Below are 72,089 nucleotides of genomic sequence, written 5' to 3'. Positions count from 1 at the left end.
GACAAGACTGAGCTAGATTTTGATTCCATTACCTGGTATCTACACATTCCTCAACATCTTCCTCCAATCCGCTATCTTCCTCAGGTTGCTGCACAGAATCACAAACTTCACCTTAAATAAAACAAAACAAGTTATAAACATAAAACACTCCACGACGGCACACCAGTGACACAAACACAGCAAAATGTAACCTCGCTTACAGAACCTGCATGGGTGACTCTAAAAGTAGCTGGCTGGAAACAGTATCGTCATTACAGTGCACTGAAAAATGGCCCATTTACATTCCCAGATGCTGATCCAGGCATGATACAGCAAAATTTAGGTGAGCTGCAATTGAGTAAGTGGTTCAAAACTAGTGACAACCTTTGATACCTTTAACCAAATGACTATCCGTGAGCAAGTCTAGAAGGTAACTGTAGCAGTGCTTTCTCTTCGCTGGACCTAGACCAGACTGGGTCGAGCCATGGGACCTTTTCTTATCTGTAATGCCACCCGAAACTGTCCCACCTTAATGTTGGGAGCTCCACAATGGTTCATTTTTAAACATATACTTTGCCTAATGTATGACTGATTTAATGATTTGATTACGTAAGCTGAGGGCACAAACTGACTGGTCAAAAACCAATACATTTTTTTCCTATGTGATTTTTGTCAATGGTGGAGCAAACAGATGCAGGATGTACAAGAGGCTCGAGGAAACAAGAGCTTGCGTGGTAAGACGCAGAACTGGAACAGGCTACAGAGATAGCGAAGAGCAAGACCACAAAAGGATTTAAAGTTGGTTTATTTATTAGTCACAAGTAGGCTCACATTAACACTGCAATGAAATTACGGTGAAAATCCCCTAGTCGCCACACCCTGGCACCTGTTCGGGTACACTGAGGGAGCATTTAGCATGGCCAGTTCACCTAACCAGCATGCTTTTGGACGGTGGGAGGAAACCGGCGAACCCAGAGGAAACCCATGCCGAGAACGCACAGACTCCACACAGACAGTGATCCAAGCCGGGAATCGAACCCGGGTCCCTGGCGCTGTGAAGCAGTAGTGCTAATCACTGTACGAATATGAAGATGAGAATTTTAAACTCGAGGCATTGGGGGAAACAGCAGACAATGTAGGTCAGCAAGGTGATGGGTGAACAGGGCAAAATATTTAAATCTTGAGATTTAAATCATAGCACAGAGGTCCTTATTATGCACTTTATTATAACTATGTTACGATAGTCAAAACATACTTGTATTTCAAAACTAACATTCAGAACATGACAGACTGCCATAAACACAACACACAAACACCCAAGGACGCTGTGGATGTGCACTGCTGGTTCTAATGGCACTGAGAAAACTGATTGAGGGAGGATAATTAGAACACAAACAGTTGGTAAGTTTAAAGTGGGAGACCTTTAAGCAAACCAAATTGTTGAACAAAAAATGTTTTAAAAGTCAATATGTCAAAAATCCAACATCAAAGCAGCACTGAATGGAAGTATACATCATACTGTACCTTCTTTACTTGAGTCAGATGCCACCTGGTCATTCCTGGAAGACAAAGCAAACCATTCAGCACATGGTTCATCACAGTGCTGGTAGCTCGCAGTATACAGTACAAGCTTCAGCTAAAGTTGTTAATAAAGTAACCGAAAGGTAAACATTTAAAAAATGTTTTAATTCATTGGAAATATCCCAAACCTTTATGTTCTTTAAACAAAGGTGCGTCTTTTCTTACAAAGAAGACACTATATACAGTTTTTTGGGATGGATAGGAAGGAGAACAAGGATATTTCTCAGTTATTACTCCTGTTTTAAACTATTCTACTTTGGATTAAACAATTTGCATTTATATACCCCATCATTATAATCTCAGGGCATCCCAAAGTGTTTTACAATGGGTTACTTCTAAAGTATAGCCACTAGCATGTAATCAAATCAGGCAGATAAATTATGCAGCTAATATATGAACAGATAAATACTCAGGTAAACTTGTCTTTAGTGGTGTTAGTGGATGAAGGAATGAGGCTGAGGATTTGAGAACTCCCTGTTCTTTATCCAATTGTACCAAGGTTATTTTACATCTACTTGAATGAGAAGACGGGCTTCCCTAAAAAAAGGTTAATTTACATCCCTAATGTAGTGACTGCTTCACAACTATGTGATTTGCTGTGTCATTTTGAGATTCAACCATATACAGCAGGGGTGCCAAGTTCTCACCCCTCTGCAACATAGCGAGTCAGTTTTATTTTTAGTGGAAATCCAGCAATTTCCACAGTGCCAACTGAAAAATTATTAGATTTAAGTCTGTTTCACCACACAAGATGGTAGAATTTGAACACTTGATTGTTAGACCAATATATCAATAACCATAAACCTTTTTAAACATCCCATCTGGAAAGCATCATTTCTGATAATTAAGCTCTGTGTTATTTTGTACTAAAAGGTCAGCCTGTATTTTCAGATTTACAGTGGGGCTTCAGTCTTTTGACTCAGGAAGTGAGAGTTCTATCCATTGAGCCAAACTGACCACAATTTCTTTAACAGAGTGGAGAGGCTTTATGCACTTATTTTATTTTCCTCGCTACTGGATATCATTATTATATCTCTCACTGCAATTAATTTCATGATGTAGTTCTATTTTTTTACTTGCTCATCATAATTTGAAACTTCCAGCCTCAAAGCTGGAACTGGAGTCAAACAAATAGTGAGTCACATTTCTGGGTAGGTAGTGATAAAAGTAGTTTTTCACATGTAAAACAAATCAATGCATGTGGCAGACATGGCGAATTCAGAACAGCACGTTTTCAATAACATTAAGATTGTAAGTTTGAATGGGTTCTCATTTTTAACTGATTGTACCATTCAGGCAGGGTTAAACACAACACCTGCAAAATGTTTAAATTGTGTTTCCCCACCATATTCTGAGCAATTATATAAAATTGACTTAGAGCGGGACCAATCAGATTTTCTCATTTCTGCTCATGTTATCAAAGTTCTATAGAGGACTCTGTAGCAGCAACAAAATTGTGCCCGTCTACAAAATGAGGACAATCTAATAAAACACGAGATCATTAACCATAGAATCCCTACAGTGCAGGAGGCTACCAAGACTGCAGAGTCTGCACCGATTCTCTGAAAGAGCATCTTACCAAGACACACCCTACCCGCCCTATCCCCATAACCCTGTGCATTTACAATGGTTAATTCATCTAAACTACACATCATTGGAACGTGGGAGGAAACCGGACCACCCGGAGGAAACCCACGCAGACACAGAATAACGTGCAAACTCCACACAGTTAACCATGGCCAGAATTGAACCAGGGTCTCTAGCGCTGAGAGGCAGCAATGGTCACTACGTGCTACAGTGCCACCCAAAACAGCAGTTAACAGCTTCTAGGTTTCCCCCCCCATCTGATAATTCTGACAATGTTCAATCAATAATTTTATTACATTTTTGGAAATACTGTACTAAATCTTGCACTATATGAATATTGTACAGCAGGTTGGTATTTCAATCCCACACATTCAGCCAAGTTAAATGATATAAACCAAGGAAAGATTTCTTCTCTCCATGAGAAAATTTGAGATTTAGGATCATTCAATTAATATTAGTGAGTAGCTTTTTAACTTTTAATTAAGGTCCATGTGAAGGACTCGCAAAGGTAGTTGGTACTTGGAAAGGTTTCCCTCCATAGTCTTCCACTAGGGAATTTTCACAGGAAGTGCACAGTAAGTGCTGTTGATGGTCACAACAATTTTAAAAGTATCAACACATTTTCCTCGAAGGGCATGAAGATTAAAGTTTGTGGAAGATTGGTCCAATTTTTAATTGTTAGGTGGACAACTCATTTACCTAATACCTATGGTAACAGTCTGACATTAAACCAGTCTGTTCACAATCTTGGGGTATTAAACTTCAAACATTATCACTGACACCACAATGCGGTACGAGCCAGATATTCACACCCAGGACCACCTATTTCCATTTCAGTATCGTCTGACTTCACCCCTGCTCTCAACTCATCTGCTGCTAAAGCTCTCATTTGTGCCTTTGTTACTTATAAACTTGACCATTCCAATACATTCCTGGTTGGTCTCCCACATTTTATCCTCTAAACTTGAGAACATCTAAAACTTTGCTTTCCATGTGTGTAGAAAAGATTTACTAGGATGCTACCGGGACTTGATGGTTTGAGTTCTAAGGAGAGGCTGGATAGACTGGGACTTTTCCCCCTGGAACGTACGAGGCTTAGGGGTGATCTTATAGAGGTCTATAAAATAATGAGGAGCATAGATCAGGTAGATAGTCAAACATCTTTTCCCAAAGGTAAGGGAGACTAAAACTAGAGTGCATAGGTTTAAGGTGAGAGGAGAAAAATACAAAAGGGACGAGGGGGGCAATTTTATCACTCAGAAGGTGGTGAGTGTCTGGAACGAGCTGCCAGAGGCAGTAGTGGAGACAGGCACAATTTTGTCTTTTAAAAAGCATTTAGACAGTTACATGGATAAGATGCGTATAGAAAGGATAAGGGCCAAATGCAGGCAATTGGGACTAGCTTAGTGGTTAAAAACTGGGTGGCATGGACAAGATGGGCCGAAAGGCCTGTTTCCATGCTGTAAACCTCTATGACTCTATGTCTTTATTTACACAAATTCTGTTCACTTGTCACCTTTGTACTCTCTGACCTACAATAGCTACCAGTGAAGCAATATGCTAACTCTTCCCCAATTCTGGCCTCTTGAACATTCTTGATGTTAATCACCCCACCACTGGCAGGCATTCCTTCAATTGCCCAGTCCCTAAATTCTGGAATTCACTCCCTACACCTTTCCACCTCTTTACATCATTTCCCTTCTTTAAGACACTCCTTTAAACCGACTGCTTCAACCAACTTTTTCATCATCTGATCTGACATCGCCCCATGTGGTTCAGTGTTATATTTTGTTTTAGAACGCTCCTGTCAAGAGCCTTGGATCACTTTTTCATTAAAGGTATTTCATACATAAATTGTTGTGCAGTTTTATCTAGAGCCCGAATGTTAAAGAGAATTGATTTGATTAGGCTCATCCAAACTGCACAATCTATGTGGCCCGCGGAGTGATTCCATTAAGACAGGTTACTGAGTTTGAAGATTTCTGCAGGGGGCTCTGTTTCTCTCCCACGTTTGCTGCTGATGGGTTCCCTATTAAGCTCATCAGCAGCAAACATGGATTAGAAACAGGATGTGATTGGAGGAGCAGTGAACACCAGCAGCTGCGAGTTTGTGATGATAGGGAGACTTTGGAGCATGCAGGCTTCCACTCACCATTAATTCCCTTGGCTCTGGCCGCTTTCACGCTGTGTTCTTGCTGCTCTGGACCGGCTCCAGTTGCCTTCACTCCTCTCCTGATTCTCTGAGCTAGCGCAAGCCAGATCCTCCCTCACTCTCCCAATGCTCTAGTCGCGAATCCCCAGTTCCCCCCATGTTCCCGCCAATTCTCTGGGCTCCCCTTGGCGGGCACCACTAGGCCTGAGGTCAATGTGTGAGCATGCGAGCATGAGCAGCAAGGATGGGTGTGATGGGCGGAGGTGGATGAGAGGAATGTGTGTGAGAGAGAGAGAGAGAGAGAGAGGCAGAGACAGAGCTGGGTGGGGGGAGATTGTGTGACAGGTTCACTCCCAATTTCAGGATTCTCATTATTCTTTACACACTAACAGGCATTCTCACCCTCTCTCAGTGGGTAAATGTGAGCGAGTGAGCCACTAGAGACTGGAAGTGAGCTGGACACACTGTCTCACCTTTTCACTCTAATAATTGTCTTTATTTATCACACTTTTGTATTGTCAATTTGTTGTGTATTTTTTGCTCAGCAATTTGTTTATTTTTATATGGTCAGCTTTTCTCTGAAATTCATGTTTATTGTTGTGTCAAACCTTATCTTTCTAAAATTTGCTCATCAAGAGAGAGAAAAATTGAAAATTGGCTCTCCCATGCAAAAAGATTGGGCAAGCCAGGGTTCAATTTTCAGAAGCAGATTATTTGTGATAAATTAAGGGATTAACTTTATACATTAACTAAAATGTGCACTAGGAACTAAAAGGCGGCAGAAAATAAAACAAACAGAAACCATCCAGATAACTTGCTGAGATGTACTCAAAGAGCTCCTCCAACACATTTGATCCTATTTCGCATGCCCCTTCCAATGGGGCTGAGGCACACCAAATGAATCCATGTTTAGATCAGCACACAGAGCTCAGACTTGGAATCAAACGTGTGATCTATATTTTGATTGCTTTGTTAATTCCAAACAAAGATCAATCAGTCCCCAACAGTTGTTGGCTAATTGCAGTAATGCCCTATTACCAAATTTTCTTAAAATTTTTCACAAAACTGACACGAAATTGGTCAAAAAAAGTCTAAATAATGCAACAACTTCAATTATTTTTAAACAGCAGTTTAACTGTTTAGAATAAATGTTACGTGCACCAGGGTTCCTCTGGGAGCTCTGGTTTCCTCCCACAGACCAAAGATGTTAGGTTGATTGGCCATGGTAAATTGTCCCTTAATGCCCAAAGGTGTGCAGGTTAGGAGGAATAGTGGGATAAATACATGTGGTTATGGGGATATGGCCTGGGTGGAATTATTGTTGATGCAGTCTCGATGGGCCGAACGGCCTGCTTCTGCACTGTAGGGATTCTATGATTTTGAATCATGTTAATTTTAAAAACTAACACAAATAGAACATAGAACATTACAGCACAGTACAGGCCCTTCGGCCCTTGATGTTGCGCCGACCTGTGAAACCAATCTAAAGCCCATCTAACCCACACTATTCCAATATCATCCATATGTTTATCCAATGACCATTTAAATGCCCTTAATGTTGGCAAGTCCACTACTGTTGCAGGCAGGGCATTCCACGCCCTTACTACTCTGAGTAAAGAACCTACCTCTGACATCTGTCCTATATCTATCACCCCTCAATTTAAAGCTATGTCCCCTCGTGCTAGCCATCACCATCCGAGGAAAAAGGCTCACACTGTCCACCCTATCTAATCCTCTGATCATCTTGTATGCCTCTATTAAGTCACCTCTTAACCTTCTTCTCTCTAACGAAAACAGCCTCAAGTCACTCAGCCTTTCCTCATAAGACCTTCCCACCATACCAGGCAACATCCTGGTAAATCTCCTCTGCACCCTTTCCAATGTTTCCACATCCTTCCTATATTGCGGCGGCCAGAACTGTACGCAACATTCCAAGTGCAGCCGCACCAGAGTTTTGTACAGCTGCAACATGACCTGCAGGAGTTTCTGGGAGTAATTGAGGACACAGTGCAGAGGTTCATCCCAAACAAAAGAAAGGTTATTAGAGGGGGGATTAGGCAGCCATGGCTGACAAAGGAAGTCAGGGAATGCATCAAGGCAAAAGAGAGAGCCTATAATGTGGCAAAGAGTAGTGGGAAGTCAGAAGATTGGGAAGGCTATAAAAACAAACAGAGGATAACAAAGAGAGAAATAAGGAAGGAAAGGATCAAATATGAAGGTAGGCTAGCCAGTAACATTAGGAATGATAGTAAAAGTTTCTTTAAATACATTAAAAACAAACGGGAGGCAAAAGTAGACATTGGGCCGCTCCAAAATGACGCTGGTAATCTAGTGATGGGAGACAAGGAAATAGCTGAGGAACTTAATAAGTACTTTGCGTCAGTCTTCACAGTAGAAGACATGAGTAATATCCCAACAATTCAGGAAAGTCAGGGGGCAGAGTTGAATATGGTTGCCATCACAAAGGAGAAAGTGCTAGAGAAACTAAAAGGTCTGAAAATTGATAAATCTCCGGGCCCAGATGGGCTACATCCTAGAGTTCTAAAGGAGATAGCTGAAGAAATAGTGGAGGCGTTAGTTATGATCTTTCAAAAGTCACTGGAGTCAGGGAAAGTCCCAGAGGATTGGAAAATCGCTGTTGTAACCCCACTGTTCAAGAAGGGAACAAGAAAAAAGATGGAAAATTATAGGCCAATTAGCCTAACCTCGGTTGTTGGCAAAATTCTAGAATCCATCGTTAAGGATGAGATTTCTAAATTCTTGGAAGTGCAGGGTCGGATTAGGACAAGTCAGCATGGATTTAGTAAGGGGAGGTCGTGCCTGACAAACCTGTTAGAGTTCTTTGAAGAGATAACAAATAGGTTAGACCAAGGAGAGCCAATGGATGTTATCTATCTTGACTTCCAAAAGGCCTTTGACAAGGTGCCTCACGGGAGACTGCTGAGTAAAATAAGGGCCCATGGTATTCGAGGCAAGGTACTAACATGGATTGACGATTGGCTGTCAGACGGAAGGCAGAGAGTTGGGATAAAAGGTTCTTTCTCAGAATGGCAACCGGTGACAAGTGGTGTCCCGCAGGGTTCAGTGTTGGGGCCACAGCTGTTCTCTTTATATATTAACGATCTAGATGACGGGACTCGGGGCATTCTGGCCAAGTTTGCCGATGATACAAAGATAGGTGGAGGGGCAGGTAGTATTGAGGAGGTGGGGAGGCTGCAGAAAGATTTAGACAGTTTAGGAGAGTGGTCCAAGAAGTGGCTGATGAAATTCAACGTGGGCAAGTGCGAGGTCTTGCACTTTGGAAAAAAGAATAGAGGCATGGACTATTTTCTAAACGGTGACAAAATTCATAATGCTAAAGTGCAAAGGGACTTGGGAGTCCTAGTCCAGGATTCTCTAAAGGTAAACTTGCAGGTTGAGTCCGTAATTAAGAAAGCAAATGTAATGTTGTCATTTATCTCAAGAGGCTTGGAATACAAAAGCAGGGATGTACTTCTGAGGCTTTATAAAGCACTGGTTAGGCCCCATTTGGAGTACTGTGAGCAATTTTGGGCCCCACACCTCAGGAAGGACATACCTGGCACTGGAGCGGGTCCAGCGGAGATTCACACGGATGATCCCAGGAATGGTAGGCCTGACATACGATGAACGTCTGAGGATCGTGGGATTATATTCATTGGAGTTTAGGAGGTTGAGGGGAGATCTAATAGAAACTTACAAGATAATGAACGGCTTAGATAGGATGGACGTAGGGAAGTTGTTTCCATTAACAGGGGAGACTAGGACGCGGGGGCACAGCCTTAGAATAAAAGGGAGTCACTTTAGAACAGAGATGAGGAGAAATTTCTTCAGCCAGAGAGTGGTAGGTCTGTGGAATTCATTGCCACAGAGGGCTGTGGAGGCCGAGACGTTGAGCGTCTTCAAGACAGAAATTGATAAATTCTTGATTTCTCGAGGAATTAAGGGCTATGGGGAGAAAGCGGGTAAATGGAGTTGAAATCAACCATGATTGAATGGTGGAGTGGACTCGATGGGCCGAATGGCCTTACTTCCGCTCCTATGTCTTATGGTCTTATGGACCTCATGGCTCCGAAACTCACTCCCTCTACCAATAAAAGCTAACATACCGTATGCCTTCTTAACAACTCTATCAACCTGGGTGCCAACTTTCAGGGATCTATGCACATGGACACTGAGATCTCTCTGCTCATCCACACTACCAGATATCTTACCATTAGCCCAGTACTCTGTATTCCTATTACTCCTTCCAAAGTGAATCACCTCGCACTTTTCCACATTAAACTCCATTTGCCACCTCTCAGCCCAGCTCTGCAGCTTATCTATGTCCCTCTGTAACCTGCAACATCCTTCCGCACTGTCCACAACTCCACCGACTTTAGTGTCATCCGCAAATTTACTAACCCATCCTTCAACACCCTCATCCAGATCATTTATAAAAATGACAAATAGCAGTGGCCCCAAAACAGATCCTTGCGGTACACCACTAGTAACTGAACTCCAGGATGAACATTTCCCACCCTCTGTCTTTTTACAGCTAGCCAATTTCTGATCCAAACCGCTAAATCACCCTCAATCCCATGCGTCCGTATTTTCTGCAATAGCTTACCGTGGGGAACCATATCAAACGCTTTACTGAAATCCATATACACCACATCAACTGCTTTACCCTCATCCACCTCTTTGGTCACCTTCTCAAAGAACTCATCAAAAGATCAGACATGTTTAGCAGGTAATCTACCTTTACGAAGACTGTGGGCCGGAACTTCTTTGGAATGGAAATAAGTGTCACTCTCAGTTCCTTACCCAAAATCATATCTTGTCCGACCTTAGAAACCCATGTGGACGAGACCCAAGTAGTGCGTCCCCAGGGTGGAGGAATGGCTGGCCTGGAAAGGTTGGGTGGGGTGGGGGCATTTTCTGGGTTACTACTGGTATAACCCAGTCAGACTCATCCTAAGTTTGCAATTTAAATCAGATCTTTCGGATGGTTCCCAGTGCAGGGCATTGGCTCAGGAGGGGTAGTTTGCACTTCTGGGCAATTGCCGTGCAAACCTCACCTGTGAACTTGCAAAGGAGAATCGCCAGCGCATCTTTGGGGACTCCCCCAGTATTATGTCCTGGAGCTCGGAAGTTATGGCCCGGTACTTCTTGGATTTTGTTCATTATCTTTGATTCTTGCTATAAATATATTCTATACATACATAAACGGATTGTTTAAAAATTGCCTACTTACTTTTCTGGGACTGAAGAGACCTCTTCAAGAATGCTATCTGGAAGTAACTTGCGTTTCTGGTTTAATAATCAACAAAAACAGGTGGTGAGAGATTATCAAACAAACAAATCTCACATCATGCCATCTAGAAATGAAGCAAATCTCAGGTCCTACCCAAGGAATAGAAAAATCTTATATATTTTCAATTTATCCAAAAGTCATTATCTACCTCACATGCATTACTTTTTTTAAAAAACTACAATAAAAACAGGAGCACTTGCCTGTATAACAAACCTAGTTCAAGTGCTTAATATTTCACACAGATCAATATAAATCAAATGATACTACGACTATCCACAGGCATGTCTCCAATTTCAGCTGACTTGGCAATGGGCAGTGTGAATGGCTCAGAGACATGAGATTGCATGTCCAAGGTGACTGGAACAAAAGTTCTGAGAGTAAGTCAGCTTCTGTCTATTTTAGAAAGTTGCAGTGATACAGCAGAGCTGTACTGGCAGTTGTCCAGGTGCTGGGCTCCCCGATGGCAACCCACTGACCAAGGTGCGGTCACTAAGATTTGAGAGTGTGATCATGAAGAAGCACTAACAAATAATGACTAAGTAACGCAGGACATTTTGAACCTGCATTCACATTGTGACACAAATACAGGGAACTCTGAAGCAGAGCACAATGATGACAAACATTTGCAACACTTTGTAGGAATGACAATGAGTATATTCTTGACTAACTTTGTACTTACATTTCAAAAGACCAGGAAGACTCAAGTTCAATGTTATTCAAAATTAACTTCTTAATCGAATAAAATGATTTTGAGTGTTCAGGTTCATTTTAAACATTTTTCTCCCATTATAGCACTCCATAAATAAGAGACAGAGTATGCACATTGAAATAGTTCAGATATCACATCCTGTACCAGTGAACACACAGTATGTACTATAAATTAGCATGTATAGTGGGGTCAAACATTTAAGTGTTGTTGTGTATATTGTATTATTGTGCTTCAGTTTTTCATTAAACTGGGCGTAGCCATGCGTCTGACCTATGTGAAAGCCACTTATGATATGAGCATAGTTACTTATAAATACCTAGACTCACTTTTGAGGTCTGTGTTTGCCCAATATGGTCTGTACAGGGAGATTTGTAAGCAAGTAAGAGAACTTAGACACATATTGGCAGAGTTAAGGCTTAGAGTCCCAAACTGTTTGGAGTTTCTTAATTGGCTCAGTAAAGTTGCTTCCCATTTGTCACACCAATAACATCCTACTCCAGCAATGACTTTGAGTATTATCAGGTACACGCATGGAAAATCCCAGCCCACTTGTTAGTCAAACTGGCTGATTAATCATCAATAGCCCCCCAGTACTCTGCAACAGCTTGATTTTTTTGTTCATTTACGGGATGTAGGCATCGCTGGCTAGGCCAGCATTTATTAACCATCCCTAGTTGCCCTTCAGAGGGTGGTGGTGAGCTGTAATCTCAGAGGTGTAGGTACACCCAGAGTGCTGTTGGAGAGGGAATTCCAGGATTTTGACCCAATGATCATGAAGGAATGGCGATATATTTCCTAGTCAGAATAGTGAGTGACTTGGAGGGCTTCCAGGTGGTGGTGTACCCAGGTATCTACTGCTCTTGTCCTTCTAGACTGTAGCGGTTGTGGGCTTGAAGGTGCTACCTGAAGAATCATGGTGAGTTTCTGCAGTGCATTTTGTAGATGGTATACAAGATTGCCACTGTTTGTCGATGGTGGAGGGATTGAATGTTTGTGGAAGGGGTAGCAAGAGGACTACTTTCAATGGATGGTGTTGAGTTTCTTGAGTGTTGTTTAAGCTGCAATCATCCAAGCAAATGGAGAGTTTCGCTGCACTCCTGACTTACACCTTGTAAATGGTGGACAGGCTTTGGGGAATCAAGAGGTGACGTACTCGCCAGAGGGTTCATAGCCTTTGATCTGCTCAGCTAGTCCAGTTGAATTTCTGGTCATTGGTAACCACCGGGATGTTGATAGTGAGGGATTCAGCAATGGTAATGCCATTGAATGTAAAAGGGCGATAGGTTAGATTCTCTCTCGTTGGAGATGGTCATTGCCTGGCACTTGTGTCTTGCCACTTGTCAGCCCATCTGATTACTGACTTACATGCAGGGTTGACTTGCTTCTGAGCTTCCATCACAAGCAGGTCACCTTGGTGGCACATTCATTCCAAAGAAGCCCTGCTACCTTCCCATCTGCCATCCCTCCCCACAATCTGGAAGATGGTCACTGGTTGATCTCTTCTGTCACAAGGGAGATAGTAGGACTTATTGGTACATCCAAGATCTTGAATCTTCCTCACTTACTTCTTTTTAAAAAGTAATTTCACGCCACAAAGAGAGTTCCACATTCCAGGACCACTTTATTTGGTCATTTCTATCACTGGCTGATGTAACATGCAACTGAAAGAATCACCAATCTCCATCCCTGTCTCAGCTTACCTGTCTCACTCATCCATGCCTTAAGTACCCAATGTCTGGTTTATTCAAACTAGCCAGCCACCCACAATGCACCCACTTGGCTTCATCCCAAACACTGCTGCCTGTATTTGAACTTGCACCAAGTCTCATTCAACCATCATCCATGCACTTGCTGCCATACACTGGTGTCTGGTCTGAAATCACTCGGATTTTAAAATCCCTCTAGGAGGCTTCATTTTTCCCCATCTTTGCAACCTCCTCCACACCCAGAACCTTCCAAGATCCCGCATTTCTCTAGTTTTTGCTTCATGTGCACTCTAATTTTAAACATGCCACCACTGGTGGTCATGCTTTCAGCTGCCATTGCCCCCAAACTCTGGAATTTCCTCTCTAAACAACTCTACCTCTTGCTCAAACTTTAAGACACTGCTTAATACCTAGCTCTGGCCAAGGTTTTCGTCATCTGTCCTATTATCGCCTTATGTTAAGACCAAACTTTTTGAAGTGTCTTGGAACATTTTATACCATGTTAAAAGTGCTATATAAATACAAGCTGTTGTCGTCATAGTTTTGCCAATGACAAAAATAACTATTAATATAAGTTACCAAGCCAGTGCTGAAATTAGGAAGAATTTTATCATGGTTCTTTCATTGATCTTATCCCAACCAAAACAAAATGTATGACATAGTCAGGCAGGCTGGTGGAATTCTTCAGTTTTGAAATCATGCGACTCAACTAAAATTTTGCAAAGCAGGAAAAACGGAACAAACATTTTCCCACAAAACTAACTTCATGCATAAACATCAATGGAATGGCCTCCACTACTGAAAGGTTTAGTGAAAGGTTGCAATGGCAGTTGATTCTATAAATGAAGTGAGTTGTTTAAAGTATGCCTTGTTAATACACAGTACGGTAGCACAGTGGTTAGCACTGCTGCTTCACAGCTCCAGGGACTTGGGTTCGATTCCCGGCTCGGGTCACTGTCTGTGTGGAGTTTGCGCATTCTCCTCGTGTCTGCGTGGGTTTCCTCCGGGTGCTCCGGTTTCCTCCTACAGTCCAAAGATGTGCGAGTTAGGTTGATTGGCCATGCTAAAATTGCCCCTTAGTGTCCTGAGATGCGTAGGTTAGAGGGATTAGAGGGTAAATGTGTAGGGATATGGGGGTAGGGCCTGGTGGGATTGTGGTCGGTGCAGACTCGATGGGCCAAATGGCCTCTTTCTGCACTGTAGGGTTTCTATGATACACAATTCCAGGTTCAAAAATAAATGATTCCAGTTTGTCTGGTATAATGACTAACAACCTTACCTTCTGTTCTTTGAATAATTGCTCCTTTCTTTTTCTTTTCTCTTTCAGCAAGGCTTTGTCTCTGAAAAGTTTTCAAAACATATTACAAATAAAAATGATATTTTGTTTTTTGTCACAATCTGAATTTAAGTGTGACAATATGCAACACAAAACCACCCATTTGCAAATACACTCTCTCTCCTCATCCATTTCACAACCACATTCTCCAAGAACAAAAATTAAACTATTGAGACATTATCAAATTACTTTGCAGTAAAATTGAAATTCACTGCATTTTAAGAGTGGTGTGCCCAAGAAGTGCAGAGGAAATTTCCTAGAATGATACCAGGGATGAGTGACTTCAGTTATGTCGAGACACCAGAAAAACTGGAATTGTTCTCAGATTACATAACATTAAGAGGATATTTAATTCAGGTGCTAAAAATTCTGTTGGGATTTGATAGAGAATATAGGGACGAAACATTCACTCTGGCAGGAAGGTGGATAATCACGTGCTCTATGCCCAACCACCTTCAGCTACTTCATCAATTACCTTCCCAGCACCATAATGTCAGAAGAGCGGATGCTCGCTGATGATTTCACAATGTTCAACACCATTCACAACTACTCAGATATTGAAGCAGTCCATGTCCAAATGCAGCAAGACATGGACAATATCCAGGCTTGGACTGACAAGTAATGTGTGCCACACGAATACCAGGCAATAACTATTTCCAACAAGGGAGAATCTAGCCACCACCCCATGACTTTAAATGCCATTATCATTGTTGAATCAACATTCAGAAACGTCCAGAAACTGAACTGGGTTAGCCATATACATACTGTGGTAATATGAGCAGGTCAGAGGCTAGGAATCCTGGGAGTAATTCACAACACACAATTCAGGGAGGCCTGGATGAGTACAGCTCCAACAACACAAGAAGCTCGACACCACCCAGGATAAAACAGCCCGCTTGATTGGCACCCATCGACAAACATCCAATATCTCCATCATCGACGCACAGTGGCAGCAGTGTACAACATCCATAAGATGCACAGGAATTCACCAAGGCTCTTCATACAACACCTTCCAAACCCAGAACCTCTACCAGCTAGGACAAGATCATTAGATATATCGGAACACAACCACCTGGAAGTTCCTCTCCCAAACCACTCAGCACCCAGACTTGAAAATATATCACTGCAACTTTACTGGGTTAAGATCCTGCAATTCCCTCCCTAACAACACTGTACCTACATCATTAATCGAGGGATTGAGTTTAGGAGTCGGGAGATAATGCTGCAGCTTTATAGGACCCTGGTTAGACCCCACTTGGAGTACTGCGCGCAGTTCTGGTCACCTCATTACAGGAAAGATGTTGAAGCCATTGAAAGGGTGCAGAGGAGATTTACAAGGATATTGCCTGGATTGGGGGGCATGCCTTATGAGGATAGGTTGAGGGAGCTTGGTCTCTTCTCCTTGGAGAGACGAAGGATGAGAGGTGACCTGATAGAGGTTTACAAGATGTTGAGAGGTCTGGATAGGGTAGACTCTCAGAGGCTATTTCCAAGGGCTGAAATGGTTGCTACGAGAGGACACAGGTTTAAGGTGCTGGGGGGTAGGTACAGAGGAGATGTCAGGGGTAAGTTTTTCACTCAGAGGGTGGTGGGTGAGTGGAATCGGCTGACGTCGGTGGTGGTGGAGGCAAACTCGTTGGGGTCTTTTAAGAGACTTCTGGATGAGTACATGGGATTTAATGGGATTGAGGGCTATAGATAGGCCTAGAGGTGGGGATGTGATCGGCGCAACTTGTGGGCCGAAGGGCCTGTTTGTGCTGTGGCTTTCTATGTTCTATATGGACTGCAGTGGATCAAAAAGGTTCTCACCACCATCTTCTCAAAGGCAATTAGGAATGGGTATTAAATGCTGGCCCCGCCAGCGATGCCCACATCCCGTAAGTGAATAAAAAGAGTATACAGATTTAAAATAACTTGCAAAAGGATCAGCAGTCGAATGAAATTTTTTTTTTAATACACAAGTAATTACAATCCAAGATGCATGGTTTAAAAGAACAAAGAACAGTACAGCACAGGAAACAGGCCCTTGGGCCCTCCAAGCCTGTGCCGCTCATTGGTCCAACTAGACCATTCGTTTGTATCCCTCCATTCCCAGACTGCTCATGTGACTATCCAGGTAAGTCTTAAACGATGCCAGCGTGTCTGCCTCCACCACCCTACTTGGCAGCGCATTCCAGGCCCCCACCACTCTCTGTGTAAAAAACGTCCCTCCGATATCTGAGTTATACGTCGCCCCTCTCACCTTGAGCCCGTGACCCCTCGTGATCGTCACCTCCGACCTGGGAAAAAGCTTCCCACTGTTCACCCTATCTATACCCTTCATAATTTTGTACACCTCTATTAGGTCTCCCCTCATTCTCCGTCTTTCTAGGGAGAACAACCCCAGTTTACCCAATCTCTCCTCATAGCTAAGACCCTCCATACCAGGCAACATCCTGGTAAACCTTCTCTTCCAGCCTATCTATATCCTGCTGTATTGTCCGACAATGTTCATCACTATCCGCAAGTCCAGCCATCTTAGTGTCATCCGCAAACTTGCTGATAGCACCAGTTACACCTTCTTCCAAATCATTTATATATATCACAAATAGCAGAGGTCCCAGTAAAGAACCCTGCGGAACACCACTGGTCACAGACCTCCAGCCAGAAAAAGACCCTTTGACTGCTACCCTCTGTCTCCTGTGGCCAAGTCAGTTTTCTACCCATCTAGCCACCTCTCCTTGTATCCCATGAGCCTTAACCTTCTTAACCAACCTGCCATGAGAGACTTTGTCAAATGCCTTACTGAAATCCATTTCAGTAAGGTTAAATAGTAACTTGTAAAATGGAATTGACATATACTTAATAAAATATTTGCAAGGATATGGAAAGAGTAAGGCTAATTGGATAGCTTTTTCAAAATGTTGGCATTGGTACCGAGTGGTCTTCTTCAATGTTGTATGATTCTATAATAACTGGAAATTAATTTCCAAAAACTACTAATGGCATTCATCTTTGGATCCGAGTAAACAATGCAATAAAACAGACTGTATTTTTCAAAGGACTGGCATTTGCAATCAATGATAGTGGTTATATTTTTCCATGGGATGTAAGCATCACTGGCAAGGCCAATGTTGCTCATCCTCAAGTGCCCTTGAAAAGGTGATAGCGAGCCACTTTCTTGAGCAGTCCATTTGATGTAGGTACACCCACATTGCTGTTGTCATTATCAGTTCCAGTGCAGGTGGTGTGTCCAGTTTCATTCCTTTTTGACTCTCTGTAGCTGTTTGGTACAACTGAGTGACTTGCTAGGCAACTTCAGAGGACAGTTTAGGGTCTGGCCAGATCAGGTAACAGCAGCAGATTTATTTCTCTAAAAGACATTAGTGAACCAGATTAGATTTTATCACAAAGAACAGTACAGCACAGGAAACAGGCCCTTCGGCCCTCCAAGCCTGTGCCACTCCTTGATCCAACTAGTCCAATCGTTTGTATCCCTCCATTCCCAGGCTGCTCATGTGACTATCCAGGTAAATCTTAAACAATGTCATCGTGTCTGCCTCCACCACCCTACTTGGCAACGCATTCCAGGCCCCCACCACCCTGTGTAAAAAACATCCTTCTAATATCTGAGTTATACTTCGCCCCTCTCACCTTGAGCCCGTGACCCCTTGTGATCGTCACTTCTGATCTGGGAAAAAGCTTCCCACCGTTCACCCTATCTATCCCCTTCATAATCTTGTACACCTCTATTAGGTCTCCCCTCATTCTCCGTCTTTCCAAGGAGAACAAGCCCAGTTTACCCAATCTCTCCTCATAGCTAAGACTCTCCATACCAGGCAACATCCTGGTAAACCTTCTCTGCACTCTCTCCAACGCCTCCACGTCCTTCTGGTAGTGCGGCGACCAGAACTGGATGCAGTACTCCAAATGTGGCCTAACCAGCGTTCTATACAGCTGCAACATCAGACTCCAGCTTTTATACTCTTTACCCCGTCCTATAAAGGCAAGCATACCATATGCCTTCTTCACCACCTTCTCCACCTGTGCTGCCACCTTCAAGGATTTGTGGACTTGCACACCTAGGTCCCTCTTGTGTTTCTATACTCCTGATGACTCTACCATTTATTGTATAACTCCCCCCTACATTAGTTCTTCCAAAATGCATCACTTCGCATTTATCTGGATTAAATTCCATCTGCCATTTCTCCGCCCAATCTTGCTGTATTGCCCGACAATGCTCATCACTATCCGCAAGTCCAGCCATCTTCATGTTATCCACAAACTTGCTGATAACACCAGTTACACCTTCTTCCAAATCATTTATATATATCACAAATAGCAGAGGTCCCAGTACAGAGCCCTGCGGAACACCACTGGTCACAGACCTCCAGCTGGAAAAAGACCCTTCGACCGCTACCCTCTGTCTCCTATGGCCAATGACTCCATCTGACGAAGGAGCAGCGCTCCGAAAGCTAATGGTATTTGCTACCAAATAAACCTGTTGGACTTTAACCTGGTGTTGTTAAAACTCTTCCTATGGCCAAGCCAGTTCTCCACCCATCTAGCCACTTCTCTTTGTATCCCATGAGCCTTAACCTTCTTAACCAACCTGCCATGTGGGACTTTGTCAAATGCCTTACTGAAATCCACATAGACGACATCCACGGCCCTTCCTTCGTCAACCGTTTTTGTCACTTCCTCAAAAAACCACCAAATTTGTAATGCACGACCTCCCTCTTACAAAACCATGCTGTCTGTCACTAATGAGATTGTTCAGTTCTAAATGCACATACATCCTGTCTCTAAGAATCCTCTCCAACAACTTCCCTACCATGGACATCAAGCTCACCGGCCTATAATTACCCGGGTTATCCCTGCTACCCTTCTTAAACAACAGGACCACATTCACTATCCTCCAATCCTCAGGGACCTCACCTGTGTCCAAAGAAGCGACAAAGATTTCCGTCAGAGGCCCAGCAATTTCATCTCTCGTCTCCCTGAGCAGTCTAGGATAGATGCCATCAGGCCCTGGGGCTTTGTCAGTTTTAATGTTCCCTAAAAAACCTAACACTTCCTCCCTTGTAATGGAGATTTTCTCTAACAGGTCAACACCTCCCTCCGAGACACTCCCGGTTAACACGCCCCTCTCCTTCGTGAATACCAATGCAAAGTATTCATTTAGGATCTCCCCTATTTCCTTGGGTTCTAAGCATAACTCCCCTCCTTTGTCCCCGAGGGGTCCGATTTTCTCCCTGACAACTCTTTTGTTCCTAACGTACGAATAGAATGCCTTAGGATTCTCCTTAATCCTGCCTGCCAAGAACATCTCGTGACCTCTTTTTGCCCTTCTCACTCCCCGTTTGAGTTCTTTCCTACTCTCTCTCTGCATTCCTCCAGAGCTCCATCTGTTTTCAGTTGCCTGGACTTAGCGTACGCCTCCCTTTTAGAGTCATAGATGTTTACAGCATGGAAACAGGCCCTTCGGCCCAACTTGTCCATGCCGCCCTTTTTTTAAAAAAACTTTTCATTTTAATCAGATCATCAATTTCCCTGGTTATCCACAGCTCTCGAATCCTACCTTTCCTATTTACAGGCACATGCCTATCCTGCAGCCTTATCAATTGTTCCTTAAAAGACTCCCACATGCCAGACGTGGACTTACCCTCGAACATCCTCTCCCAATGAACGTCCACCAATTCCTGCCTAATCCAGCTATAGTTAGCCTTCCCCCAATTTAGCACCCTGCCCGTAGGACAGTACTCATCCTTGTCCATTACTATCCTAAAGTTAACAGTTGTGGTCACTATTAGCCACATGTTCCCCTACCGAAACTTTGACGACCTGACCAGGCTCATTTCCCAGAACTAGGTCCAGTATAGCCCCCTCTCTAGTCAGGCTATCTACATACTGTTCTAAAGAACCTTCCAGTATGCATTTTACAAATTCCTCCCCGTCCGGAACCCCAGCTCTAAGCACTTTCCAGTCTACACCAGGGAAATTAAAGTCCCCCACTACGACAACCCTATTTTTTCTGCACATATCCAGAATCTCCTGACATATCCTTTCCTCCACTTCCCGTGGGCTGTTGGGTGGTCTGTAGTACACCCCCAGCATAGTGACTGCACCCTTCCTGTTTCTGAGTTCCACCCACAGTGACTCAGTACATGACCCCTCTAAGTTGTCTACCCTCTGCACCGCGGTAATATGCTCCCTAACTAATATCACTACTCCCCCACCTTTTTTAGCCCCTCCTCTGTCTTGCCTAAAACACTTATACCCCGGAATATTCAGCTGCCAGTCCTGTCCTTCTTTTAACCAAGTCTCCGTCACCGCAACCAATCCAGTAGTTTCAGGTCATAAGAACATAAGAAATAGGAGCAGGAGTAGGCCATCTAGCCCCTCAAGCCTGCCCCACCATTCAATAAGATCATGGCTGACCTGAAGTGGATCAGTTCCACTTACCCGCCTGATCCCCATAACCCCTAATTCCCTTACCGATCAGGAATCCATCTATCTGTGATTTAAACATATTCAACGAGATAGCCTCCACCACTTCAGTGGGCAGAGAATTCCAGAGATTCACCACCCTCTGAGAGAAGAAGTTCCTCCTCAACTCAAGTGGAAAGAATCTCTCCACCTCTACCCTATCCAGCCCCTTCATTATCTTATAGGTCTCTATAAGATCCCCCCTCAGCCTTCTAAATTCCAACGAGTACAAACCCAATCTGCTCAGTCTCTCCTCATAATCAACACCCCTCATCTCTGGTATCAACCTGGTGAACCTTCTCTGCACTCCCTCCAAGGCCAATATATCCTTCCACAAATAAGGGGACCAATACTACACACTGTATTGCAGCTGCGGCCTCACCAATGCCCTGTACAGATGCAGCAAGACATCTCTGCTTTTATATTCTATCCCCCTTGCGATATAGGCCACCATTACGGAGACTGGTACTGCGCGGGAAGTGGAGGAAAGGATATGTCAGGAGATTCTGGATATGTGCAGAAAAAATAGGGTTGTCGTAGTGGGGGACTTACATTACTGCGTGGGTTTCCTCCGGGTGCTCCGGTTTCCTCCCACAGTCCAAAGATGTGCGGGTTAGGTTGATTGGCCAGGTTAAAAATTGCCCCTTAGACTCCTGAGATGCGTAGGTTAGAGGGATTAGCGGGTAAAATATGTGGGGGTAGGGCCTGGGTGGGATTGTGGTCGGTGCAGACTCGATGGGCCGAATGGCCTCCTTCTGCACTGTAGGGATTCTATGATTCTACTAGCAAGAAGCCATTCAATTGGAGGGGGTGAAAAGAAATGTATTAGTGGGAGGGAACAGTATAGTCAGGGGAATAGGTACCACCCACTGCAGCCGAAACCAGGACTGATCCACAAGTTGATTCTGATTGGCCATGGCATCTGTCTTGATGCAAGATAAATCTTCAACAACATGTCTGGTTTTTTCAACAAACCTACGGGCAGCACAGTGGCTAGCACTGCCACCTCAGTGCCAGGTACCCAGGTTCGATTCCTGGCTTGGGTCACTGTCTGTGCGGAGTCCGTACCTTCTCCCCATGTCTGCGTGGGTTTCTTCCAGGTGCGCTGGTTTCCTCCCAAAGTCCCAAAGACGTGCTAGTTAGGTGCATTGGTCATGCTAAATTCTCCCTCAGTGTTCTCGAATAGGCGCCGGAGTGTGGCAATAGGGGATTTTCACAATAGCTTCATTGCAGTGTAAGTAAGCCTACTTGTGACAGTAATAAATAAACTTTACACTCTGAATTGTTACCTGAGCCTATTCCAACTGGCAAAGGGGTAAACAAATGTTGGCTGAAGGAGTGGTATGGGAGGCGGGTGTTTCATTTCATGGACCTCTGGCATTATTGCTTTCGATCGTCCAGAATTCAGATTCTCAAACAGTTTCCAAACATTGGAAGATAGAAAACCAAAGGCCATCTCAATGTTTCTACTCTACTCACTCTAACCTCTAGGCCACTCCATTTTCACAGATCCAACCACAATATTGTCATTAATTCACAGTTAAGGGTGGTATTTTTCTGGTGAACCATGGGAAGGTTGAAAGCTAACTCTCTCTGACCTTCACCTGTACCATGAATTTCCCATACCATCACTAACCCCCATCTCCTTTGGAGATCATCCCTTCACAGCTCCCAACCTCATGATCCCCCAACCCCACACAGCCTGCAGGTCAACAAGTATTAGGATGAAGGCCAAGATACCATGTAGCAATTTGTGCCAGTATCTCACTAACTTTACTATGTGCTACAAATTTATGCACATGCTCTCCAACCCCATCTTAAATTGCTTTCCATGGTGTGATTTGACTCCTTCTGTATTGTATCACTATGATTCACTGAAAAGACAACTAACTCAATCACATCCTGAAAAAAATTAGTAGAGTTATCACATTAAAATTCCAGATCTGATAAAGCGTTATATCATAACGTTTAAACATCTGCCTGTCCTTTTACTTAAATGCTAAGTATCCTGTTTATTTTCAGCATTTTCGGTTTCAATGTTACGTTTTTCCTCTTTAATAATGACTCACGTAGATGTCTGTTGACCTACGAATTGATTGAATCCTAGCTCAAGCCCCAATGAACTTGTTAGTTTATCAGATCGAAATGAAACTGTGCACTCCCAGGAGAATGGATCAGAGGCTTGGTGATAACGGTAGTGAGGAGCTCTGTAAAGAGACAGGCCGTGTCCTGGGCCGTGCCCTGCTCCCTCACACAGAGGGCCTCATGAAAGGCTCAGTTATTCGGGCTGCCCGACCCTGGACTCACTCACAGGCCGCCACCTGCGGGCTGAAAGCGGACAGAGGCCGTGGTGAATATTCGGCACCACAGCTCGCCCCAGGAGACGGCTCCGAAGATTCAATAACCGGTCGTGAAGGAAATTCGCGGATCAACCCAACTTCACCCGACTGACCGTGGCCTCCATTATACTGCAGAGCCGAGGACAATGTAAAGCTGCGGTTTAGTGGGCCCGAGCCGGGGCCTCCCTCACCTCCTCACACTCTCCAGCGCCGCTTTCATGCTCCTCTGAGCCTCCTCTCGGGCGCTGGTGAAAGACACCTCCTCCGGCACCTCATCATCTTCCCCCTGGCTGGATTCCGCCGACATTTCCCGCTTCCCTTCTCGGCTATTCTCAGGTCGCAACGGCCTCCTCCCCGCCATTCTCCCAAGCTTCGCAATCACGCAGCTCCGGTCTGCCGCTGCCGCTGCCGCGACCCCTGCTGTCGGGAGGCTGTACATTACGCCCTCTGCTGTCGGGAGGCTATACATTACGCCCTCTGCTGCCGGGAGGCTATACATTACGCCCTCTGCTGTCGGGAGGCTATACATTACGCCCTCTGCTGCCGGGAGGCTATACATTACGCCCTCTGCTGTCGGGAGGCTATACATTACGCCCTCTGCTGCCGGGAGGCTATACATTACGCCCTCTGCTGTCGGGAGGCTGGAAACGGCGCTCCCGGATTACTTCCCACATCTTCAGTAGGTGTGTTTCTCCACTCGAGGATCACCGTGTACAGGTGTGAGCTCGATCTTTTGATGATCTCTTTGGCAAATTTCAGTTTCCTTAGCCTTTCCATTTGACTGGGGACAGTTTGGAGATGATATGTTGTGCTGAACTTCCCAATCATTCATGAAGAGTCTGAATTCTTCACCTGTGAACGTGTGGGCCAGTTTGTCTCAGACTCTACCATCATCTCCTCAAACAGGTACTGGTTGAAATGCTCACAAGCAAAGACAATAGCCAGGAACTCTTTCTCAAACAAATGGATGCAAATGCCGGGGCTATGCAGCTGAGTGGTAAGAGGCAGGAGGCAGTAAGTCACAAACTGGAGGGTCAGCGGTGAAAAGGTTAGGGATCGGCAGAGGTTGAACTGGAAGGTCAACAGCCAGAGGGAGAGTCAGGGAGAAGCAGAAGACATGAGGCAAAGGAGTGGCAGTGAGAGGAAAGGTCAAACTCCAAAATGACGCTGATAGAGCCATGTCATGCCACATCAGACCTAGCACCAAACAACTTTAAAACAAAACTTGAGACACCAAACAGAAATATAGGCCCCATTAACTTATCACCATTAAGGTGAAATCACTCAAAATGGGCAACTTAAAATGGGGACTTATTGTACAAGGACACTAAGCTGGGTGGCAGTGTATGTGCTGTGAGGAGGAATGCTCAGAGGCTGCAGGGTGTCTGGCTGGCTGAGTGGGCAAATACTTCGCAAATGCAATATAATGTGGATAAATGTGAGGTTATCCATTTTGGTGGCAAAAAACAGGAAGGAAGATCTGAATAGTGGCAATTTAGAAAACGGGGAAGTGCAATGGACTTGGGGGTCATGATGGAACAGTCGCTGAAAGTTGGCATGCAGGTATGGCAGGCGGTGAGGAAAGCTAATGGCATGCCGGCCTTCAGAGCAAGAGGATTTGAGTATAGGAGTAAGGATGTCTTATTGCAGTTATGATGTGGATTGCAGTTATACAGGGCCTTGGTGAGGCCACACCTTGAATATTGTGTGCAGTTTTAAGAACATAAGAACTAGGAGCAGGAGTAGGCCATCTGGCCCCTTGAGCCATCGCCATTCAATAAGATCATGGCTGATCTTTACATGGATTCAGCTCCACTTACCCACTCACTCACCATAACCCTTAATTCCTTTGCTGTTCAAAAATTTATCAATCCTTGCCTTAAAAACATTCAATGAGGTAGCCTCAACTGCTTCACTAGGCAGGGAATTCCACAGATTCACAACCCTTTGTGTGAAGAAGTTTCTCCTCAACTCAGTCCTAAATCTGCTTCCCCTTATTTTGAGGCTATGCCCCCCTAGTTCTAGTTTCACCCACCAGTGGAAACAACTTCCCTGCTTCTATCTTAACTATTCCCTTCGTAATCTTATGTTTCTATAAGATCTCCCCTCATTCTTCTGAATTCCAATGAGTACAGCCCGAGTCTACTCAGTCTCTCCTCATAAGCCAACTCTCCCAACTCCAGAATCAACCTAGTGAATCTCCTCTGCACCCCCTCCAGTGCCAGTATATCCTTTCTCAAGTAAGGAGACCAAAACTGTACACAATACTCCAAGTATGGCCTCACCAGCAGCTGCAACATAACCTCGCTGTTTTTAAACTCCATCCCTCTAGCAATAAAGGACAAAATTCATTTGCCGCCTTAATTACCTGCTGCACCTGCAAACCAACTCCTTGAGATTCCTGCACAAGGAAACACAGGTCCTTCTGCACAGCAGCATGCTGTAATTTTTTACCATTTAAATAATAGTCCATTTTGCTGTTATTCCTACCAAAATGGATGACCTCACATTTACCAACATTGTACTCCATCTGCCAGACCCTCAGCCACTCACTTAGACTATCTATATCCCTTTGCAGACTTTCAGCGTCCTCTGCACACTTTAGAAGAATGAGAGGGGATCTCATAGAAATATATAAATTCCTGATGAGATTAGACAGGTTAGATACGGTAAAATGTTCCCAATGCTGGGGAAGTCCAGAACTAGGGGTCACAGTCTAAGAATAAGGGGAAAGCCATTCAGGACTGAGATGAGGAAGAACTTCACTCAGAGAGTTGTGAACCTGTGGAATTCTCTACCACAGAAAGTTGTTGGGGACCACTTTGTTAAATATGTTCAAGAGGGAACTGGACGTGGCCCGTGTGGCTAAAAGGATCAAGAAATATGGAGAGAAAACAGTAATGGGATACTGAAAGTGTGTGATCAGCCATGATATTGAATGGTGGTGCAGGCTTGAAGGGCCGAATGGCCAACTCCTGTACCTATTTTCTATGTTTTGTATGTTTTCTATCCCTCTGTACTATGGCATCCTGCCAAAGTGGACATCCTCATATTATACTCCATCTGCCAATTTTCTACCCATTCACTTAACCTATCTATATCCCTTTGCACAATATGTGGGCGGCACGGTAGCACAGTGGTTAGCACTGCTGCTTCACAGCTCCAGGGTCCCGGGTTCGATTCCCGGCTCGGGTCACTGTCTGTGTGGAGTTTGCACATTCTCCTCGTGTCTGCGTGGGTTTCCTCCGGGTGCTCCGGTTTCCTCCCACAGTCCAAAGATGTGCGGGTTAGGTTGATTGGCCAGGTTAAAAATTGCCCCTTAGAGCTGGGATGTAGGTTAGAGGGATTAGCGGGTAAAAATATGTGGGGATAGGGCCTGGGTGGGATTGTGGTCGGTGCAGACTCGATGGGCCGAATGGCCTCCTTCTGCACTGTAGGGTGTCTATGTCTATGATGTATCCTCCTCACAACTTGCTTTCCTTCTTTTCTTTGTATCATTAGCAAATTTGGCTACAATGCAGTCTAACATCATTCAAGTCATGAATATGGATTGTAAATAGTTGAGGCCCTAGCACTGATCCCTGTGGTATTCCTATAGTTACCAATCCAAAGTTTGCCCACCCAAAAATGACTGATTTATTTTCACTCTCTGTTTCCTGTTAGTTAGCTAAACCTTTGTCCATGCTAATATATCACCCCAACCCACAGTCTTATCTTTGTGTAACCTTTTATGTGCCTTATTTAATGCCCTTTGGAAATCCAAATACACTCATCTACTAGTTCTCCTTCATCCACCTGGCTTGTTACACACTCGAAGAACTGTGATAAATTTATCAAGCGCAAATTCCCTTTCACAAAACCATGTTGAATTTGCCTAATTGTATTCTGATTTTCTGAATGTTCTGCTTGAATTCCATGCCTGAAGACCGGTCCTTGATGATTATTGCCAAACAACAACAAAGTGTTATGATCTTTTCATAGAATCCCTACAGTACAGAAGGAGGCCATTTAGTCCATTGAGTCTGCACCAACTCTCCAACAGAGAATCATACCTAGGCCCACCCCCACTCCTCTGCTCTATCCCAGTAACCCCACATATTTACCCTGCTAATCCTCCTAAATTATACATTTGGGACACTAAAGGACAATTTAGCATGGCCAATCCACCTAACCTGCACATCTTTGGACTGTGGGAGGAAACTCACACAGACATGGGGAGAACGTGCAAACTCCATACAGGTGGTCACCCAAGGCTAGAATCGAACCTGGGTCCCTGGCGCTGTGAGGCAGCAGTGCTAACCACTGTGCCACTGCCGGTTTTACTACGGTTGAGTGAGGAGGTAGGCCTTTACTATGATGTCATTAATTAATCCTCGCTGATTACACATTGCCAGGTCTGAAGTAGCCTGTCCCCTGTTGGTTCCAGAACCTATTGTTCTAAGAAACTGTATGGAAACATTCTATCAACACATCGAAGCTATCTTTGCCAACATGATTTGTCCAAACAACATGAGGATTAACGTCTCTCATGAGTATTGCAGTACCCTTCTTACAAGCCCCCATTATTTCTCAATTTACATTCTGTCCTACAGTGTAGTTATTTTCAAGTACACCCTCAGCAGAATATCAGTCACACAATAGTTGAGATAAGAAATAGTAAAGGAAAGAAGTCACTCACAGTGACATTGCAGATGTCTTGCAGATAGTGAGGAACATTGTCAGAGGCTACAGAAGGATATAGATAGGCTGGAATTTTGGGCAAGGAAATGGCAGATGGAGTTCAATCCTGATAAATGCGAAGTGATGCATTTTGGTGGGAATAATGTAGGGAGGAGCTGCACGATAAATGGAAGAACCATAAAGGGTGTAGAGACGCAGAGGGACCTGGGTGTGCAAGTCCACAGATCTTTGAAGGTGACGTCACAGGTGGAGAAGGTGGTGAAGAAGGCATATGGCATGCTTGCCTTTATAGGATGGGGCATAGAGTATAAAAGTTGGGGTCTGATGTTGCAGATGTATAGAACGTTGGTTCGGCCGCATTTGGAATACTGCGTCCAGTTCTGGTCGCCACACTACCAGAAGGACGTGGAGGCTTTGGAGAGAGTACAGAGGAGGTTTACCAGGATGTTGCCTGGTATGGAGGGGCTTGGTTATGAGGAGAGATTGGGGAAACTGGGGTTGGTCTCCTTGGAAAGACGGAGGATGAGGGGAGATTTAATAGAGGTGTATAAAATTATGAAAGGCATAGATAGGGTGAACGGTGGGAAGCTTTTCCCCGGGTCGGTGGTGACGTTCACGAGGGGTCATAGGTTCAAGGTGAAGGGGGGGAGGTTTAACACCGATATCAGAAGGACATATTTTACACAGAGGGTCGTGGGGGCCTGGAATGTGTTGCCGGGCAAGGTGGTGGAGGCGGACACACTGGGAACATTTAAGACTTATCTAGACAGCTATATGAACGGAGTGGGAATGGAGGGATACAAAAGAGTGGTCTAGTTTGGACCAGGGAGCGGCGCGGGCTAATTGTTCTTTGTTTCTCGTTTCAAGGCTTCATTCTATGATCATCTTGCTGGTGCCAGTACAGAGCGAGACTGCGGATAGTAGGGAACCTGTCTCGGGGGCAGGGAATTCATATGGTGTTCGTGGAAGTGGAAATGAATAGGGTTGGGAAGCATTTTCCGATCAGGGGCAGTGTGATCTCCTGGACTCGTTTCGATCGCCTCAGGGGGTCGGAGAGGAATTTCCCAGATTTTTTTCCCCATATTGGCCCTGGGGTTTTCACTCTGGGTTTTCGCCTCTCCCTGGAGATCACATGGTCTGGAATGGGGCGGTGGGGGTGAGTTAATAGGTTGTGATGAACAAAGCATCGTAGCTGTGAGGGACAGCTCGGTGGATAGGATATTAGTATGTAGATAGGCTGGAAAATTGGGCGGGGATCCTGGATTCAGGATTCAATCCTGGACCCGGGAGCGGCGCGGGCTTGGAGGACCGAAGGGCCTGTTCCTGTGCTGTATTGTTCTTTGTTCTTGTTCCTTTACTATTTATCATCTCAACTATTTCTTATCTCTACCCAACTGGTTCTACATTTGATTCTCTGAAGCCAGATCATTTCTCAAGACTGTACTGATCTCACTCTTTATTAATGCAGCTACCCCACCACCTTTTCCTTTCATAGTGTCCTTTGGAAACGTCATTGCCCTTGAATATTTAGCTGCCACCTGTAGTCACTTTACAACCATGTCTCTGTAATCACTATTATATCATGCTCATTTATTTCTATTTGTGCTAACAATTCATCTACCTCGTTGTGAATATTGCATGTATTCAGATAAAGAGTCTTTCATTCTGTCTTTTTATCATTTGTCCCTACTCTGACCTTATTTGCTGGTGCATAGAGATGATTTTATGCTGTGTCCCTTCCTGTCACACTCTATCATTCCCGTATCATTACCCTGCACTATTGCCTTGTCCTTTCTCTTTAATTTTCCAAATCTCTCCTCACATGAACGCATCCTCACCACTATTCAGTTTAAAGCCTTTTCTAGAGCCCCACCTATATGATTCAGCAGTACGGTAAATCCCCATTTAACATTGTTTTGCTTTGAAATCGGTCAGTTAATGGGAGCCTGTATTCTTATTTAGCATTGCGAGATTCATTTTAAAGTTGTTCCCTGTCAACTTGACATAGGGCAGTATAATTTTACTTAAAGTCGCGATTTTCAGGAATGCAACTGTGGGTGGCACAGTGGCAACTACAACTACGAGTGGCACAGTGGCAAGCACTGCTGCCTCACAGCGCCAGGGACCTGGGTTCAATTCTCGGCTTGGATCACTGTCTGTGCGGAGGCCACACGTTCTCCCCGTGTCTGCGTGGGTTTCCTCCAGGTGCTCCGGTTTCCAACCTGTCCAAACTTTCCTAATAAGACAATCTGCTCATTCCAGTTATCAATCTAGTATACTTCCTCTGAACCATCTCCAATGCATTTACTTCCTTCCTTAAATAAGGAGACCAAAACTGCACACAGCATTCATGATGTGGTTTCACTAATGTACTGTATAACTGAAGCATAACATCCTTTCTTTTATTTTTGATTGTTCTCATAATAAAGGACAGCATTTCATTTCCCTTCTTAATTACTGGCTGCACCTGCATATTAACTTTGTGACTCATGCATGAGAAAACCTGGATCCCTTTACATCTCGGAATTCTGCAGTTATTCCTAGTTTAAGTAATACTTTGCTTTTTACGCTCCCTGCCAAAATGAACAATTTCATATTTTACCACATCATATTCCATCTGCCTGTTATTTGCCCACTCAACCTATTTATATCCATCTACAACCTCCTTGTGTCCTTTTCACAACATCTATCTATCTTTGTGTCATTTGCAAATTTAGCCACCATGCCACTGCTCCCCTCATTTAAGTCATTGATATAAATTGTAAAATGTTGAGGTCCTAACCCTGTTATATCTGGCCAATCAAAAAAAGACCTATTTATGCATACTCTGTTTTCTGACAGCCAGCCAAGCTTCTATCGTGTTAATATTTTGCCCCCGGCACAATAAGTTTTATTTTCCCGCAATAACATTTGATGTGATACTTACTAAATGCCTTCTGAAAATCACAGTACGTCTATAGACTCTCTGTTATCCACAATGCACATAACCTCATCAAAGAACTTCAATAAATTGGTTAAACATGATTTCTTTCATAAAACTATGCTGATTCTTCTCCAATTTCTAAGCGCCCAGCTATAACCTCCTTAATGATTGATTCTAGCACCTTTCCCATGACAGATGTCAAGCCAACTGGTCTATAATTTCCTGTTTTCTGCCACCCTCCCTTTTTGAACAGAGGGGTTATATTTGCTACTTTCCAGTCTGATGGAACCTTTCCAGAATCTAGTGAATTTTGGAAAATTAACACCAACGTATCAACTACCTCATTAGCCACCTATTTTAAGAGTCTAGGATGAAGTCCATCAGGACCCAAAGACCCGCCAGCCCACAGTTCCATCAGTTTGCTCAGTACCGCTTCCCTAGTGATTGTAATTTTATCAAGTTCCTCTTTCCCTGATGCTTCCTGATTTATAGCTATTACTGGAATTTTTTTTGTATCTTCCATAGTGAAGGCAGAAGTAAAATATTTGTTCATTTCAATCGACTATTTCCTTATTATCTACCATTGTAACTCTCTAGAGCAGTGATGGGCAACCTCAGCTAGTGGGTGGGCCATATGAGTGGCCCTCCTCCTTCTCAGCTGACCACAAGATTGAAATCAGACTTGTTCACTAACCATGATTCCAATGAATAAAATTAAATACATTTAATACAAGCTGAATATTTCAGAATTAGTTATAGAAATCCTTTATATATTAAAAGAACTTTCATCAACATCAAATAGTAAAAACAAAATAAATATTTGCACTTTGGACAGAGAGGGAACTCACTGTCAATGTTGTCTGTAATCAACATGCACCTCACTTCACTTGCCCTTGCTTTATGTGTATATCCCTTCAGTCATACTGGTAGGAAGAAAAACTATGTGACTGGAAGTCAGTGGAATGCGGCAACCCTGTGTGTGGGCAACCATCAACAAAATGTCTTGTGGGCCCCGCTCAGAACCCAGATGGGCCGCATGTGGCCCCTGGGCTATAGATTGCCCACCACTTCGCTACAGGATCAACACTCACTTTATTGCTCTCTTCTTAACTGTCTGATTTTACATCTCTAGCTAGTTTACCCTCTTACTCATACAAACATACATATTAGGAGCAAGAGGAGGTCACTCAGCCCCTCGTGCTTGCTCTGCCATTCAATACGATCATTGCTGATTTCACAGACAGGAGGGGAGTCAATATAAACTGCCTTGATTTCCCCACTCTATCCATCTGTAAACAAAACGTTTTTTTTTCTGATTTCCCCAACCTTTAAATTTGAAATATTAGAGTGGTAGACTGTGTATGGAACCAAAAGAGATGGGGGAGATACTAAATGTGTTTTTTGCATCCGTATTTACTGAGGAAACGGGGGTGGAGTCTACGGAAATAGGACAAACTGGTAGGGAGGCCATGGAACCTTTACAGATTAAAGGGGAGGAGGTGCTCGCTGTCTTGAGGCAAATCAGAGTGGATAAATCCCCAGGACCGGACAGGGTATTCCCACGGACCTTGAGGGAAGCTAGTGTTGAACTTGCAGGGGCCCTGGCAGACATATTTAAAATGTCATATTCACGGGGGAGGTGCCGGATGATTGGAGGGTGGCTCATGTTGTTCCGTTGTTTAAAAAAGGTTCCAAAAGAAATCCGGGAAATTATCGGCCAGTAAGTTTGACGTCGGTGGTGGGCAAGTTATTGGAAGGTGTGATAAGGGATAGGATCTACAAATATTTGGATAGACAGGGACTTATTAGGGAGAGTCAACATGGCTTTGTGCGTGGTAGGTCATGTTTGACCAATCTATTAGAGTTTTTCGAGGAGGTTACCAGGAAAGTGGATGAAGGGAAGGCGGTGGATGTTGTCTACCTGGATTTCAGCAAGGCCTTTGACAAGGTCCCTCATGGGAGGTTAGTTAGGAAGGTTCAGTCGCTAGGTATACATGGAGAGGTAGTAAATTGGATAAGACACTGGCTCAATGGAAGAAGCCAGAGAGTGGTTGTGGAGGATTGCTTCTCTGAGTGGAGGCCTGTGACTAGTGGTGTGCCGCAGGGATCGGTGTTGGGTCCATTGTTGTTTGTCATCTATATCAATGATCTGGATGATAATGTGGTAAATTGGATCAGCAAGTTTGCTGATGATACAAAGATTGGAGGTGTAGTGGACAGTGAGGAAGGTTTTCAAAGCTTGCAGAGGGATTTGGACCAACTAGAAAAATGGGCTGAAAAATGGCAAATGGAATTTAACGCAGACAAGTGTGAGATATTGCACTTTGGAAGGACAAACCAAAGAAGAACGTACAGGGTAAATGGTAGGAATCTGAAGAGTGCAGTTGAACAGAGGGATCTGGGAATACAGGTACAGAATTCCCTAAAAGTGACGTCACAGGTGGATAGGGTCGTAAAGAGTGCCTTTGGTACATTGGCCTTTATAAATCGGAGTATCGAGTATAAAAGTTGGAGTGTTATGGTAAGGTTATATAAGGCATTGGTGAGGCCGAATTTGGAGTATTGTGTACAGTTTTGGTCACCTAGTTATAGGAAGGATGTAAATAAGATTGAAAGAGTGCAGAGAAGGTTCACAAGGATGTTGCCGGGACTTGAGAAGCTGAGTTACAGAGAGAGATTGAATAGGTTGGGACTTTATTCCCTGGAGCGTAGAAGATTGAGGGGAGATTTGATAGAGGTGTATAAGATTTTGATGGGTATAGATAGAGTGAATGCAAGCAGGCTTTTTCCGCTGAGGCTAGGGGAGAAAAAACCAGAGGGCATGGGTTAAGGGTGAAAGGAGAAAAGTTTAAAGGGAATATTAGGGGGGGCTTCTTCACGCAGAGAGTGGTGGGAGTGTGGAATGAGCTGCCGGATAAAGTGGTAAATGCGGGGTCACTTTTAACATTTAAGAAAAACTTGGGCGGGTTCATGGATGAGAGGGGTGTGGAGGGATATGGTCCAAGTGCAGGTCAGTGGGACTAGGCATAAAATGGTTCGGCACAGACAAGAAGGGCCAAAAGGCCTGTTTCTGAGCTGTAATTTTCTATGGTTCTATGGAAATGTTCTAATCCTCTATTAATAACTTGCACAGCAAACTCAAGGTAAGATGAAATAAAAAGGGTGGTTTATTTTTACATACATGAGTGGGGTTTCACAATAAATGGGGGATAAAGAACTAGGAAGAGGACAAGACCACAATAATATACAAATTGAGATTTACATATGTCCAGAATCAGAGGTCAACTGGAATATTCCTTCTAAGAGGACATTGACTGACTGTAAAATGCTCCGTCTTTCCAGAGCGAGACTTCCATGATGGTAGAAGGCACGTAGAGTGCAGTTTGGGGGAGGCGATGTGACATCCTCCTCAATGTTGGACATAAAGATGTATATGTGTAAAAGATGTATAGCTGGAATCTTGATGCATCTTTAATTTGAGTTAGGATTCCTTTGTTCTAGGAAACACTGGTTTCGGATTGGTAAATAGGCTCTCTTGTTGAAAACAGTGTGTTGGAACAGTTAATGCTCAGGCTATTAGCACCATTATTCGAGGCAGCATGGTGGCATAGTGGTTAGCACTGCTGCCTCACAGCGCCAGGAACCCGGGTTCAATTCCCATTTGGGTCACTACCTGTGCGGAGTTTGCATGTTTTCCCCGTGTCTGCCTGGGTTTCCTCCGAATGCTCCAGTTTCTTCCCACAGGCCATAAGACCTGCCGGTTAGGTGCCTTGGCTATGCTAAATTCAGTGTACCTCAGTGTACCCAAACAGGTGCCGGACTGTGGCGACTAGGGGATTTTCACAGTAACTTCATTGCAGTGTTACTTGTGACTAATAAATAAACTTTAAAAACCTTCAAAACTGTGAAGGCTTCCCTTTGTTGGAAATTGACTGGAACAAACCCATCATCCATGGGGCCAATGTTGCTTTGAAACTGCTGCAAGGCATCAGGTGAACAGCTAGGGCCATTTTGTAAGCTCAGCAATTTTTCATTTTGAAAATCACAAAAAGATGAGCTTATAAAGTAGTCCATTTGATAAATATATATTTCCCTCCATGTCTTGACAGTGACACTGATCTTATTGTAATCTCAACCCACATTCCCGTCTACCCCTGATAACCTTTCACTTGTTAATCAAGAATCCATCTAGTTCTGCCTTAAAAATATTCAAAGATTCTACTTCCACTGCTGTTTGACGAAGAGAGTTCCATAGACTCATGACCATTCTGAGAGAAAAAAAATTCTCATCTCTGTCTTAAATGAATGACTCCTAGATCTAGATTCTCTGAAAAGAGTCTTCTCCAAATCCACCCTGTCAATACCCTTCAGGAACTTAAAGATTTTGATCAAGTCACTTTTTACTTTTCTAAACTCTAGTGGATACCAACCTAACCTCTCTAACCTTTCCTCAGAAGACAACTCGCTCATTACTTAAATCTAGTAAAATGTCTCTGAAGTGCTTCTAACATTTACATCTTCCTTTCTCTTGATTAACCTTATGGTCATTCTCTGCTATCCTTTAGATTCTGACCAAACATCTGACCTGTCACACATCTTTGCGCAGTTATATGCTTTTTCATCAAATTTGGTACATGTCTTAGCTTCTTTAATTAACCATGGATGGCGGGTCCGCCCACTAGAATTTTTCTTTAAAGTAGGAATACACTTAGAAACATAGAAAAACTACAGTACAAACAGGCCCTTCGGCCCACAAGTTGTGCCGAACACATCCCTACCTTCTAGACCTACCTATAAACCTCCATCCTATTAAGCTCCATGTACTCATCCAGGAGTCTCTTAGAAGACCCTATTGAGTTCGCCTCCACCACCACTGATGGCAGCTGATTCCACTCGCCCACCACCCTCTGTGTGAAAAACTTACCCCTAACATCTCCCCTGTACCTACCCCCCAGCACCTTAAACCTGTGTCCTCTCGATGCAGACATTTCCACCCTGGGAAAAAGCCTCAGAGTCCACCCGATCTATGTCTCTCAACATCTTATACACCTCTATTAGGTCTCCTCTCATCCTTCGTCTCTCCAAGGAGAAAAGACCGAGCTCCCTCATTATTCTGAACTTATTCTGAATATTCTGAAATATTCACTTAAAAGTCTGTCATTGCTTACCTGTTGATCTATCTTCTAGCTTTGGATCCCAGTTCACTTTAGCTAGCTCAGCTTTCATGCCCACTTGTTATTCGTATTCAAGTTTAAAATGCTCATCTTAGACCTACTCTTCTGTCTTTCAAAAAATGTAAAATTCAATCACATCAAAATATTAATTAATCCTGTCACATTACACAATACCAAGTCTAATAACTTGCACCCTGGGTGGTTACAGAATGTGTTGCTCTATGAAACTTTCTTGAACTATCTCAAAAGCATTCTATGAACTCCTCATCCAGGTTGCTACTGCCAATCTAATTTTTCCAGTTTATATAATTTAAAATTACCCATGGTTATTGCTGTCCCTTTATCACAAGTCCCCACTTTGCTCTACACTGTGGTTACTGTTAGGGGGTCTGTAGACTACTCCCATTAATGACTTCTTTCCCTTACTATTCCTCATCTCTATCCAAACTGATTCGACACCCTGATCTCCTGAACCAAGATCATCTCTAATTATTGCACCAATGCCATCTTTAATTAACAGTGCTGTCCCCCCCACCTTTACCTAACTTCCTGTTCTTCTCGAACGTCATGTAATTCTCAACATTCAGGACCCAATCCTTATCATCCTGTAACCATCTCTGTAATGGCTATCAGAGCATATTTATTTACTTCAGTGTGTGCTATAAATTCATTTACTTTGTTATGAATGCTATACACATTCAAATAGAGCTTTTAGTTTTGCATTTTTGTTATCTGTGTAACATCTAGTATTGACTGTTGGTATTCTTGGGTTTTATCTCTCCCTCCCTTCTATTCTATTACCCTTATTTCCAAAACTATTACATTTTCCTGCCTTGAATCTACTCTTGCTTTTCTACATCTTCTCAACCTTGATACCTTGTCCCCACCTTGTTTAGTTTAAAGCCCTTTCTACTTCTCGTGTTCTAGCAAGCTGCACAACTAATGTCCCAGCACAGTTCAGGTGCAGACTGTCTTAAAGGTACAGTCCCCACTTACTAATGCCAATGTCCCACAAATCAAAATATACAACTAAAAGTTATATGTTGCCTAATTACACAGTGTTTTAGGTACTTATTTTGCTCTCACTCTCCTGCTTTTATCTCTCAGCTCCTCCCTCAGTCTCACTCTTTCTCTCGCTCTTTTATCTCCCAGCTCCTCTGTCTTACTCTCTCTTTTATCTCCTGTCTCCTCTCTCTGTCTCACATGATCTTTTCTGATGGATGGTGCCATGTGTGTGAGGAATTCTGGTAGTGGATAGAGTTGGGTCCCTGGATTTGTTTTCTCTAATCAAATGGACGTAGAAGGCAGGATCTTCCGAAAACACATAGACCATTTGAGTAAAAGAGAGATGCCCCAGCAGCCAGTTTTGCCATTAGGAAGTATATTGCCATCTGGACATATTGCCAGTGTTTTGACGCTGAAATACTCGGTTGTCCTGTGGCAGGCACAATGTCCCCATGGAAACAGATAGAGCTGAACTGCCTGTGACTGAAGAGGCACCTTTCATTGTGATTTCGCTGACAGCAATCCTGTGGAAATGCTCTAGACAGAGGAGTTATGCCGTTCCACAAAGGGGATTCAGAAACCCCTGAAAGATTTAATTTATAATTAATTAAATTCATGTACTTAATGTTTAATTATCTTTTGCTGTGTAAATTGAATATTGACATTTGTATAAAAGGACCCAAGGCTTGGGACGTGATGATTGTTCCTTTAAGGATCAATCCGCAGAGTAAGGGTCACATGACCCAGGGAACCAACCAGAAGCAGCTTATGTACTCGGGAGTCATCTCAAGAGCTGATTGCAACCTTTGTATAGTTTTAGCCCTGTAAATGAGTTCCCCCAAACTGGTGACAGTTTGGGGGAACTCACAAGCATCTTTATAGCATTTGTACAATTTCACAGCCTTGCTTGACCCCAGTTTGCAATCGTATTAGGTCTGTGGCAGATTCATTGGTGAGGATCATGGCTTGCATGTCATTGTGCAGAAAGTGGAGAGTGGTGATGAATTTTTGTGGGCAGCCTAGTTTGAGGAGGATGCTCCACAGTCCCTCTGGTTGACAGAGTTAAAGGCCTTTGTGAGGTCAAAGAAAGGTCATGAATAAAGGTGGCTGATGTTCTCTGCATTTTCTTGCTGTGGAGATTATGTTCAGCGACTTTTGATGGATGGAATCTGCATTGTGACTCTGGCAGGAGCCCTTCAGCCATGGGGAGAAGGCAACTTAGCAGTGACCTTCCTTCTGGCGGACAGAGCAGATAGCGTTCGATGGAATGGAAACAATGTACAGGGATACGAGGAAACGACAGGGGAATGGAACTAAGTCATGACGCTCGGAGAGCAGGTGCAAACATGTCAGACTGAATGGCTTTCTTATGTACCGTAACAATTGTGAGAGATTCTGATTATGGCCTAACGAGCCTGCTTCGCTATTTGGTACAATCACGGCTGATTGTGGTCATCAATTCTACTTCCCATCTGCTCTCCATATCCCTTAATTCAATGAGACATCAAGAGTCTGTAATTCTAAGCTTCAGGTCAAAATAGGAAACTGTATTATCTGAAAGTAGATAAAGTGCTATCATGATTTCAGTCAGAAGATGTCAGTGTTCTACAACAGAAATAACCAGTCACTATTTATTCCATCCTCACTGGGCCGGAGGTTGGGTTTATATTCCCATCACTGAATACCCCAGTATCAACATCTTTGGGGTTACCGTTGACCAGAAAATGAACTGGACTAGCCACATAAATACGGTAGCTACAAGAGCAGGTCAGAGGCTAGGAATCCTGTGACAAGTAACCTCCCGACTCCCCAAAACCCGTTCATCTACAAAGCACAGGTTAGGAGTGTAATGGAATACTCTCCACTGCCCGCATGTGTGCAGCTCCAACACTCAAGATGCTCAAAACCATCCAGGGCAAAACAGCCCACTTGATTGGCACACTTTCTACAAGACACACTGCAGAACTTACCAAGGATCTTTAGGCAACACATTACAAACCCACAACCATTAGCATCTAGAAGGACAAGAGTAGCAGATACATGGGAACACCATTACCTAGAAATTCCCCTCCAAGCCACTCACCATCCTGACTTGGAAATATATCACCCGTTCCTTTGGTGGGTCTGTATGGAGTTTGCACATTCTCCTCATGTCTGCGTGGGTTTCCTCCGGGTGCTCCGGTTTCCTCCCACAGTCCAAAGATGTACGGGTTAGGTTGATTGGCCATGCTAAAAAAAAATTGCCCCTTAGTGTCCTGAGATGCGTAGGTTAGAGGGATTAGTGGGTAAAATATGTAGGGATATGGGGATAGGGCCTGGGTGGGATTGTGGTCGGTGCAGACTCAATGGGCCGAATGGCCTCTTTCTGTACTGTAGGGTTTCTATGAAATTCTATGAAAAATCTGGAGCTCCCCTACAACAGCACTGTGGGTGTACCTTGTCAGAGACTGCAGCGGTTCAAGTAGACAGCTCACCCCCACCTTCCTAAAGACAATTAGGGATGATCAATAAATGATGGCCTAGCCAGTAACACCCATATCCCGTAAATTAATTTTTAAAAATTCAGCTGTCCCCTGGCCTTTACGAGCAGCCATGCTCCATTCAGTGTTGGGGACCATCCCGAGGCATCCATTGCAGTTTTCTGCTGCTAATTTTACCTACCAGTCAAATATTCTAAGGAAGCCATGGGGCTGTCAGCAGGGCCTTCATGTCTCTAGTCTTACCAGCTTCTTCTGATTGTGGGTGCTCCTGCACATCCCATGAATATCGCTGTCTAAGTTGCAGTAGAGAACACCAAAGGATTACACAAACCCTGGAATCAAAGATGTTGCAATATATTTTAAAGGAAGCTCTTTCAAAGTGGTTTTGTTTTTAATTCTATTCATTAGGATGTGGGTGTCGCTGGCCAGGCCAGCATTTGTTGCTCATCCCCGATTGCTCTCGAGAAGGTCTTAGTAAAACTGCAGTCCACGTGGTGTAAGTGCATCCACAGTGCAGTTAGGAAGCAAATTCCAGGATTTTGTTCCAGTGACACTGCAGGAACGACAAGTCAGGATGATTTGTGGCTTGGAGGGGCAATTGCAAGTGGTTGTATTCTTATGCGCATGCGGTCCTTGTCCTTTTAAGTCGTAGAGGTTACAGGTTTGGAAAGTGCTGTCGAAGGCTCCTGGGTGAGTTGCTGCAATGGATCTTCTATATAGTATACACTGCTGTCACGGTGTGTCAGTGGTCGTGGGAGATTGGTGGATGGGGCTTTGTCTTGGACTGTGTCAAGCTTCGAGTGATGTTGGAGCTACACCATCCAGGCAAGTGGAGAATACACTGCCACACCAAATTTGTGCCTATTAGAGTATGACTCAGCAGGTGAGTTACTCTCGATTGAATTCCCAGCTTCTGACCTGCTCTTGTAGCCACAATATTTATATGGCTAGTCCAGTTTAGTTTCTGGTCAATAGCTTCTCCCTTTCTTCTCTGATTTTTCAGATGGCATCCATTCATGATACTGCCATCACACCACCTCCAGTCTTTTTTTACTTGTCCAGTAAATTGTCCATTACAATTCTCTTCGACCTAGCACTGTGAACCTTTTTGTTATTTAATCTCTCCTGCCCTCCATCCTAAAGACATTCCCCTTTTGTTTCTCCCCACTATTTGTTCAAAACACATTAAATCTTCCCAGTTTCTGATGAAAGGTCAGAGATCTGAAATATGAAGTCTGTTTCTCTCTCCACAAATGCTGCCGTACCTGCTGAGTATTTTCAGTGTTGACTTCATGCAGAATTTTTATGCACGTCAGCGTTTTCACGAGGCTGCTGCAGTTTGTGACTTGCTTACTCCAGTTTGTAGAGACACTTAAAATTGCTTCTGTAGGTTGTTTGCTGATAGTCTTCGCTATAAAATAAATTGCTTGCTGCAAGTCCTGCTGTAATCTACATTCTACTACCTGCAATTAATCTTAATTCATGACTTCTTTCCCAATTAACATTCCACTCAGTACTGTAGCACACTGAAAGCAACCCAAGTTTAGTTTCATACAAGGTACTGTAGTAGAAATCTACACTTTTCACAAATTCAACATGAAAGTTAAATTAAAACCTTTCCAAAGTATACTAATGGAGCAGATAAATGCCATCTACTTTCAAACAGAAATTGGAGACAAGCTTGAATGAAGATTTCATATGGAATGGCCTTGCACAGATAAAGACCAATTAAAATGAGGCCACGAATAACTTAAATTATTCAATTGTTTTATTTATAAGCATTTCTGTACAATACAATGATTGAATGTTGTGACAGCACTATTCAGCTGACAGGCATTTATAAGAAACAACCTTATAAATCCAAAAGGAGCACAAAAAAGTTAATCATGTCATTAAATTCATGAGTCAATAAAAGTCCTTCGTCATTCACTGATCCTTTTGCTGAAAGCACCACAATTTGTTAAAGTGCTACATTTGATAACATAACTTGACCTATTCATCACTGTTTAGAAAGACCTGCGAGTATTTAGACAAATTCATTAAAAAATGACTTCACTTTCATGACGAGCAAGTGCTGGTGGTAGTGTTGTTCCACAGGGGCCTTGAAAATAAAATCTGCAACGAGAAATATATTCCATCAATTAAACAATTGATCTCTTGGGGCAGGCAGGTGGAGGAAAGGAAAGACTGGACTGGAAGAAGGCACTTCAGCTTCTCCACATTCTGCAAAAGGCTGACACAAGCAAACACTTCCAACTCCTTTCAGGGTCACTGTAGAACCGGGAAGCTATTCAAAACTTCCTACACCTAATTTTTCCACAATTTTCACAGAAGGGGTCACATCAATTTCAGGTAGCCACCAGCAATGCCTAAAAACAGTAAAGATCAATTTGGTGGCAGCCATGCATTAGTACAGTTTAGGTGCATGACCTTATGATCAGAAATTATATATATTATATCCAAAATACATACCAATTACATACCAAAATACATACCAGTGTGTCTAAATAACTTTTGCCGAATGTAGCCTTTGCCAGAACGTTGGATTAGGTCCACCATTCAAATAGAGTTTGACACCCCTATCTTAGCTCAAATGTCCATTTACCACAATCTTCATTCTACTGTTGTTTTAAACAATCCATTTCTGCTGGATTAATATAATCATCAAAATTTTCCATTTTTTCAAAGCTTCATGTTTCTAGGTGTCCAGATCACCAAACTATCCTGGTCCCCCACGCCAGCGCTATAGTTAAGTCAGGAGGCTAAGGAAATTCAGATGTCCGCTACCACGCTCACTAATTTTTACAGATACACCATAGAAAGCATCCTTTCTGGATGTATCACAGCTTGGTATGACTCCTGCTCTTTCCAAGACTACAAGAAACTAAAGGATTGTGAATGTCACACAAACCAGCCTCCCAATCATTGACTCTGTCTTCATTTCCCACAGCCTCAGAAAAGCAGCCAGTATAATCAAGGACCCAAGCACCCCAGACATACACACTTCCACCTTCTTCCAACAGGAGAAAGATACAAAAGTCTGAGGTTACATACTAACCGACTCAAGAACGGTTGGTATGTAACGTGGGGCAGCACGGTAGCATAGTGGCTAGCACTGCTACTTCACAGTGCCAGGGACCCAGGTTCGATTCCTGGTTCGGGTCACTGTGTGGAGTTTGCACGTTCTCCCCGTGTCTGCATGGGTTTCCTCCCACATTCTGAAAGATGTGCTGGTTCGGTGCATTGACCCGAACAGCCGCCGGACTGTGGTGACAAGGGGAATTTCACAGTAACTTCATTGAAGTGTTAATGTAAGCCTTACTTGTGACTACTAAATAAATAAAATAAATAAAGAACAGCTTCTTCCCTGCTATAGGGTTCATGGTGGGAGATATAGGAAGGATGTCCAAGGTAGGTTCTTTACTCAGAGTGGTTGGGGTGGGGAATGGACTGCCTGCAGTGATAGTGGAGTCAGACACTTCAGGAACATTTAAGCGGTTATTGAATAGGCACATGGAGCACACCAGGATGATAGGGAATGGGATAGCTTGATCTTGGTTTCAGATAAAGCTTGGCCGAAGGGCCTGTTCTGTGCTGTTCTATGTACCTTAGATTAAGTTGATCTTTCTCTACACCCTAGCTATGACAAACCCACATTCTGCATCCTCTACTTTCCTTCTCCCCTGTGTACTCAATGAGTGGTATGCTTTGTCTGCATGGCATGCAAGAAACAATACTTTTCACTGTACAATAATACATGTGACAATAATAATCAAATTTTGGTTGCCAAAAGAGTCATATACTTATGGGGAAATTTAGGGAAGTTGCTTCAATTAATGTAAAATCTTATTGAACTCTTGCTCGAATACCAAGCAAATGGAATTTAATTTCCTCTGCCACCAACAATCATTCTCAGCTGGTTGCACTAGCAAATGTTAATCTAATTGCTTTTATTGTCATTTGGCCTAATCACTCAAACAACATGTCAATCACCTTACCCACAACAGCAATGAGAGAAAATTATGAAATGATTTAAAATTGCATCCAACTAGACAGGAAACAGAAAAGCAGGTTAAAATAGGATTTTTAAATTGAATACTTGAAATACAAGACTAATATTACAATAATTTAACTATTGTCAGCCTCCTCTCCACAAAAGCACCATTAAGAGTTTTAAAGTTGCTGATGTCACAAAATATAATCACTCAATGACAGTTCCATATACTCCCTTGTCTGGGCAAAGAAATCACCTAGTGCCTGAAATTCAACCCAGTATAGTCTCTACCCTCGTCAATAAAGCTTCTGCTCAAAAAGCTTTCAGCAAAGATAAAGTAATTCAAAACTGAATCATTAATCCCAATTCTAAAACAGCTTTTATGAAGTAACATTAGGGATGGGAGTTTGTTCCATAGGGTGCAGATTTTACACATATGTAAATGCATGAAAAATGGTAAACCAGGATAAGCTAATAAAATTTAGTTTAAAGCCCTCTCTACTGCCATAGTTAAATGACTGACCAGAACACTGGTACCATCATGGTTCAGGTAATGATAAATCTCCTATGATAAATTGAATTAAAATACTGCTATGGTGGGATTTGAGTTCACCTTCCCGAGATTACTGATGTTGTAACATCCTGCACCCTTTCAATAGTAACATATGAAGCAGAAAAAGGAGCATAACAGATAATACAAGTGAGAACCAGGCTTAATATAGACAGTTCAGAGGAAGTGCAAAAGGAAATGCTAAGGATAGGGAGAAAGAAGAGGAAAATGGCAGTTAATATAAGGGAATTCAAATGTCTTCTATAGACATGCACATGGGTAGTAAGAGGAAGGCTGGAGTCAAGTAGGGATCAAAAAGGAGATTTACACATGGAAGCAAAGGCAAGACTAAATGCACACTTTGCAATCTCCTTTTTACCGCGGAAGCAGATGCTTTCAAAGTCACAATAAAACAATGTAGATAAGGAAGTAGATCGGATCAAAATTGATAGAGGGGGTACTAGAAAGATTGGCTGAACTCACAGTTGACCAATCACTGGGATGCACTGAGTATGCCGAGGAAAAGATGGAAATTGTGGAGGTATTGGTCACAATCTTCCAATCCTCCTTGGATATAGGGAGTTTCAGAAGATAGCAGAATTGCAAATGGTTTCCACACTTGTTCGGAAAAAGGATGCAAGGATAAACCCAGGAACTACATACCAGTCAGTTTAAATCAGTGTTGGGAAAGCTTTTGATAAGGTGTAACATCGAATGTTATTGTGGAAAAAAGCTCAAGGTGTAGGTGGTAATGTATTGACATGGATAGAAGATTGGCTAGCTAACAGAAGGCAGAGTTAGCATAAATGGATCTTTTTCTCATCGGCAGGATGCAATGAGTGATGTGCCACAGGAGTCAGTACTGAGGCTTCAACTTTTTACAATTTATATAAATGAAGGGACTCAAGGTTTGGTTGCTAAATTTGCTGATGACAGTTAGCTAGGAAAGCAAGTTGTGAGGAGGACGTAAGGAGGCTACAAAGGACAGAGATAGATTAAGAGTTTGTGGGAATCTGCATGGCAGATGCAGTATAATATGGATAAATGTGAGGTTATCCACTTTAGTAGCAATAATAGGAAGACAGATTATTACTTGAATCGATGTAAATTGAGGGAGGTGGATACTCAACAAGACAGTGGAGTCCTCGTGCATCAGTCGCTGAAAGTAAGCGTGCAGGTACAGCAGGCAGTAGAGAAGGCAAATGGTATGTTGGCCTTCGTAGTGAGAGGATTTGAGTTTAGGGATAGGAATGTTTTGCTGCAATTGTATAGAGCATTGATGAGGCCATACCTGGAGTACTGTGTGCAGTTTTGGTGTCCTTATCTGAGGAAGGATGTGCTTGCTATAGAGGGAGTACAACGAAGGTTTACCAGGCTGATTCCTGGGATGGCAGGTCTGTCATATGAGGAGAGACTAAGTTGGTTAGGATTATATTCATTGGAGTTTAGAAAAGTGAGGGGGGGGATCTCAGAAACTTATAAAATTCTAACAGGGTCAGGGTAGATTTAGAAAGAATGTTCCCAATGATGGGGGAGTCCAGAGCTAGGGGTCATAGTTTGAAGATAAGGGGTAAACCTTTTAGAACTGAGGAGAAATTTCTTCACCCAGAGGGTGGTGAATGTGTGAAATTCGCTACCACAGAATGTAGTTGAGACCAAAACAATGTCTGATTTCAAGAAGAAATCAGATATAGCTCTTGGGGCTCAAGGGACATGGGGAAAGGGGGGGATTAGGATATCGAATTCGATGATCAGCCATGATCAAAACGAACAGGCTCAAAGGGCCGAATAGCCAACTTCTGCTTCTAGGGAGGTTATGCTTCAGTTGTACAGGGCACTGGTGGGACCGTATCTGGAGTATTGTGTCTCCTTATTTAAGGAAAGATATAAATGCATTAGAAGTTCAGAGGTTTACTAAACTAATACTAGGAATACCAGGAATGGGCGGGTTGTCTTACAAGGAAACGTTGGAGAGGTAGAGAGGTTAGGTTTGCATCCACAAGAGTTTAGAAGACTAAGAGATGACTTGATTGAAACATAAAATCCTGAGGGATTGTGACAGGGTGAGAGGATGTTTCCACTTGTGGAAGAATCCAGAGGGGAAAACTAGCCAGTGAAGCTGGAGAGTTCCACGCCAGTTCTCTCACCAGAACTGACACACTGCCAGATTCTCATAAGATCCCACACAAGGGATCGCTTATTTAAGACAGAGGTGAGGAGAATTTCTCTCAGAAGGTCATGAGTCTATGGAACTCTCTTCCTCAAAAGGCATGGAAGAAGAATCTTAGAATATTTTTAAGGCAGAGCTAGATAGATTCCTTGATTAAATTAAACTCCATCTGCCATTGTTAGACAAATGCAAAGGTGATGCATTTTGGTAGATTGAACCAGGGAAGGACTTACTCAGTTAATGGTAGGGCGTTGGGGAGAGTTATAGAACAAAGCGATCCAGGGGTACAGGTTCACGGCTCCTTGAAGGTGGAGTCACAGGTAGACAGAGTGGTGAAGGCGGCATTCGGCATGCTTGGTTTCATCGGTCAGAACATTGAATACAGGAGTTGGGACGTCTTGTTGAAGTTGTACAAGACATTGGTAAAGCCACACTTGGAATACTGTGTGCAATTCTGGTCACCCTATTATAGAAAGGATATTATTAAACTAGAAAGAGTGCAGAAAAGATTTACTAGCATGCTACTGGGACTTGATGGATTGAGTTAGAAGGAGGGGCTGGATAGACTGGGACTTTTTTCTCTGGAGCGTAGGAGGCTGAGGCGTGACCTTATAGAGGTCTATAAAATAATGAGGAGCATAGATAAGGTAGATAGTCAATATCTTTTCCCAAAGGTAGGGGAGTCTAAAACTAGAGGGCATAGGTTTAAGGTGAGAGGGGAGAGATACAAAAGGGTCCAGAGGGGCAATTTTTTCAGAGGGTGGCGAGTGTCTGGAACAAGCTGCCAGAGATAGTAGAAAAGGCGGGTACAATTTTGTCTTTTAAAAAGCATTTAGATAGTTACATGGATAAGATGGGTATAGAGGGATATAGGCCAAATGTGGGCAATTGGGATTAGCTTTGGGGTTTAAAAAAAGGGCGGCATGGACAAGTTGGGCCAAAGGGTCTGTTTCCATGCTGTAAACCTCTATGACTATGAACAAGAGGATGAAAGGTTATTGGGGGTAGACAGGAATCTGGAGTTAAAGTTACAAGCACATCAGTTTTACTGAATGGCAGAACAGGCTCAAGGGGATGAATGGCCTATTCCCGCTCCTAATTCACATGTTCGTAATCCAGGACAAAATTAACAAGTCACTTGGACAAATGTGGATCCATCAAGGAAAGCCATCACAAATTGGTTAAAGGCAAATTGTGTTCGATTTCTCATACAAAAGCAAACGAAAATTATTATGGATGCTGGAAATCGGAACTAAAATTAGAAAATGCTTTAATACTCAGCAGGCCGGGCAGGATCTATGATTAAAATTTATCAACCTGAAATGTTAAACTTGTTTCTTTCTCCACAAGATGCTGCCCGACTTGTGTATTTCCAGAATTTTCTGTTTTTATTTTGAGTGTAACTAACTTGATTTGATGAGGGTAATATGGTTGTTGTGGTGTTTATGGACTTGCAAAAGGTGTTCGATATAGTGCCACATAATAGGTCTTTAGCAAATTTGAAGCCCATGGAAGAAAATGGACAGCGGTAGCCTGGATACAGTTGGTTGAATGATAGTGGTGAACTGTTGTTTTTCAGATTGGAGGAAAATGTACAATGCGGTTTCCCCAGGGTCAGTACCAAGATTACTGCATTTCTATATTAACGACTTGGATATATAGGGCACAATTTCAAAGCTTGCAAATGACAATATTTGAAAGTATTGTACTGAATACCTGAATTTTGTGGTGGCTTCTGTGATAACAGTATTGAACTCTGCTACTGGCACACCCCTCGCAGCTACCTGGGGAGCAAACAATGCTGCGGGATAAACGATTGATGATGTCCCAACCTTAGAAAACAATTTCAAAAGACTTATGTAAGTATACAACCCTCACCTGCATTGCATTGAAACTGGAACAAGACTAATTTGTTGCAGAAAATTTCAGAGGACAAGCTGCCGGACTTTGTGATTTCATTCACAGAAATGGCCAGTCAAACATATTCAAGGTAGTAAATTAGAAACTCAATCCTGAGATATCACAAGAAAGAAATCACACAAGAAACATTTCTTAAGAGGCTTCCACGTAGATAAGATCCATAATGTTACCTACATAATCCTTTCCTTCTAACCTGCACGAGCAGCTTTACTGAGAAAGGTGAATATTCATGCAAGATACAAATGGTGGTAATAACTCCACTGTTTTTCCTGGAAAAGAGACGATGCTGGGAGGATGCATAATATATAAAGAAAAAAACTTCAAATGTAAGAGAATAATTCCTACAAGATGGTAATGTATCACATATTCGATCATAGTGCAACATGGCAGTGAGGAAGAAAAGGAGAAAATAAATAAATCTATGATAGTGGACAGTAACTACATCCAAAAGGACAGGTTTCCTTTCTTAAAAGGATATTAGTGAACCAGATGGGTCTTTAAAATGACACAATCTTGTAGTTCAATTATCACCATTATTAATACTATTTTTTTAATTCAAGATTTATTTCAATGATTCACTGCCATCCATAGAATGCCTATAGTGTAGCAGGCCAGTTAGCCCTTGGAGTCAGCACCAACTCTTTGAAAGAACATCTCACCCAGGCAAACCCCCCCCCCCCCCCCAGCCCCCAGCCCCACCTCCGAGACCACAAGCATTTACCAAGGTAATCCAGCTAACCTACATATTTTTGGTCATTAAGGGGCAATTTTGCATGGCCAATCTACCAAATCTTCACATTTTTGGATTGTGGGAGGAAACCCAGGCAGACATGGGGAAAATGTGCAAACTCCACACAGTCACCCACAGCCTAAATCAAACCCAGGTCTTTGAATCAGCAGTGATAATCACTGTGCCTCCCTTTTGTGGGATCTGAACTCATGGATCTGCTGGGTCAGTTGTCCAAGCCTCTGGGTTACTAATATAAAAACTAACATACTCAGCAGTTAACATTTCAGGTCAATTCATCTCATTGCATCATTTCGAAACACTAAATCTGTTGATCTCTCCACAGATGTTGTCTGAGCTGCTGAGAGTTTTTAGCATTGCGTGTTTTTATTTCAGGTTTTCAGTACCTGCAATACTAGTCCAGTAACATAACCAGCAATACTACCATAACCATTAATTATTTTAAAATGTAAAATCACTTTGAAATTGGTTTGCTCCTTGGCATTTTCAAAATAAACCTCAAAGACACGAGTGAATAGTTCTGTAGCTTTACTCAAAAATGTAGGATTTTAGTGCTAGGAATTTGGCTTGCATTGTCAAAGAATAGTACAATGCAGTGTTTCTCAAAGTGTGATCAGCCAACCAGTAGTGGTCCACAAGGGTCCTCCAGGTGGTCTGTTCAAGTCACTGAAGCTAATATTCGACAATAACATTTGGTTCCAGGTATGATCTTTAAGCACCCTGGACTCACCAACACCCCTCTGAAGCACCTGCTGCCTTTTCCAACAACATACAACTGCAAGAACAGATTAGCACTTTGTGGGGTTGGAAACAAAGAAAAAAAACTGTTTGAAATGTGGAGCCCGACATGAGAATTAAGCTCTCCAGCTTGGGACCAAATACATCTCATCAAAAACTCTGATAAGAATTTTGCACTGGTAAGTGAAAGTGGGGAGGTAGGGTGGGTAGGTGGACGTGAAGTCCTTTTTCCCCACACAAGTGGTCCATGGACAAAAGCATTTGAGAAGCACAGGTACAGTTCAGGATAGAAATAGAATGAACTAGCTATTCTGCCAAAAATATGCATTGAGTTGAATACTCCTTGTTGCATCAGCAAGTTTTTGTTTCCCTACACAAGGCATCTTTATAACCAAAGTGAGATTGTCAATATGCAAGCAACTCTGTGCCATCGATCCACACATACAAACAATTTGGTTGGAACCATCCAAACAATTTACTTTAAAATTTTCATGACCATAAAGAAAGAATGAAGAATCCCAACAGTCCTGGCTGGATACAATTTCTGATTTTAGGTGGTGGAAGAACAGACAGAAACTCCTCAAACAAACTGCTTTCAACATTTTTTATTGGTACAAAACCTTAAAACTATCTGGATCCCACAGGCATGATCCATAGGATAAAGTGCACTTTATGTTCCAAAAAAACATTAGCCTGTGCAATAAAGACTTCTTGTAGGAACTGCATTCAATTGAAGATAAAATGTTATGTTAAAAATGTGCCCCTAATTATCGTTAACATGTTTTGTGAATTTGATCAGTCTACTATACAGGATCTACAATGCCATGAACAATGGCAATAATGAGAAGGGAGAGAAAGTAGAGCAAATTCAACCATGATCACACTGAATGGTAGAGCAAGTTCAAGGGGCCATGTGATTTCCTCCTATTTCTAACTTTATCACAGGCTACACGATGCTCAAAGTAGGTTTGTGAGTTGCCCTCATAAACCTATTTATCAATGGCATTTTTCAAGAATCACTGAAAGTGGCACCTTTTTTAAAAATGTTTCCCAGGAACCTCGTTGTAAACAATGAGTTTCAGCCTGAGTCAGTGGGATGTCAGAAGGGCGGCACGGTAGCACAGTGGTTAGCACTGCTGCTTCACAGCTCCAGGATCCCGGATTCGATTCCCGACTCGGGTCACTGTCTGTGTGGAGTTTGCACATTCTCCTCGTGTCTGCATGGGTTTCCTCCGGGTGCTCCGGTTTCCTCCCACAGTCCAAAGATGTGCGGGTTAGGTTGATTGGCCAGGTTAAAAATTGTCCCTTAGACTCCTGGGATGCGTAGGTTAGAGGGATTAGCGGGTAAAATATGTGGGGGTAGGGCCTGGGTGGGATTGTGGTCGGTGCAGACTCGATGGGCCGAATGGCCTCCTTCTGCACTGTAGGGTTTCTATGTTTCAAATCAGGTGGGTCAGTGACAAGTTACAAAAGACAGGTATGTGTGTGTGTCAGTAGTCTTGTATGCCACACATTTCACGTGCTCCTCTAAATGCTTCTTAAATGTTGTGAGGGTTCCCATCTTTACCACCCTTTCAGGCAGTGAGTTCCAGATTCCCACCACCATCTGGGTGAAAATGTTTTCCCTCAAATTCCCTGAATAGATACAACGCCCCTGACTTTATATCTCCGCCCCCTGATTATTCACACTCCGCTACAAAAATTCCTTCCTACGCACCCTATCCATGTCCCTCATAATCCACCCCATCCTGGTGAATCTTTTCTACACCCTCTCTAGTGTAATCACATCCCTCCTATTGTGGGGTGACCAGAACTGCACACAGTACTCCAGCTGTGCCATAATCAGCATTTTATAATCATCATCATAACCTCCCTGCACTTATATTTTATACCTTGGCTAATAAAAGTATCCCACATGTCTTCTTAAACCACCTTGTCTATTGTCCTGCTGCCTTCAGGTAACTGTGGATATGCACCCTTAGGTTCTTCTGGTCCTCTATACTTCCTACCATTCATTGTGCATTCCCATGCCTTGTTAGTCTTCCCAAAATGTATTGCCTCACAATTTTCAGGGTTTGTTGCTGTTCTGCCCATCTGACCAGCCCATCAAAATCATCCTATAATTTAAGGTTTTCCTCCTTGCTATTTACTATACCACCAGTTTGTGTAATTTGCAAACTTACTGATCATACCTCCTACTTTCAAGTATAGATCATTAATATACACAACAAACAGCAAGGGACCCAGCACCTGCAGCAGACCAGTGGACACAGGCTTCCAGTCACAAAAACAACCTTTGACCACCACTCGCTGCCTCCTGCTCCAAGCCAATTTTGGATCCAATTTGCCAAACTGCCCTAGATTCCATGGGCTCTTGCCTTCTTGATCAGTCCCCCATGCGGAACTTGTCAGAAGCCTTACTGAAGTCCATGTAGACTACGTCAATTGCACTGCCCTCATCTACACATCTAGTCACCTCCTCAAAAAATACAATCAAAATATGTTAGACATGATTCCCCCATCACAACCATGTTGACTAATTGATTAATCTTAGTCTCCAAGTGGAGATTAATCCCACAAATGTTTTCCAATCATTTCCCTACCACTGATGTTAGATTCACTGGCCTATTATCTGTTTCTTCCTTACTTCTCTGAACTTCTTGGTCCCACTCTTCACCTTTACAGGAACATGCCGACCCTGTATTCTTTCATTTCTGAATGACTCCCACTGTTTTGATGTGGATTTTTCAAATAGCTGGTTCCCAGTCCGCCTTTGCTACATCCTGTCTTATATTAAAATCGGCCTTCCTCCACTTCAGAACCTTTATTTCTGGTCTATCTTTGTCCTTTTCCATAACGACCGTAAATCTTACCGAGTTATAGTCACCCATCACCAAAATGCTCCCACCTTCTACCAACTTCATTCCCTAAAATTAGGTGAAGTACTGCCCCCTCTCTTGTAGGGCTTTCTATGTGCTGGCTCAAAATGCTCTCTTGGATGCACCTTAAGAATTCTGCCTCCTCTAAGGCTTTTTTCACACTTTAGCCATCCCAATTAATAATGGGGAAGTTTAAATCCCCTACTGTTATTACCCTATTATTTTACACTTCTGAGATTTGCCTACATATCTGCTCTTCTATCTATCCCTGACTGCTTGGGGACCTATAGCACACTCCCAGCAAAGTGATGTCCCTCTTTTCTCACTGCAGTAATTGACTTCTTGATCAATAATGCAACACCATCTCTTCTTTTACATCCCGTCTCATCTGAAGATTCTATGCCCCAGAATATTGAGCTGCCATTCCTACCCTTCCTTCAGCCATTGTCTTGTGATAGTAAATCAGCTCTGACGAAGGGTCATCCAGACTTGAAACATTGGCTCCATCCTCTCTCCACAGATACTGTCAGACCTGCTGAGCTTCTCCAGCATTTTCTGCTGATAATATTCTTGTCCAACAAAAATTGTAAGTGATATGGAACCAGTGCAGGTGAATTGAGTCAAGATACTGAGTAACTACGATCCAAGTGAATGACAGAAAAGGCTTGAGGGACTGAATTCAACTCATATGCTCCCAATTCCATATAATAATTTATATTTAGTTTACGTCCGATCTCTTGCAAATTCAAGTCTTAGTGGTCAAAACAGTTAGTTCTAGTTTTCACTTAATGAAAAAACACAACGAATCAGTAATTCTCCTGCACATTTTAGTTGAATGTAACATCAGGATCTACCCGGATGATCAGTTTGATTTTGAAAGGATGATATTTTCTGCTTTGTATTGGTGTTTATCTTGCAGAAAATCTACAAGATTTCTGCTACTGAATGTGGAAGATATCTTCCAAAGACCCTTTCCTGTTTAATAGCTGGCCAGTCAAGAGAAATAAAGCTTGATAAAGTTATTTCATCAGCCAAGACAAGCAATATGATTGCATAACTTCATGGTGCCTTTTCTGTCATTGATTTGAGTTTTTAAAGTAAGCCTTGTGAAAATTATGACAAAAACATACATTTCTGGGAGGGATTTCATACTGCTTTATGACAGTTCCAAGTAATGCCACTCAACCCCGAAGTCTCAACAATTAGACTTTTGTATTATTAGCTACTGGTCACCAAGCTACTAGTTTAGTGAGTCAAACATGAGTCATTATTTAATGTCCTTTAGCATCAAGGAATATCACTTATCGAGACTGAGTCACACACAGAAAACAATCCTGTCTGTGTATTAAAAGGAAAATATATACTCACTAAAAGACAAAGGTCACAGATCTCAAGCTCCTTGTTCACTTCCATCAGTATATCAGAATCTAGGGTCTCTCCAAACCACACTACATGTGGACGAAGTAAACCATTGCAACCAAATTTTTCACATCTAAATAAATTAGAAAGTTAAACTCTTATCAAATAGCTCTTCAGCATCACATATGTGTTTTGATATTCCATTTGTACAGAAAAGCTGTTCCATACTCTCAACAGACTTTGCACACAAGCTTCTAGAGACCCTGGTGATCACCACCTCAAATCAACAAATGGGAACCCAGCACATGGATTGTTGCAAGGGGAGAGCAGAATAGGGACAGATGAGAGATGATTTTACTGAAATGCTTTAGATCCTGAGTGATAGATGCCAAGATAATGTTTTCTTTGTGGTGGTGTCTAGAACTAGGAGAGACAGTTTAAAAACTAGGGTCCCCCATTTAAGACTGAGGAAGAGAAGTAATTTCTTCCTTCAAGTAATTATTTGTGGGATTCTCTTCCCCAGAGAGCACTGAAATCTGAGTCATTGAGTATATTCAAGTCTGAGTTAGATAAGAGTTCTGATTAACAAGGGAGTCAATGGTTACAGGAGGCTGACAAGAAAGTGGAATTAAAGCCAGAGTCATGATCTCATCAAGTGGTGGAGCAGGTTTGAGGGGCCGAATGGTCTACTCCAGTGCCTAGTTCCTGTATATATTTACATCGCATATTGTAAATGTGTTCTGTGAAAGTACAAACATTTTTACCTGGGAAGATGTTCGACTGGAATTTTGGCATCATCTATATCTGGATCGGGTGCACTAGAAATAATCAAGAAGCATCCATATAAATATATTATAGCCACATTTCCAGCTTCCCCAAAACACTATTCTACACAGTATTTCAATATACATCTGCCAAATTTACATTTATTTCCAGTAAACAAGCTTTAATCTAATTTCCAAAGAAATGATTTGTCACATCTTTCTTCACTTCACCCCAGAAGTTAATCATGCAGAGTTAGGATTAGATAGGACATTGCAAACCACAGATCTCAAGAGAAATCATTGACTGGATCTCAAGGCATAGGAAAGGATTCCCAGTCCTTGGGCTTTTTAAAAAATCTTTATTCCCCTCAGATAAACCAGCAAAAATTGGCATTCCAACCCTGGAGGAAGGCAGTGGACAAGCAACGTCAAAATTACATTTTTGGGTTTCTTAGCTGCAGTGTGTTTAGTAGTTTTATAGAATCAATCACATACATATCAAAGTTAGTTCTATTAAGTCGTTACCCTTTTCCGGCTAAAGCTGGACATATTGGACTTCTGTAATTCTCTGCTACATGTTTACAGCTTGTGCAGCGTGTTTTGAATAAACTGCCTAAAAGGAACAAAATTAAATAGTTTAAAACAAGACATTAAAGCATCAACCTAAAAATTTAGCAAGAAATTGGGAAAACAAATTTAAAAATACATCTGCTCCCTGTTAGTGTTAAAAATGCTCCTCTCCTTCAATGAATATGAGTCAGTATTCCTAAAGGTCAAAGGATGGATGGGTCAATACAAGGTGGCTCATATGTCAGCACAACTACAAATAAGTGGGGTAATACTCCTTTCACAGGATACTACCATAACTCTATATCAATTAGTGGTCTATTTTCAAGTACACAGTAACTTCTCCAGTCCGGAATGCTTTTGAGTTATGTTTAATATTTTACTACTGCAATTGATATCTGCTCTGCTTGCTTCAAAACTATGCTTTCAAAAATACTGTGCCCTGCAGTAAGAATGGGTTAAATGTTTATTATCTTTACTGAGCCTGCCTTCTCAATTTGTTGCAGTGCCCAAGCAGTTGACTGATGAGTCCATGAGTTGCTGGGGGGCAGCTCAAACATTTTCCAAACAACTTTCCAAGCAATAGGTTTCCAGGCAATGCATCAGGATTCACAGACCGATCTCCTAGGGAAACATCATTTGCTCCACTGTTGCGCATTTTTAGATACACACCACAATCCAGACAGACATTTTGTTCAGACATCAAGAAACTAGTTGAATTATGGTGGTTACATCAGAGGAGGTTTGTGTGGAGATAGTGGGTGGGATTTTCTGGCTGCGCTCACCCCAAGGTCGGAAAATTCTGCCCAAGGTCAACAGAGTTAATTAAAAGCCCTTTGCATGGTCTGTGTCCTGTGGCAGGTGGATTGGGAAAATTCCGCCCGGTGAATACATGTGGTGAGGAGGATAAAAGTATGGAAAATCTGACCAATTTCTAGTAATTTATCTAAACACGATAAGTGTAGGGTATGCACTTCCTATGCACAAACTTTGCATCTTGTTACAAAGCTTTTGGTTATGCTTTTAGGTCAGTATTTCCTACCAAAGTCACAGTTCTATTTCAAATCCCACTATCATAACGTAGTTTAGTGTTCTGACCACCACCAATTCTGTAGCTCATACTCCTGAAGTCTCTCCTCACATTTTTATTTCTACTGTCTCCATGTATTAAAGAAAATTCATCCAATGACTGTAGGCAAGACCATGAGCAGTTACTAAATACACAGTATTTAGTAATATCTCAAAATAATCTACCTTCTACCTATGCAAGAGATACCACAGAAGATTTGCTGATGTTAGAAAAACACTATTTACATTCAACTACCTTCTAAAAGTAATTTTGCTTCAAAAAGGTAGAGAGCAGTTATCACTGCAAATTGCTGGAGTGGTGCATCTCATGATTAGCTCAGTGAATTTGAGTTCAGGTTGATGGTTGCAAGTATTAGTTGAGCATGAGATGACAAATTCAGTGGGTATCTGGACATCCTGAACGTGAGGTTTAACAGTTTCTTAACCAATTAAATTTAAGGATAGAAAAAGTGTGAACAAATGAGAAGTAAATAATGTAAATGAGAATCAAATCAGAGAGACAGACAAATACAAGGGAGCTGTGGGGAGGAAGAGGGGTAGGGCATATAGCATTGTCTGTTGATCATTTCATTTACCTTATTGCTGACTTTACTTAATATATTAATATGTTGATTCACATTATACCACTGACTTGTAAAAATGCTGTGAAGAGGGAAAGAGAAAAATGAAGAACTAAAACAAAGAAGGGTGGCAGGGAATTTGAATTGAAGATAAATTTAATTTGGAAATCATACAGTTGTTCAATTTTGAAACGATCTTCAGATTAGAAAGGTGCTCATAATATTCATTACATGAATAGTAGGCTCTGTCCTGTATTGACAATGGTCTGGATCTTGCAGACTCAGTGGTGAGACATTCACTGCTACTGAAGGCTGCAACAGCACTGCAACTTCCAGTGATCCCGCTTGCACTGAAAACTGGAAGTTGCTGTGCACCTCAAACGGGCTCTGCAGGTTTTGCCGGGCCAGTTTCTAAAGGGGCAGAAACTTGTAATTTGGGCTGACTGCCCAGAAGTTACATTTGTTTTGACGGGAATTTTTTAAGGGCTGCTACTAGCAGGCATAGATCCTGCTCAGGAGCGTATCCTCTTAAACCCAAAGCAACAACCCAGCTAAATGCTAACCTTTGAATGCTGAAAAAGTGATGGAACTTCAAATCCAGTTGGCCCTGTCTATTTAATCCATGATGTGGAGATGCCGGCGTTGGACTGGGGTAAGCACAGTAAGAAGTCTCACAACACCAGGTTAAAGTCCAACAGGTTTATTTGGTAGCAAATACCATAAGCTTTCGGAGCAGAGCTCCTTCGTCAGATGGAGTGGATATCTGTTCTCACAGTAAGAAGTTTAACAACACCAGGTTAAAGTCCAACAGGTTTATTTGGTAGCAAAAGCCACACAAGCTTTCGGAGCTCTTAGCCCCTTCTTCAGGTGAGTGGGAATTCTGTTCACAAACAGAGCTCTGTTTAAGCTCTGTTTGTGAACAGAATTCCCACTCACCTGAAGAAGGGGCTAAGAGCTCCGAAAGCTTGTGTGGCTTTTGCTACCAAATAAACCTGTTGGACTTTAACCTGGTGTTGTTAAACTTCTTACTGTGTTTACCCCAGTCCAACGCCGGCATCTCCACATCATATCTGTTCTCAAACAGGGCACAGACACAGAAATCAAATTACAGAATACTGATTAGAATGCAAATCTCTACAGCCAGCCAGCCTGTCACCACAGTCATGTCAGTCAGGCATAAATATTAATGATTAATCTTCTTCAGGATTAGTTTGGCACCAGTTATATATTTTTCAAAATTATAATGAACAGCTTTTCATTTTAATTAGTCTTAAAACTCAGGTTATGGCTACGCAAATTTTCACTAGTTTAAAATCATTGGATAAATGTCTAGACACATGGATGATTAATTATATAAATTGAAAAGGAAATTACAAATGATATTTTGAATTCAAAAGCATGAACTCCACCTTGTTATGTAATAGATTGTCACTGGTCACCTTGAATGTCACTTTGCAGAAATTTAAAAATTATTTAAGTGTTAAAACATATTTAAGAGTTTTTAACAGTTGAAAAGTATCCTAATTGTTTTAGAATATTAAAGTTAATTAAAAGCCCTTACTTTCGTTAAACTGAACACAGACCTCAAGGTGCTGCCCTTCAGCTCAAAGTCAGAGATTTACAGCATGGAAACAGGCCCTTAGGCCCAACTTGTCCATGCCATTTCCCTTTTTTAAGCACTAAACTAATCCTAATTGCCCATGTTTGGTCCATATCCCTCTATACCCATCTTACCCATGTAACTGTCTAAATGCTTTTTAAAAGACAAAATTGTACCCGCCTCTACTACTACCTCTGGCAGCTTGTTCCAGACATGCACCGCCCTCTGTGAAAAAATTGCCCCTCTGGACCCTTTTGTATCTCTCCCCTTAAACCTATGCCCTCTAGTTTGAGTCTCCCCTACCTTTGGGAGGTCAAAAAGGGGTGTGACTTTGCCAGCATTACGCCGTGCTATATGGCCACACCTCTTATTCCGACAGTGGGTCCTGATGCAGGAGCAAGTTTTTCCTGCAAACTACAAGCCAAGTAAGCCACAGCTTCACTGTTGACAGGAAGATCCAGGCCAATGAATTTTGTCTCAGATTGCCTGCTACAATTTATTAAACCACCCAAAGGAGGAAAATGTGGAGAAAAACCAGAGAATAACAGAGCCACAGTTAGAGAATGAGGGAAGAAAAATGGGCTAAAAACAGAAACAGTTAAAAGAAATGCAGAAAAGAGAGAAACAAAATAAGAGGATGAAAAGGATGCAAAGAACAGCAAAAAGAGCAATGGAATTAAACAAAGAGGGAAGAGTAATTGGCATGTGTTTTTTTTAAGCTTATCTTATCAAACTTATCACATCCAATCTATACCTCAGTCAAATTGGTGACCGAGACAAGCAGACCTGGTTGGAACATAATTGGCATTTCCTGCTCTAGAACATTTTCTACTCAGATGCCTAAGCAAGATTCAGATTCACTCTGGTCAATAATTAACTTGCGTTGTTACCAGCCTTGTTAATAATGCAGTTATTTTTTCCCTTCACTGCAGATATTACAAGTACAAATGTGAATATCAATGACTACAACACTTTCAGAATACAAAGCAGTCACATACCATGAATTTCATATATATCTTTTGATCCTGCTCTTTTATGAAGTTCATCAATGTTTTGAGTGATGACCACAACCTTTCGGCCTTGCTTGCTCAATCTAGCCTCACATTCAGCAATAGCAATGTGTGCGGAATTTGGATTTTTACTCAGCATCAGTTCACGGCGATAGTGATAAAATTCCCATACTCTAGAAGGATTTCTTGAAAATGCTTCCGGGGTGGCCAAATCCTGTTAATAGACAAGTAACATGCAAGACACTCCGCATCGAAGAATGCACATTCTAGCTGGTAACCCTATCAGCCATATGCAAGTCTTGAAGGCCAGGCACCTGGGTTTTATTTGGTTTGTGGGCCCGAATATTAGGAAGTGCTGTTTAGCATGGCTGTTACATTTATGAATAAATTTTAAATCAGCAACTTAATACATATGCAACATAACCAGAAGGCAGAATTTACTGAACAGAAACAGATAATTTGACCCAATTGGTCCAAGCCTGTTTTAAACTTCACAAAGGTGGCCCCAAATTTCCAAAGTATGCAGCAAAATGGCTCCTGGAGACAAAGTTTGAACAGAACTGCTTTGAACAACAGGTATAAACTCAGCAGTTCTGGCAGCATCTGTTGAAAGAGAAAAAGAGTTAACATTTCAAGTCTGTATGACTCTTCTTCGAGCAAGAAGTCTCTGAAGAGTCAACTGTTTCTCTCTCCACGGATGCTGCCAGATCTGCTGAGTTTATCCAGCGTTTTCTATTTTTATTTCAGATTTTAAGTATCCACAATATTTTGCTTTTATTGAAAATCAGGTACTTTCATGCAAATTTTAAGTCACTAATTCGGGAGTGGTTTACAAGTTATTTTGAAACATGCTTTTCACAGTAACTTCATTGCTGTGTTAATGTAAGCCTTACTTGTGACTAATAAACAAACTTTAAACAATTTAAACAAAATAGTAAATTTTGTGCAAGTAAACTTTGCTGCCTCAGCTGACTTTAATCGATTGGACACTATGCCAAACAGGTAATGTCCAAGGAACAAGGTTGAAAATTATCCTCCATGCTTCTCTAAAACAATGACCATGAAAAAGGCAGTTTAAATTACATTCTGGACTTTATAATACTTAACCACAATAATCAGGCTACAGTTTGATGTCTTAGACAATTTAGCCTTTTTTTGTGTGTTCAATAAGTTACAGGCATTAGTGCTGGAGAAAAAATGCTTTTTGCTTTTTCTCCAGGAATAAAAAAAGTTTGAACTGCACTCTCTGTAATGCTGTATCCTTCAACACTAGTAGAGTTCTGCCCCAATTAAATTAACCACAATAGTGTTTCCTTGGCAAGTCTCACAATTTAGTGAAAAATTGGGGCAGATATTTGTTGTGGGATAACTATCTGAGTCAGGGTTCCTGAAAATTTGATAATTTAAGCTGTCAGTCTAGCCCTGATTTGGAAACCATATCTAAAAGTTACAAACACAACTTCTCAAGACATGAAATTCAATTTAGCCATTTAAAAAAACTGAAATCAAGAACTTCAAAATTAAAAAGTGAAATATCAAAGGGAAAGTTGGCTAGACAGCTAGCCTGTGGTTCACATATCGTCAACAGCGCAAGGTTTGATCCTGTTCCACCTGATGCAGATTTGGGCTCTACCTCCATGGAACCACAGAATTCCTACAGTGCATAAAGAGATCAATTGGCTCATAAAGTCTGCACCGACTCTCTGAAAGAGTCAGGTCCTCCCCTCCGCCCTATTCTGTAACCTGCACATTTACCATAGTTAATTCCCCCTAACCTACACAACTTTAGACACTAAGGGCCAATTTAGCATGGCTAATCCACCTACCTACACATCTTTGGACTGTGGGAGGAAACCAAGGCACCCGGTGGAAACCCACGCAGACACAGGGAGAATGTGCAAACTCCATACAGTCACCCAAGGCCGGAATCAAACCCGGGTCCCTGGTGCCGAGAGTTCATAATTTCATAAAATGGAGCAGAATTAGGCCATTCGGCCGATTGAGTCCGCTCCGCCATTCGATCATGGCTGATATGCTCCTCATCCCCACTTTCCTGCCTTCTCCCCATAACCTTTCAACCCTTTACCAATTTAAAATCTGTCTAACTCCTCCTTAAATTTACTCACTGTTCCAGCATCCACCACACTTTGGGGTAGCGAATTCCACAGATTCACAATCTTTTGGGTGAAGTAGTTTCTTCTCAACTCTGTTTTAAATTTGCTACCCCTTATCCTATGACTATGACCTCTTGTCCTAGAATGCCCCACCAGCGCACTCATCCGCTCCACATTTACTTTATCCATACCTTTTATCATCTTGAATATCTCAATTTGATCTCCCCTCATTCTTCTAAATTCCAAAGAGTATAGGCTTAAACTGTTTAATCTTTCTTCATACGACAAACCCCTCATCTCTGGAATTAATCTAGTGAACCTCCTCTGAACTGCCTCCAATGCCACTACATCTTTCCTCAAATACGGAGGCCAAAACTGTGCACAATATTCCAGGTGTGGCCTGACCAATGCCTCGTATAGGCACCCAGTGGAAACCCACACAGACACAGGGAGAATGTGCAAACTCCATGCAGACAGTCACCCGAGGTCGGAATCGAACCCGTGTCCCTGGTGCCATGAGTTCATAAGATATAGGAGCAGAATTAGGCCATTCAGCAACAATATTTCCTTACCTTTATATTCTATTCCTTTAGCTATAAATGCCAACATTTCATTCGCAGTGAGGCAGCAGTGCTAACCACTGTCATCCTGTCTTGTAGTAAAATCACAACCCTTGAATAATAGAGAGTGCTACCTGAAGATGATAATCTAGGGAAAACTTGTTAAACCTGACAAAATAAATTCTGACGTCAAATTTTGGAATCGGAAGAAAAAAATTGTAGCAAATCTACGGAAAGGGTATTATTACTTGGAAGCAGTCATAAGAAGGGTTTCGTTCAATTGTTTTACTCTTTCAGATTCTTGTTATACACTTCTAGCACTTAATCAAATTAAAAGTCATCACAAAACACCTTTCCAACCGAAAATATAAAATGTGAGGGGAAAATAATATTTAGTTCCATTTTATTGAAACACAAGTTAACAGCTCATGGTCACACAGAGTTCCAAGTTTTGGATGTACCATCAAGGGTTGCATAGCATCACTTCCATTACAGGATAGAAGAGGGGAAAAATAAAGATATATCACCTTAGCCCACCACCTACTGTTATACTGGCGCTGAACAATGGCAGATAAAAGTTGCAGTGCACATCTATTTCTCCCCCCTGGTCAAACCAGTATCCATTTTTAAAAAAAGATTGCTGACATTACAAATTGTTAATGTCCAAATATTAACAGGAGCAGAAGTAGGCCATTTGGCTCTAGATCTAGATATTATAAATTTGAGTTAGTAACTATAGCAATAATAACAATCCTCAGCTTTCCTTCATATCAGGGGATTTGTAGTCTCTTACACACCAATTGTTGCTGAAATGTGCTGCTAAAGAATTTTATACACAATAAATGAATTCCCTATCTAGGATATTTATAGGCATCAGGGTGGCATTTTAACATGAAATACTACTAAACGTATTATACTCTCCTGCCACTAGTTTTGTGAATCATAGGGACATACCCGAGATTGCCATTTCCTCCAGAAACCACCTGTTCCACGGAAGGTGGGGACTCCGCTCTCTGCACTAGCTCCAGCTCCTGTTAGAATGGTTATGTGCTTGGCTTTTGCAAAGACGTCCCGAAATTCGGCCAAATCTTTAAACAAAGAACAAATGATCATGAAATTTCGAATCAAGATACAGGTGTTGTACAATAAAGGTTCAAAAGGACAATTTCATGAGGCTGCACTGCTTGGGAGGAGCCACATCTGCTGCGGAATGTATCATATTTGGACATATGCTACTAATAACTTCCAGCAGGCAAGGTTCACAGTTGGCAGCAGAGTCAAAACTGCCCACTTGTATTTTGAAAGTCCCAATCATAATTAACATTTTGTATCAATTTACAATTCTGAGCATAAATGGAACAAGTTCATTGCTCATGCCACTGTTTCAGCTTACCTTTGCTCTGTGAATGTACTCCTGTAAATTGTCAAAAATCAAAAAGATTAAAAAATATATACAAATGTAATTTTAAAAGACTTTACATTCAGAAAGACCTACTACACAATTCTAATGCTGCTACGTTGAATTATCTTAAGTACAATATTGCACGTCATATTGAAGTGGACTGAAAATACCAGACCTCATTGTTGTACGATCAGGAAAGACTGAACACGCTGGAGCTCTTCTCTAGCAGAAAAAAATGAGAGGGTTTAAAAGGATAAACAAAAACATCCTTACACTTGGGTTGTGTGGAAGAATAAATAGAAAGCGAGATAGTGGAAAATGATCTGTTGAGTGTGAAGACTGGTGGAGTGGAAGTTAGAAAAAAGGCAGGTTTTGAAGGGAGAAAGTAGAACTGCAGAAAACGTTATGAAAACAATCGAATGCCCCATCAACCAAGGTGGGAAGGAAAAAAGATATGGTGGAAGCGTTGGTCCAGGAAGTTGCTTAGAAAGATGTGACAGAGAAAGAGATATAGAGAAAAGGATAGAGTCCTTACGGGAAGTGGAGCTTGAGGATGTACAATCAAGATAGCGGTGGGAGCCAGGGGTCAGTGGGCTTACAGTGAATATTGCCTGATAGACCAAAAATGGAGAGAGATAGAAGTCCAGGGAGGAAAGGGAAAAGTCAGTGTTGGACCATGTGAAGGCAAGGGAAGGATGGAAATTGGAAGCAAAGTTGGCAAAATACTTCCATTCAATCATTCAAGGCAACAGCAGAAATTGATACCAGTACAGTCAATGTACTTGGAACAAAAGAGAGAAAGGGGGATCCAAGTAGGACTGCACATATCTAAGCTGACACTCCAGTGCAGTACTGAGGGAGTGTTGTTTTGTTTTGAGGTGTTGCCTTTCGGATGAAACAATGGGCCACACAAAGGTTCACATAGTAACACTTTATTTAGAGGAAATGAGTGGAGTCACATTGAATATGCCTCCTTTACCTCAATCATATTTCCATCCTATAAATAACAGGCTTCACCTCTTAAAAGAAAAGCAAGGAAGTTGTGTTAAACCTTTATAAATCAACAGTTAGGTCTCAGCCAAGGTCCAGATCTGGGCACTCCCATTTCAGGAACGATATCAAGGCCTTAAAGCAGACTTGCCCAACTCATGGTCTGTATCCAGCCCCCAGAACCAGTGTCCAAACTATGGGTGAGTTCAATGAAAGATTCTGCAAAGAGCTGCTGCTCCTCCAATCAGAGGACACACACTAGAGAGCCTATCAGCAACAAATCTGGGAGAGAAGCAGTCTCTTATTGGAGGATCAGTGAGGAGAGGAGAACGAGTTGCTTCAGCTTTGTTTCCACAACATTGCTCTCTCTCCCTTTGGCTGCTTTCTCTCTTGCCCTCCCATGCAGTCATCTTCCCCATGAAGTAGCACATCATAGAAACCCTACAGTGCAGAAAGAGGGTATTCGGCCCATCGAGTCTGCATCGACCACGATCCCACCCAGGCCCTATCCCCATATCCCTACATATTTACCCGCTAATCCCTCTAACCTACGCATCTCTGGACACTAAGGGGCAATTTAGAATTGCCAATTAACCTAACCCGCACATCTTTGGACTGTGGGAGGAAACCGGAGGACACCCACGCAGACACATCAGTCAAGGTGGAGCAGGCTGGGGTGACAAGGAATTTAAGGCCATCATTAATTGAACCAAATTCTTTAGCTTGACCTGATACCCACCCCTTCTCTGGTGACCAGGTGTTGGGGTCTTGTCTGTTTTCTCTAGCTCTGCTTAAGCAAAGATGCAAAAATAAAGGTTTTATCGAACAACTCTGCTGCTTGAGAGCTTTTAATGATAATTTTTATCTTTTAACTTTTTTTTTAAACTGTTTAATTTTGTGCCAAACCTTGTCTTATCAAAATTTGCTCATCGGCTTCCTGAGGGGAAAAGAAATGAAATATGCCCCCCCATGTGAAAAGGTTGGACAAGCCTGCCTTAAAGAGTGTAGAGGAGTTTTCTGCAGCTGTGGTGACATTAGAGAAGCTGGGATTATTCTTAAAGCAGAGAAGTTAAGGACAGATTTAGTAGAGGTCTGCAAAATTATGAAAGACTGATAAGGATAGATAGGAGGAAACTGTTTCCACTGGTAGGGTGACCAGTATCCATAGGACAAAGGTTTTAAGATAATTGGCAAAAGAACCAATTGGGACGTTGAAAATTTTTTTGAAATAAAAAACACAGCTTGTTTTAAGATCTGCCCGAAAAGGGTTGTGGAAGCAGAATCACTCGTGGCTTTCAAAAGGGAATTGGATATTTGAAAAGGAAAGAAAATAGGAGAATGAGATTAGCTATTTTAAAGTGTTGGCATAGACCGAATGAGCTGAATGGCCTCCTTAGACCAAGAGTGCTAAAGTCCTTTACATGTGCAAAAATATACATTGAGCAGAATCGAGGAAAGAGAAGGGCCCAAAATCTTGGCTGAAAATACATTTTTAAGAACAATGTTAAAGGCAAGAAGAGAGGTAGCAAAGTAGAGACCAGAAATACGAGAGGGTATACGGTCCTGATGATTGAAAACTCTGCTTCTGTTGGTGGAGTGGATGGGGAGGAGGACACATTTGAGGCCAGCATACGTGACCTACACATATGTGGGTTAAGTGGCTGGAGACGGTAGCAGAGACAGGTGGAACAAGACCTCTAAGTCGTTTTGGAAGGAACACTTTTAAATTGAGGCATTGGTAGCTAATGGAAGTCAGCCAAATCAGTGACTGGTGTGGTGCAGAACTAGATATCAGCAGTGGAGTTCTGGATAAATCAAGAGTTCAAGGTGGAAGGAGGTTAACAAAGTAGAGATTAATGTTTCTTTAGAAGTTGAGTGGGAGCCAAGGGAAAGATGAATGATGCTGCAGGATGTAAATAAACAGTCTTGATAATGGGTTGTATGTAGAGGCTGCAGCTTAGTTTTGGGTCATAGAGGACAAAGCTTTATAGAATACTTTCTCAAGATTCAATAAGCTGGTTAGAAGTCAGGATTCCAACTAAGTGGGCTGATGAATGGCAGATGGAATTTAATTTAGATAAATGCCAGGTGATGCATTTTGGTAGATCGAACCAGAGCAGGACTTACTCAGTTAATGTAGAGCATTGGGGAGAGTTATAGAACAAAGAGATCTAGGGGTACAGGAGCATAGGAGGCTTAGGGGCAATCTTATAAAGGTCTATAAAATAATGAAGGGCATAGATAAGGTAGATAGTCAACATCTTTTCCCAAAGGTAGGGGAGTCTAAAACCAGAGGGCATAGGTTTAAGGTGAGAGGGGAGAGACACAAAAGATTCCAAAGGGACAATTTTTTCCACATAAAGGATGGGGAGTGTCTGGAATGAGCTGCCAGAGGTAGTAGTAGAAGCGGGTACAATTTTGTCTTTTTAAAAGCATTTAGACAGTTACATGGGTAAGATGGGCATGGAGGGATATGGGCCAAACGCAGACAATTGGGACTAGCTTAGTGATAAAAAAGGACGACATGAACGAGTTGGGCCGAAGGGCCTGTTGCCATGCTGTAAACGTCTGACTCCAAGTGGTTAAAAGTAATATTGCACATCAGCTGCCCCATGTCCAAAAGTGATGCATTCACTTGTCATTGCTTTGTTGATGATGTCCAAGCTGCACAAAACTTTGCAAAACTGCATTTTTACTGATTAATAGTTATTTGCGTACTCCAGCTACAAAGAAAATATAAATGCAAGTTATTGCTGTTGGCTACCATTTAGATCTCAACTAACCAGTGAAACTCCCCAGCAGTGAGCTCAGTTTGCGAGACCTTGCAGTTCACAAATCTGCTTATGCTTTTACCTAGAGAACTGTGGATACACTCAAAATTCATTGGCTGGATTACATACTGAGGTGCTTAGAAGATACTTCATAACTACAAGCTTTTCCCCCCTCTGTACAATGTGCTTTTCATTTTCTAAAGTTACTTTTTTGTTAGTTATTTAAATCACTTAATCATCATCAACTTCAGAGAAATGTTTCCTCAGACATTGGGACTCCCAAATATTAATTTCTTGACTTCTAGAGCTTATACAATACTTAAGGCCTATTATAGGAATTTTGTGCTCAGCTGTTAAAGTTCTGTCCCACGAAAAGCACTCAACCACTCGCATCCAGCTCCATATTTTGGAATAACTCAATAGCATAATACAAACACAGATAATTAAATCACCTCCATACTGATTCATAGACTGTTACATGTCATTTTGGGACAATGCCATGCCTGTACATCCCTTTCAGCTTGATGCACTGATGCTGTTAACCCAGTTCATTGTATTCTTGTTTAGTCTGTAAGAGCTTTTACAAACACACTGAACATAGTTGAGCCTATCAAGTAATCTTCCAACTGACCTAAGCAGAGTAACACCAAGCATCAACACAAGACAACTTGCTTCAATGTGCAGCAGTCTAAGCGTTGCTCTCCCGAGATCCAGTCAGATAAAAGGAACCAATTTATTTACTCAAATATTCCACTACTTGAGCTACTGTACTAGCTATCCATTATTCAAGCTAGTTAACAAGCATTTCTTCCAAACACAAATAATTATCTACTGTTCCAACCGGCATGCTTTAAGCATCAAAATACACACATCCCTCACCTACCCTGAGCCACATGATCCCAAGAGGCAAAACGATTAATATACAGGCCAAATGGGAAAAGCCTAAAGTCCCTTTTTAACGATCCTAAGCAATCAAAATGAGTTCACATCATAGAACCATAGAAAATTACAGCTCAGAAACAGGCCTTTTGGCCCTTCTTGTCTGTGCCGAACCATTTTGTGCCTAGTCCCAGACCTGCACTTGGACCATATCCCTCCACACCCCTCTCATCCATGAACCCGTCCAAGATTTTCTTAAATGTTAACGGCAGCTCATTCCACACTCCCACCACACTCTGCGTGAAGAAGCCCCCCCTAATATTCCCTTTAAACTTTTCTCCTTTCACCCTTAACCCATGCCCTCTGGTTTTTTTCTCCCCTAGCCTCAGTGGAAAAAGCCTGCTTGCATTCACTCTATCTATACCCATTAAAATCTTATACACCTCTATCAAATCTCCCCTCATTCTTCTACGCTCCAGGGAATAAAGTCCCAACCTATTCAATCTCTCTCTGTAACTCAGCTTCTCAAGTCCTGGCAACATCCTTGTGAACCTTCTCTGCACTCTTTCAACCTTATTTACATCCTTCCTGTAACTAGGTGACCAAAACTGTACACAATACTCTAAATTCGGCCTCACCAATGCCTTATATAACCTTACCATAACACTCCAACTTTTATTCTCGATCCTCCGATTTATAAAGGCCAATGTACCAAAGACACTCTTTACGATCCTATCCACCCGTGACGTCACTTTTAGGGAATTCTGTACCTGTATTCCCAGATCCCTCTGTTCAACTGCACTCTTCAGACTCCTACCATTTACCCTGTACGTTCTACTTTGGTTTGTCCTTCCAAAGTGCAATATCTCACACTTGTCTGCGTTAAATTCCATTTGCCATTTTTCAGCCCATTTTTCTAGTTGGTCCAAATCCCTCTGCAAGCTTTGAAAACCTTCCTCACTGTCCACTACACCTCCAATCTTTGTATCATCAGCAAATTTGTTGATCCAATTTACCACATCATCCAGATCATTGATTATAGATGACAAACAACAATGGATCCAACACCGATCCCTGCAGCACACCACTAGTAAGAAGAAGTTTAACAACACCAGGTTCAAGTCCAACAGGTTTATTTGGTAGCAAAAGGTGGTTTTTGCTACCAAATAAACCTGTTGGACTTTAACCTGGTGTTGTTAAACTTCTTACTGTGTTTACCCCAGTCCAACGCCGGCACCTCCACAGCATGCACACCACTAGTCACAGGCCTCCACTCAGAGAAGCAATCCTCCACAACTCTCTGGCTTCTTCCATTGAGCCAGTGTCTAATCCAATTTACTACCTCCCCATGTATACCCAGCGACTGAACCTTCCTAACTAACCTCCCACGAGGAACCTTGTCAAAGGCCTTGTTGAAATCCAGGTAGACAACATCCACCGCCTTCCCTTCATCCACTTTCCAGGTAACCTCCTCAAAAAACTCTAATAGATTGGTCAACCATGACCTACCACGCACAAAGCCATGTTGACTCTCCCTAATAAGTCCCTGTCTATCCAAATATTTGTAGATCCTATCCCTTATCACACCTTGCAATAACTTGCCCACCACCGACGTCAAATTTACTGGCCTATAATTTCCCGGATTTCTCTTGGAACCTTTTTTAAACAATGGAACAACATGAGCCACCCTCCAATCATCCGGCACCTCCCCCGTGAATACTGACATTTTAAATATGTCTGTCAGGGCCCCTGCAAGTTCAACACTCGCTTCCCTCGAGGTTAGTCTAATTCCATCAAATTAGTCCAAAACATTTCAGGGTACCTACTTCAAGAGTTGACAGCACAGACAGGCCATTTGGCCCAATTGATCTGTATCAGTGTTCATACCCCACCATCAACTTCCTCTCACTTTCTATTTCATCTTACCCCCCATCAGTAAATCCTTTCATTCCTTCCTCTTCCGTGTACTTATTTAGCTTCTCCTTAAATACATCTATTCCACATTCTCATTAGGTAAAGAGGTTTCCGTAGGGTTATGGGGGTAGGGCCTGGGTAGGATTGTGGTCAGTGCAGACTCGATGGGCCAAATGGCCTCTTTCTGTACTGTAGGGTTTCTATGATTCTCCCGAATTCCTTACTAAATTTGTTGGGGGCTTTCATATCCCTAGTTTTGGTCCTGACTCACCCCCAAGTGGAAACATTGCTGTCTACCCAATTGAACCATTTCATAAATTATAGACCCACCAGGTCACTCAACTTCTCCTTTTCTAGAGGAAAGAACCCAGCCTCTACAAGTCTTGCTCGATAAGAATATCTGCTCAGTTCTTCGCATAAAACAATTTCCACACCAGCAAGGAACACACTCAACTAATTTGAAGGAATTCACTGAGTTAAATGTTCATTGTATGAGCCAGGAACCCATTCCACAAATTCAGACTTCTGGGAACATGGAGAGTTGCCTGACATGAACCTGGCTGAGAGAAATTAAATTACATTAAATAATTCTTTGACAATAGACAAACACCATGTTCTACCTCAGTATATTATTGCCCTCAACAAAGTGCCTACCTGAACTTTGGCGGTTCATTTCAATCTGTGTCAGTTGCGGCTTGGAAGGTCGTTTCAAGCAATTTCCCACCTGCGAAACAAGCTTCCTGGCGGTGAACTGAAGAAGAATCATTACAGGCTGATTCTGAAACAAGAGAAATGAATTTACAATAAAAACACGATTGACAAATAGAAAAAAAATCTTACAAGTGACTGAGTTCCTGCTCTGATGCTGTGTATCCTCCAGTGCACTGGGGGAGGAGCTGAAAGTACTTTAGACAAGGGCAGAGAGGCCGCGGTGAGATTGGAGTTGTTGCTACGTGTGACTGGAGCGGTGTTTAAAGGTGATCATGGTGCTGTCAGCTTGAGGGCCAGCCGGCTCGGCTCTCGCCCCGACCCTGAGGGGACTCAGGGTGGGAGGGAAGCCGAGATACAGCCCGAGGTCAGGCGGCCCGAAGGCTGTCCTTGTTTCTCCCCCCCCCACCCCCCGGTCTACCACTTGCGGAAACTGAGGTGTCTCCCCCCCTCCGGGTAAAATTACCGACCACATTAACCTGGCCCCAATTTACCTGCGCTGCCACAGAAGCAGCGAGAACAGTAGCAGACTGCACCTCCCCTGCACCGAGCACAAGCGGCTGTGTCAGACGGGGAGGGGGGAGGGGGGAAAGAGGGCGCCCCCTGCAGCACCGGCGCCCACTCCTCCCAGTGCAGCGTGGAGGGTAGCACGTTCCGCTGTGTAAATACATTGTCTGTGGATGAGTTAGCAATCTACCAACAATCACTAAGCTGATCTTCATCTGACAGCCCTGCAAATGTCTCCTAAATACATCACCGTCCTTTACTGCAGACCTATCAACCCCACTCATCATTAGGGAGAATGCTACCGTGCGAGAAAGTGGATGTCTTCCAGAGAATGGTGAAATGTTTACAGAATAGGAGCTCATCATTTGACCCATTGTGTGTGTGCCCGCTCGCACGAACAACTCACACAGTTCCACCCCACCTTTTCCGCTTGGTCCTACAATTGCTTTCCCTTCAGGCAATTTTCAAATTCTGTTTGGGAGGTCTCGATTCAATCTCCCTTCACATCACTCGGGCAATGCACTCGATTTTATGCCTTGCATTTAAAAAAAACTTCCCCACCATTGCTTCTTTTACTAATCATCTTAAATCCGTGTCCTCTGGTTTTCCACCCTTCCACCAATGGAAATAGTTTCTCCCTATCTACTCTATCCAATAGATTCCTCCTGATTTTGAACACATCTACCACATTTCCTCTTAATCTTCTCCAATAAACCAACCCATCTCCAATCTGTCCACTTAATTGAAATTCCTTATCGCTTGAGCTATGTTCATTAATCTTCTTTGCACCTTCACAAAAAATGTTGTTTGATAACATTCGTGAAGCACCTTGGGACATTTTTACTATGTTAAAAGCGCTATAT

At 42.5% G+C, this 72,089-nt stretch overlaps 2 protein-coding genes across 3 annotated transcripts in view; both read right to left on the bottom strand.

Moving 5' to 3' along the window:
• nol7 (nucleolar protein 7) overlaps positions 1–23,643 on the bottom strand; it is a 34,507-nt gene extending 10,864 nt beyond the window's left edge. Inside the window, exons 1-5 of the mRNA XM_078241178.1 lie at positions 23,363–23,643; positions 14,308–14,368; positions 10,554–10,609; positions 1,504–1,538; positions 33–111 (exon numbers count right to left, since the gene is read on the bottom strand). Of these exons, the coding sequence (XP_078097304.1) occupies positions 33–111; positions 1,504–1,538; positions 10,554–10,609; positions 14,308–14,368; positions 23,363–23,640 (509 nt within the window). The 5' untranslated portion in view covers positions 23,641–23,643. The remainder of the gene's footprint in view (positions 1–32; positions 112–1,503; positions 1,539–10,553; positions 10,610–14,307; positions 14,369–23,362) is intronic.
• A 17,540-nt stretch (positions 23,644–41,183) lies between these two features.
• sirt5 (sirtuin 5) lies at positions 41,184–71,345 on the bottom strand. Of its 2 annotated transcripts, none has more exons than XM_078241135.1 (9): positions 71,214–71,345; positions 70,666–70,789; positions 63,010–63,143; positions 59,370–59,595; positions 55,081–55,168; positions 54,556–54,609; positions 53,801–53,924; positions 47,864–47,979; positions 41,184–41,548 (listed from the first exon to the last, which is right to left on the bottom strand). In XM_078241135.1, exons 2-9 carry the CDS (start codon positions 70,775–70,777, stop codon positions 41,473–41,475), a joined length of 930 nt encoding a protein of 309 aa, XP_078097261.1. In that variant the 5' UTR covers positions 70,778–70,789; positions 71,214–71,345; the 3' UTR covers positions 41,184–41,472. The 2 variants fall into 2 exon arrangements, with proteins under 2 accessions (XP_078097261.1, XP_078097270.1); XM_078241144.1 differs by having other exon boundaries at positions 41,184–41,802; positions 71,214–71,302.
• Between the last annotated feature and the right edge of the window lie 744 nt (positions 71,346–72,089).

This window comes from Mustelus asterias, chromosome 2 (assembly GCF_964213995.1).
Source record: "Mustelus asterias chromosome 2, sMusAst1.hap1.1, whole genome shotgun sequence".
Lineage (NCBI taxonomy): Eukaryota > Metazoa > Chordata > Chondrichthyes > Carcharhiniformes > Triakidae > Mustelus > Mustelus asterias.
This window is presented reverse-complemented; position numbering and strand designations above follow the sequence as displayed.

Excerpts from the sequence above, each read along its gene's own strand:
- sirt5 (XM_078241144.1), bottom strand. The coding sequence starts at position 70,777 with ATGATTCTTCTTCAGTTCACCGCCAGGAAGCTTGTTTCGCAGGTGGGA. Across the intron at positions 53,925-54,555 it reads CCAGTCGAACATCTTCCCAG|ATGTGAAAAATTTGGTTGCA; the intron begins GTAAAAATGTTT and ends TAATTTATTTAG. Across the intron at positions 47,980-53,800 it reads TCTGTGACCTTTGTCTTTTA|GTTGGGACATCATCAATCGT; the intron begins GTGAGTATATAT and ends TTGTTTTCTAAG.